Source organism: Convolutriloba macropyga, chromosome 9 (genome assembly GCF_964194025.1).
Source record: "Convolutriloba macropyga chromosome 9, txConMacr16.3, whole genome shotgun sequence".
NCBI classification, from domain to species: Eukaryota; Metazoa; Xenacoelomorpha; order Acoela; family Convolutidae; genus Convolutriloba; species Convolutriloba macropyga.
Window position 1 is genome coordinate 7,337,122 of NC_134476.1, and position 72,089 is coordinate 7,409,210.

At 37.7% G+C, this 72,089-nt stretch overlaps 1 protein-coding gene across 7 annotated transcripts; it reads right to left on the minus strand.

Annotated features, from left to right (window-relative positions):
- Window positions 1-6,615: 6,615 nt before the first annotated feature.
- LOC142346007 (uncharacterized) lies at window positions 6,616-59,354 on the minus strand. 7 transcript variants are annotated; one of them, XM_075398484.1, is made up of 3 exons: window positions 59,251-59,354; window positions 19,439-19,645; window positions 6,616-6,970 (listed from the first exon to the last, which is right to left on the minus strand). In XM_075398484.1, the coding sequence occupies exons 2-3, from the start codon at window positions 19,626-19,628 to the stop codon at window positions 6,696-6,698; spliced, it is 465 nt and encodes a 154-aa protein (XP_075254599.1). In that variant the 5' UTR covers window positions 19,629-19,645; window positions 59,251-59,354; the 3' UTR covers window positions 6,616-6,695. The 7 variants fall into 7 exon arrangements, with proteins under 7 accessions (XP_075254599.1, XP_075254600.1, XP_075254601.1 ...); XM_075398485.1 differs by having other exon boundaries at window positions 19,439-19,642; window positions 59,251-59,349; XM_075398486.1 differs by lacking the exon at window positions 59,251-59,354 and adding an exon at window positions 23,467-23,665.
- Window positions 59,355-72,089: the final 12,735 nt, after the last annotated feature.

The following is a 72,089-nucleotide window of genomic DNA, read 5'->3' on the forward strand; positions in this document are numbered from 1 at the left end:
GATGTTATCTTCAACCCATAGCATTCCGACATCGCACCTTTTTCCAATATGCACTGTGGTGCTTTCAAGAATATCAAGCGCACGTCCATCCGCGGCGGATCGTGGGTCTACTTGCTTAAGTGCGCCGTAGGACTCCATGTCGTACCAAAATTTTACCTGATCTCAAAACCCTGCTCCATATTTGCTTTAAAACATGTCGATATTAAACTTGAAGAGGCCGGTAGAAACCGCTTAGAACCCAACCTATGGGTAAGCGAACCGCGAAGAGCGAGCGAAGTACTCTAACGGGGGGATGGCATGATGCACATCCTGTCCAAGTATCATCTCGATGTTTCCATAGCAATATGTAACTGGTTCTAGAACTGCTAGGTGCGAGTATGTTTCCTGAAGTGCTTCAATGTTGATGACATCGGCGCCTACAGTCAAATCTTCCTTTACGTAAGGGCTCACTTTAAATGGTTCAAATGCTTGGTTATTGCGTGGTGTTACAATTAGTTCAACTAATTTATTGTCTACAACCTCCTCGCTATTTATATCCTTGACTGTTAGTTTCAAGGCTGTGCCGTTCAAATCAAGTCTATTTGCCAGATCATTGGACACCCGAGAGTTACTGCAAGCGGTATCGCACAAAACTAAAGCCGTGGTATCTTTACCAGAAGAGCTCGTCAACTGTAGTTCAGTCACCTGAAGGAGGCCTTTCACATTACTCACAGATGCCAAAGTACTGGTCTTACTTGATGATTGGACACAAGAAAGTTTACTGTGATTTGCGCCAGCATTAGAATTACTATTGTTGTTTGAAGGGGAACGTATATTGTGGGAGCTGTAGTGTATTGTGGAAAAGTGTATTGTGGGAGCTGTAGCATCCGTCCTTCCTGCATTTCCTAGGATTTCGGCATTGCCTGAACATATGCTTTTCTATTTGCTCGCCGGGAGGGAGACTTTTCTTTAAATACCCTACACTCCCAGATGCGATGGTTACCTTTACACACAATGCAGCGAGGGGTTGGAGATGTTGCCGATGTTGAGGCTGGTCTCTGTGTGCCCTTAGATTGCGTATTAGCAGCAAAAGTTTTTGAGGCAACTTTGGTCTTTACTACTGAGTTGGTTTACTACTCCTCAGTTCTTGCCTTTGATGAAGTTTGTTTCATTAAGTCGTGTTCCTCGGCCTTCTCCTTCAGCCAAGCGTTGAAGTCAAGGAGTGTTGGCTTAACCCAATGTTTCTTCACTGTGAAAAGTGACCAAGACTCTTTTAGATTGGGCGGCAACCTTTGCAGAGCCGTGTTAAGAAGTGAGGCGCTGTTAAGGTCCGAGTCATATGAAAGTGATTTAAAGACCCCAACAAGACTTGAAATTGTTGCAGAATAGTTTATGATGTTATCAATATTATGCATCTTTAGTGTAGGAAAAGAGCTGAGTTTCTCTAAGTGTGCACTGACTACTGCCTGTGGTTGGCCAAATTTACGTTCGAGTGTCTTAAGTGCGTCCTTATACATTAGACTACAGTATGCGAACTCAGCGAGTGCGGTTTTAGCTTTTCCAGTTGCAAGAGTTTTTAATTATGTTAACTTGACATCATCAGGCAAGGACTGTGCATCTATGGCGCTTTTAAATTGTCCGAACCATTCGTGCCACTGTAGGGGATCACCATTGTACTGTGACAACTTCCACTCGGGCAGTGGATCGTTCTTCTTACAAGTAATTGCGTCCGACAACTGCTTTATCAATTCCGCAGAGTCCAAAGAAGGAGCCGAAGGTGTGGGATGCGGCGGGCCACCCCAACACAACGGGTTCGGCTCCATACTTTGGCGGAATGATTGGAATGACAAAGGTGGGGGCGGTACCTGTGGAAGAACTAAATGGATTCGCCTGCATGAAGTCTGATGTTACTTAATTTTGAGCGCCTGCTGCTGCTTGTACATGAGAGGAGCGGAGAGATGTAGTGAAATGAGGGTTGATAAACGGGGCCGGTTGTACGATGTATAAGTTTGCAGACGTAAGTACAAGTGGTACTGCATTAGATGGGACTGCTGCCGGAAAATGCCAGACATTTGGATCTGGAGGAGCAGGAGGTGCGTGGGTTATAGGGACAAAATTTTGGGACTGAAAGCTCTTTTGTGGGGTTGGTGGATGAATTAATTGAGGTACAAAAACGTTTGCGGAGGAAATGAATGGTGCAGGCGGAGAATAGGGTAACAGATTGAAAATATTCGCCACGGGGTTAGTGGCGTGTAGTGGGAGTGCTCGTAGCGGCGAAGGAGGAAAGCGGAATGCTGGTGGGATTAACGGGAAATGCGGTGGTGCGGGGTTTAGAACGGGGGATGGAGGGGCTGGTACAGTTATGTGTGCTTGTTGCGAATTAAGTGCTAGCGGAACATTAACGAGTGTATTTATAGGAGGTGAACGCGGAGGGCTGACTAAATTCAACTGTACCGGCTTGCTCGACTTGCGAGGGAATTGATGCTCTAACTGTAAACAATCGAAGTGCGTTGTTGCTTGAGACAGTTGTCGGGCTGTGTTTGGGACGTTTAGTTGAGTTGGCATACCAAAGTTTAATGGTGGCGATGGAGGCGTATATTGAGGCTGTCGCTGCTCTTGCATGATGTTGTTTGCAACATGTGCATCATTGGTTACATTGTTTCTACTACTTGGTTCTTGCGGCTCATGGAAAGGTAGATTAATGTTGGCCTCAACTTGACCATGTGTATTGAGATTGAAGTGTGAGTTTGGAAGTTGAGTTGAAGAAGGTCGGTGGAAAATTGCTTGGTTTGAATGGGCTATGGAAGCAGAAAACTGCAAGCTCTGTTCGTTTGCAACATCTGCCATGTTCCCGGCCGGTGACGAATTAACCCAACTTTGAACAAGTTTCTTGCTCTTGACTGAACTTCTTTCCGTAAAGAGCCCACTCATTTTGCCTGTACCAGACCCGTCTGCTGATGCTTTTGTCATCAACTCAATTTCTTCAAGGGCTGCGGCAATTACTTCCTTTCGATGATCCTCCTCAAGCTCCTCAATTTCCAATTTCCGTAATTTCGATTGTTTTTCAATTTCAAGACGCTGTCTAGCAATGCGAAGCTTTGCCTCATATTGTTTCTCAAGTTCCTCCCTTTTGAGTCTTGATAGTTCTATGTCTCGTTAACGCTGACTTGATCTTTTTGAGGAAGTCATGTGTGAACCTGATCTTGAATGGTGAGAGGCATACAGCTCTGCTGTCCCTTTGTCATGGACCGAATTGATACACCCCCGAGCAGCAGCAATGAACTCATCAGTTTTCTTCGTTACAGTCTCTAATCATTTTTCAAGGTCCTTACAGGCAGCATCTGGATCTTCATTATTTTTTGCCAGATCAAAGAGCTCTTCATTCTTATCAACTACTCTAGTAAAAGCATCCTTGCACTTCACAATCAGACGTTCGATCTTAATTTTCTTGTCTTGCTTATCAACAGCATTGTTAATTTCACCATAGATGTTATTAAATTCAACCTCTAATTTTTCCCTCGCACTATAAAGTTTGTTAAATTTCTCCTGCAATGTTGCCATGATCTTATGAAAACAGGAGCCAAAAGTTTAATTTGGTACTAATACAAAAGTACACATACACATACAACAGCACAACACAAATGGGTTGAACCGAATCCTAGTGTGACGGTTTGCCTACCAAACCGCCAAAAAGCAAAGTTGTTCGTCGAGTACAATAGTACCCGGCGAAAGAAAGAAAGAAAGAAATGTGAGCGCTGAAGGCGCGACACGGGACAGAACGGGAGACGGGACGGACGGGAAGAGACGCCGAACGAGTAACGCACGACGCAAAGAGAAACCGGACGGACAGATGGGAGCGTCGGGCGAACAGCGCGCAACAAAGCGGGAAAATGGCGCGGGCGGGGCGGAAACGTCAGGCGGACGGAGCGCAACGATACGGGAAAACGATACGGACGAGGAAAAAACGTCGGGCGGGTAGCGCGCGACGGGGCGGAAAAGCGGGATAGCACGGGAGGGAGACGTTAGCCACAGGCAAGGAGGCGGGAAGATCAATGCTAGCAGACCACAGCAACAAACTCAACCAACAAACTAGCCGTAACTCCAGAATAAACTTAAGTCACGCCCTAAAAAGAGGGAAAGAAGCTACTGCCAGGTAAACTAGCACAAAACATTTTGGGACTTTATCTACGGCATCAAAACAGCAAAACATTAGAATAATTTACGGCAACGATGTAGAATACCCAAAGTCGAAAAAGTCCGGAAATTTACTAGCCGTAACTCCAGAAGAAACTTAAGTCACACCCTAGCAAACCACCCTAAACAGACAACAAAAGTGCGTACTACCAAAATTAATAAAGCTACAACCAATTGCTAGCAAACAAATGTGGTGAAGGACACGAAACAAACCAACCGTATCTCCAGAATGAACTAAAATCACACCCTAGCAAGCAAGGAGACTAAACAACCAACCAGCATAATAGCAGGAAAAGAATGTACTACAGCAAAAACTCAACATACTACGTGAAACAACAGATAAACGCGGGATAGAAAGAAACATGGCGACACGGAAACAAAAATACGGAAACGGAAATTGAAACCAGATAACCTGCGGAAAACGGACGGTAGTGAATAACTCAAAAAATGGGAGAGCGGAACGTTTAGTAAAGCGCTATTGGAGAGAACCAACCACAAACTAACCCGTAACTCGTGAGTAAACTAAGTCAGCGGGTAGACTCCCGCAATAACGCAAGACTAAGTGACATTCAGTTTATCAATGGTTTGAGTGAGTTCCGCCTCCTCGAACGCATGACGGGTGCGAAGCGTTTTATGACGGCGCTTAGAACGCTTATTTGGTCGGGAGCGTGTTATCAAGTACCGGAGGTTGTTCTTGTCAAATTAAAGTTCCGATGGACTGTTTTTAACAGCTATATTTCTGGTGCCGCGACCTGGGATCAAATCAGGGACCTTTAGATTGAAACTCTAAAGGTCCCTGGTTCGATCCCGGGTCGCGGCACCAGAAATACAGCTGTTAAATACAGTCTATCGGAACTTTAATTCATATGGGCAGTCCATATCATAGCGTTAAGGCAACTGTCTCTGAAGACATCAAGGCGAAAAAGCACATCTAAATGGCCCGGCAAATCTAGCTGAATTAGCTAGCAGGTATTTTGTCTGGGCCGATTCTCGGCTCAAGTTGGTCACCGATATTTTCGTAACATAAAAATATTAAGCTTAAAAAGAGCGCAATCAATTTAGTATATTAGTAGGCTCAACAAAAATTATGTTAAATGAACTTTTTCCGACCTTTCTATGTAAATTAGAAGAGATTTTGTGTGCATTTAAATAATTAAGAAATATGACGTAATAGATTGTTCATTTCTCGCTTTGTTTTCTCGCTGCTCTTTTATTTACTCAGTAACACTCAATGCTAACTGGCCTTGATCATTTTTTAGTGCTCAACTACGATATTGTTTTTTCGAGTGTAGTGAATTGATTTAGTTTTGAATGCCTGCTGTTTTGTTGTTGTATTGTTGCATCAGCTCAATAATGACAAACCTCAAACATGATCTAGGTAAGGCTAACATGACTTACCTTGTTTATCTCGAGTTTGTTACCATTAATTAGTTTCCAATTCTCATATCAATGTACTCATCTATAAATCCAATCGAGATTTTGAAATCTTAAATTCTTAATGCAATAAATATAAGCCGTAAATATAAAACGTAAGGTTGCTAGTGAACAAGTTTTTACTTCAGTGTCATCACTGTTTGAGATTGAGTTTTAAAACGGTATATAGGTTGGTTTCTAGATCTAATAATTTTTTTGAAATTATTTTGAAGAAATTCTTTGTTTAATCGCAAAAATTGTTCTTTTTTTCTAATTGATGTTATTGAGTTCGACTGTATTTGATTTCATATCTGTTTTTTAGTTTGTACTGATGTTGAATCTAGTGCAATAAAGAGGTTTGATTTCACCGCGATTAACTCTTTTTTGTATGCACGTCGGTTCTTTTTTTGAGTAACGAATCAATTTTTGAGTAGCAAAATTTGAACTCCTTTTTCATATTTTGAGGGTTGACAGTCTCTGCTTTCTTTGGTAGAACATTAAGGCTCTACAGCCGATGCACAATAACGGCCTGTTGTATTATATATTTTTTACATGAAACAAACAGGCTATAAATATCCATTAAAATGAAAAATATAGCGCACATAATTAATCATGGCAAATCTTTAATTTCAGAAATTTTAATTTTGCAAGATTAATCAAGCCTTCAACTGCATTATTATGTTTTTAAAATCCTGTTCAAATGTTTGTTATGGGTTTCAGTGCCTAGAGATAGACCTCGAGACCTGAAAAGAACTTACCCCACTTGTATTCAGTGAAAATACTTTTGAAAAATTTATTTTATTGATCTTGTGCAGGTTTTTCAAGACTCAACCGAAACGAATTCAATTCGTGCATGATTCCTTCAAGAACAAATGGAAGAATTAAATTTGTTATGAGTTTTAAATTCATCGACTATTCGGGAATAGAGGGAATGACAAACCGTAATCTTTTGCTCGACATTAGGATAATCAGCATCGTAAAATTTTATCAATAATTAACAACCCCCCCCCTCACCCCTCCTGGTTAGAATTTTTAGTTCTTTTCATAAACAATAAAATCGAGGTCTAAACCTGTGTGCACTCACTAGTACTAGTAACTATCATTTAACATCATTTATGATGAGCGTATGGTACAGTTAGCACAGGTACCCCCGCATGTCTGATCACGTGATCACTCACACTCCCAATCAGCGCTTTCTTCAACTTGGACAGACCTCTGCAGCCCATAATGACCAGGTGAGACTCGCTGTTCTTAGCAGCTGAACAGATTGCTTTCCCGGGTTCCGGGGGGTCGCAGGTGAAGTGAAAATGGAGTCTGTCTTTGTTTATGTGATATTTGGAGGCTTTTGAGACAAAGATGCGCTGTAAGCCGTCCATGTAGGCTTCTAAAACATCCAATATTGAAACAATAGACAATAAAAATCTATAAAAAGGTTAAAAAATAAGTTTTTGATGCAAAAAAAATTTTTTCAATCGTGTGTTCTGCTGAAGCCTTGTAAAACAAATCATCATTTTTCAGGACAACAACGGTGTTAGATTTTATTATAAAGAGATGGAAACGTCACTAACTAACAGCACTTAGTTTTCCATCATTCCATTAAGCTCCTCCCGAAAAGACTGCTACCCCCCCCCCCCCCCCCCAATTATATGACAATGCCGACTACGGGTGGTCGAGTTGCTCTCAAAAGACTGGCCTGGGTTGGTTGTGCATTATTTCAGCCAGGGAGAGGGAATAATTTCACTGAGGATCTATAATGATTGTACTAAAGAATATTATAGAGACTGCTAAGATAAAAAATTTTAAATGAAACGAATTTTAGCGTATTTTCTGTAGACAACTTTAGCTCATTTTGAGTAGAAAACTGCGTCGCCAGAGTCCAAAAAAAACAATTTTCAATATTTTTTTTTTAATCTGCAAACATGTAAGTTAAACTAACCACTTGGTTAATGTTACATAATAGAAATTTATTAATCAAACATTATTTTTTTCTAATTTATAACAAACTAAGGTTCGGTTTTCGTAAAATAATTTAATAAAAAATATGTTTAAATCCTGCAACCCTTCTGTCTATTGGAACACTTTCGTGTCGTTTAAGCATTTCCGCTGTAACTTTTTGTTTAAATTTGGTCTTCGACGTTTCTTTTCTAATTGTAATTGGAAGTGTGTTCCATTTTCGAATAAAGTTACAAACAGTTGAACGATTACTCCATTTTGACTTACATTTTTGTTCTAAGAAAAGGTTATGGGTTCGTTTGTTTACAATAATAGGCACGTTTTCTAAAAATCTGAAATGTTTATTAGAGCGATTTATTGTTTGTTGGAGAATATTGAAAAACCTATTTAAAGACACCCGTGTTATTTGGAGCTCTGCTGGAAGAATTTTAGTCTCCAGAAGTAGATCTCTGGCAGTATCGTATTTGGTTTTCATAAAGCAAACTTTTATTCCCCAGTTTATCTGTTTGTTAATTCTGTCAATAGAGTAAGATGGTAAATTTTGAAAAAAAAATTGCGCTAAAATCTAAATGAGACAAAACTAGTGATTTAAAAAGATTTATTCTTGTTTTTAGCGGTACCTGATAAAATTTGCTTTTGTGGAAACGAGCGTCATTGATTTCAATTTAACGCAATCATTTTCAACGATGGAATAAAGCTACGCAAAACGTGGAAATAAATTAATTACCTCTTACAATATGTAATTAGTAGTCACAGAAAAACGTAACCCTTTTCTATCATTTTGAAAAAATAAATATTTTAACTTAATTGCACGAATTTTATAAGTACTTACTCGACAAGAAGACCAAAAAATTCAAAGAATTAGTTGTTCTTTTCAATAGTGATATGGGTGATTGCAAAACTACTGATTACCGTCTAAATCTACAATTAGTATCGGGGGGGGGGGGGGATATTTCTGAAATAAACCACTCATATTCCTGTCTTTCCTTTCGATCCAATTGAATTATCTTAGTTAATAAAAATTTTAACGGTGGAAAAGGACGCATGGGAACTAGTGTTTGATCGCGTGAAAACTAGTTACGAATTGCTGCCGATAGTTTTTCACGCTAGCCACATAAAAACGAATTGTGGAATACAGTTGCACATATATCTAATTTTGAAGCGAAATTGAAAAATTTAAGTTGATGGCTGAAATTTTGAACGAGCGCAAAAACGAGTGAACAAGTCATTCAGAAAGTTTAAATCTGAGAATAAAGATCAATTTGACAAAAAACGCCAAATACAACCCCCCCACCCCCCCCCCCCCCCCCCTGTTTATTATAACTGCCACAAATCTTTTTAGAGATCAATTAGTCATCTTCCCAGAAAAAAACTATCAATAAAATTCTTTCGCCCAAATCTTTCATCAGATAAAAATGGGATTTTAATCTCTGGTAACTGTGGAATGGCACGAGAGATAAATTAAAAATCAATTATTCAATTACTGATGTAAACGTATAAGTTTAAATTGAGACAAAAGCTGATGCTATCCGTGATGCCTCAAAGAATAAAGAATCCCGCATCTCCTCAACAATCTCAATTTGAGAAATAACGGAATGGTATTCTCGGAGCGTATAGCTTATTACAAATCAATACAACAGGGGGTAACGACACATATATTTCATAACAATTAATCCAAATAAAAACTGAAACTACACACTAGTGCAATAGCTGAGAAGTCACAAAAAATTTTAGCTCTGTGACAACTAAAAGTCAAACAACATTGATTACTGTGATTTGCTAACGAAATTTGTACTATCATTTGGATTGCTCAGACGACAATCTTTCTGTAAAAAAATTTTAAATCACTTTTTTTATCGATCTGCAACAGTATTGCAATCAGTGTTTTGGAACAAACCAAATCAACAACAATTAAAACACAGTTTTTCTTTTGTTTAAAAATTCTGTGAAATTCAATAAGCAATTTCTTTGTGACAAATTTTCTCTCAATTCTTAATCAATGTCCATTTCTTGAAAGCAACTTAACAGCGTCAACTATATTTTTCAAAAATCTTGTAGAGCCCAACTCACAAATTCTGATACATCCGTGAATGAACTTATGGAAAGGAGTCAAAGAGCAAATAATTGAAGAAGAATTGTTTTCTGTAACCCCTTTTCTTCTCTCTAAGAAGAATAAGAATTTAATTTTTAAGAAAAAAGCGTAAAAAAGCAAAAATTTTCTTTCTCCAGATATCAAAGTACATTTATTTATAGAAAACTTTTTATTATTTTGGACCAAATGTGTCGTCTTCTGAATTTCTATCTAGGCTAACAATCAGGGGGATTTCGATACTTGCACATCGATGGAAAAGATAAATTCAAGACAATTTATAATAGTAATTACAATAATAATACCAATATCCGTGGTTCACTTCCCAAATGAAATAAATCAAAACAACTCACAGTATCCCAACTGGTGTAGCAACTACAAACTTCCAGAGTTCAATCTCACTCTCAATCTCTTCCCTGCTTTTCACACTATCTTTTACAGTTTAGTCCCACTAAACCAACTACTATCTCTCGCTTGTGCGAATCCAGACTTCTGAAGTTCTCCCAAAAACTCCAAAATCTGCCTCTCTCTCTGCCAAAATTTCTCTGTGTCGCTTCAATTTATACTCAACCAATACGCTCTTATCTTAAGCAAACAAACTTTAATCTCTTAAGTAAACAATGCAACTTACACTTAAATTTGTCACATTCTGTGGGAGGGCTTTGTTTGCTATGCAAACAACCAATATCAAATTATGCTCTGTCATTCAACTGCTAGCAACCATTGTTCAATTTTCTTCTTATCTTAAGTACACGACTTTTGGACTCTTATGTAAACAAACCCACTCCGCTTTATCTCATCTTAATTAAATACACTCTTGGAACTTAAGTAAACACCGTAAGTCATTCTGAAAGATTGATACATCCGCAGGAGGAGTTCCCTTCACTAAACAAACAGATTAACGTCAAAGTCCGCGGTCCTTATCGCCCTTATTTGCGCAAACAAATTTGGCACCAAGTCAATTTTGTCGCTTTTGTGATTCAAAGACTATCGGTCTCCATGGGTAAATATATCGCTAATTCATGCTTGCTAAAGCTAAGATAATGGATTGGTATGCTTTTCCCAGCATTCCGTGCAATTCCCCATTCAAAATTAGTTAAAAACCGAACTTTACCAAAAACCCAAAAATTTGACCTCTAGAGGTCAATTAGAGGTCAATAGTCGAAGATGAAGGGTCAACTTGGTAAAAATAACTATTGGCGCGGGAAGTCCTTCCATAGTTACACCTACCCCCCAATTTTTATGACCTAACTCCTAATAGAACACGAGCAATGACCGCGCACACTTTTCATCGACCTCCCGGATGACCCCAAATTTCACAACTTAATAACTCGCGAAGTAGTGATCAAAACGTCTCCGGGTAAAGTTTTCTAGTAACTATAGGGTGCCACCAATTTGCCTGCCAAGTTTCATGACCAACGGTTCAGCCGTTGCGAGTCGTTTCCAATTTGAAAATTTTTAACGAGTCGTGGGTGCGGAGACCGAAAATCCGAGTTCGTCAAAATTGACCGGGGTGGTTATTTTTTGTCACTAAATGTCTCAGGTTATCATATTAAAACCATTTCAAAGTCATTCGGCAGCTCAAAAAGGCCAATTTCCGGTTTTCGGCACTCGGATCGTCCCGAAGCACTGACTTCCGGTCGGAATCTGGGATTGAAAATATCACCAATCGAAAGCCCTTGAAAAGTTACACTAACCCTCCAAAAATCATATGGCTACTACCAATACTCCACGAGCAATTCAAATTTTACGTTCCGAAACACGGGCGTACGCTAGTTCCGTGCAGGTTGGTTTGGGGTCAAATCCGACCTCAAAATCGGATTCCTCGTACCCAAATTAGTCTATCCCCCAATTTTCAGGTCAATCCGATTTCAACTTTTTGAGAAATTGCTATTTCAATTTAAGTGTTAACTACTTTTCCGCTAAAACTGCATTTTCATATTAAAAATCATAATTATGCTTCCTAGACTCGTCCCAAGATCACTCAGTACATTAATTCACACGTAAACCTAGTTTCGACTGGTTAATAAAGTTATTTCTTACTTAAAAGTTCATATTTCCACTTAAAATATCGAAAACCTTCAAATCACCCCACTTCCGGTGTTAATAGCTCGGGGTTGGGTAGTCGGATTGGCCCAAAAGCTATATCAGCCTGAGAGCATCATTGGGTGTACCTCACATTAAAATTTCATAAGCGTCCGCTTAATATAACTCCCACAGTCGCAGGGCACCAAGTTCGGCTACCCCCCTTATCTTTGTCACTTCAAAATAGCACATTTTACTTCAAATTGAATTTCCAATTCTGTTCAAAGAATCTAGTTCACTTCAAATGTTCGCTCTCTAGTTTTCTTCTAAATTTAAATCACTCATTTGGACTTTGGCCTGATGCGCAAATTCAGATTTGCTAAGTAAGCGAAATATATCGACAGCTCAATATACTTTTGTTCATCAATTTGTTTGTTTAAGATATCACTCAACTCCCCTCTCTGGCGCCTCCGAAACAATAACCCTATACGAAAGAATGCTTATTTCAAACACCTTATTAACTTGTCAAAGTTGACCTAAATTATTTGACTTAACTAGCGCTATCTTGTTATGAAATTTCTTTTGAGTTTATTTTTATGCGTTCTACACTCCTCCCTCCTAGATTATTATTCTCCCGAATAATTGCAAAACCTTATCCTGACCCGATTAACTTACTCCTACGTAGTTTAGTAATAGTCGACCTAGTGAGTGAACCACCTATGTTTAGCTCCGGGTTAATACAAATTAACTGCACCAAAGTTTGAATAGCGGTTGATTAAATCAGATTGGAAAACACTCCTGCAATTTCACATTTTAACATATTTTACCTAATTCATCAAAGTTGATTTTTGATCAAACTCTATTGCCTCTGACAAACATCCTTCCCGGGAACCCCAAAACCACTAAAAAATCAAATCTAAAAATAGATCTACGAAATCAACACATTTCCCTATATCATCTTTTTTTTAAAAAAAATTTCTCTGCGGCTATAGTGCTTGATCAAATTATCCTAATAAATTAGATTAAAACAATGTAGGCAACAATTGGGATAAAAAAAAACTTGAATAACTTAGCTGTAAACGTCCCTCTAATCATACACTCGTGCACCTGTTCATGAAAACCTTCTTCCTCTGATGCTTGAATGGATGTCCACCTCTTCTTCCACTGTAGCTGCAATTTCTCCTGTGTGATCCTGCCATGACTGCGGTCCTGATGCTTCCAAACGGCTCCACCTCTCTTTCCGGCTCAACGATCGTTTTTCCAGCAACAGTTTTGCAATCTCCGGAAACCGCGATGCAATCCTCCTCTCCACTTTTTGCTCAACTTCCATCGAGAACCCTCTAGAGTCCTCCCTCCTAGGCTGTTGATCATCATGAACGTAATCGCTCAACCCTGTAGCCATTGACTTCTGATAGTATTGCCCTGTTCTGTCAGCTCCAGCACTGTCCCTTTGATGCTCATCCATTGGTTCGACCGAAACACTACTATTAAGCTGAATTTCATTCAATTGCGATTGCACCCATTCCTCCAGCTCCTTTCCCAAGTGTGCAAAATCACTCCGGTCACCTGCTGCCTTCTCGTTTTGACCCTTCTGTGTTTCAGACACCAACTGCCGATCAATCCCTCCAGAACTTGTCCAATTCTCCAAAGTGTCCATAGTGCACTCAGTTGTACACATCTGTGTCTCATCAGCCCCGTTTGTTACATTGCAGAACTTCTGGTGTGACCCTCCTGTCTTTAACTTTATCAAGGCCCAGGCTCCTAACATATCGTTTCTGCTAGCTTTGACACCACCGCCAAAACTGATCGCTAATGCAGTTACATTTTCGCATGCTACTGAGTTCAAACTCGCGGCAATACTTGTCTCGCTTCTCGAATCGTTGTCATCAAATTCCTCTACATCCGAAAAATCTGTATCCGAAGCATCTTCAAACAAATAGTCATCATCCGACTGTTCATCGCTTAGTTCCCCAGACTCTGGTGACAATACATAACTCTTTTCCATAGCATGATGCTCAACTGGTCCACAAGACTCAACACTCCGCTCGATGACTTTTCCTTCTGTCGGAAATTTTCTGAAACCACTGTTTTCAAACTCGCTTACCGCTGCTCTAGAAATTTCTTGATTTGTTTGACCACAAACTTCCTCCGTGAACTCCGCCTCAATTCCATTTTGCACTTCATCGCCGCAATCTGGAATTCTTATTCCACTATCACTTTCAGCAATTCTCGTATCTTCTCCGAACAAATCTTCACTAAAGGCTTCTTTTCTTGAGACACCACAGCAGGACCCAATGCCAAACCCTTCAGAACTTTTGCCGGGCGGCCGAATTTCATCCGTTAAAGAAGTATCAACGCTTCTACTTGTATCAATTACCTGCCTTTGAGCATACTGCTGTCCCGTTCTCTGATCCATAGTGTCAATGGTGTCACTGGTTTCAATGAATTCTGCCCTATTTTCCGCTTTCCCTCTAACGAACATATTATAGCTTCGCTCATAAAAAAGTGGATTGTCGGACAAACGTATATCAAACTGATACAACGTCTCTGTCAGTGTCCATGCTTGCTTCCCTGGAGTCGACCGCCAATAACCTCTGGGTAAATCACTTACTGCATTCAAAGCCCAACCACACAATTTTGTAGGCAACCACTTCATCATCTCTTCTTCCGTCCATCCCAACTTCAAGCCAAGGCTCAAATAATGTTCGCGCCAAACCTCCCAAACTTCGTAGCCTGGTGAAGGAAAACGCTTCACCAATTGATAACCAAACATCATCAATCTATTGGTAACCCAAATTTAAAATGAAAGTCAAATTTCGTTGCGCTCTCAGCACTTTCTCTGACGCACTCTCTCGAATTAATCGGCAAATAATCCACAGCAAAAAGTAACAAAGAAACGAAGCCCACCCAGGAGCGCCACTGACGTCTTCTGAATTTCTATCTAGGCTAACAATGAGGGGGATTTGTCGCCCAGAAGATCGATCAAATAAAATAAACCAAAGGTTTTGAATTGGTGAAGCAAGCGTTACTTTGTTACTCTGCGTTTTCCCCTCTTCCACTCCTGTAAGCTGTTGCAAATTAGATTGCCTTGAAATAAGTTAATTCACAATGGGGCTCGTAATATCAATTCTAGTTATATGGATAACGTGTGTAAAGAAATTACTTGCACATCGATGGAAAAGATAAATTCAAGACAATTTATAATAGTAATTACAATAATAATACCAATATCCGTGGTTCACTTCCCAAATGAAATAAATCAAAACAACTCACAGTATCCCAACTGGTGTAGCAACTACAAACTTCCAGAGTTCAATCTCACTCTCAATCTCTTCCCTGCTTTTCACACTATCTTTTACAGTTTAGTCCCACTAAACCAACTACTATCTCTCGCTTGTGCGAATCCAGACTTCTGAAGTTCTCCCAAAAACTCCAAAATCTGCCTCTCTCTCTCTGCCAAAATTTCTCTGTGTCACTTCAATTTATACTCAACCAATACGCTCTTATCTTAAGCAAACAAACTTTAATCTCTTAAGTAAACAATGCAACTTACACTTAAATTTGTCACATTCTGTGGGAGGGCTTTGTTTGCTATGCAAACAACCAATATCAAATTATGCATTGTCATTCAACTGCTAGCAACCATTGTTCAATTTTCTTCTTATCTTAAGTACACGACTTTTGGACTCTTATGTAAACAAACCCACTCCGCTTTATCTCATCTTAATTAAATACACTCTTGGAACTTAAGTAAACACCGTAAGTCATTCTGAAAGATTGATACATCCGCAGGAGGAGTTCCCTTCACTAAACAAACAGATTAACGTCAAAGTCCGCGGTCCTTATCGCCCTTATTTGCGCACACAAATTTGGCACCAAGTCAATTTTGTCGCTTTTGTGATTCAAAGACTATCGGTCTCCATGGGTAAATATATCGCTAATTCATGCTTGCTAAAGCTAAGATAATGGATTGGTATGCTTTTCCCAGCATTCCGTGCAATTCCCCATTCAAAATTAGTTAAAAACCGAACTTTACCAAAAACCCAAAAATTTGACCTCTAGAGGTCAATTAGAGGTCAATAGTCGAAGATGAAGGGTCAACTTGGTAAAAATAACTATTGGCGCGGGAAGTCCTTCCATAGTTACACCTACCCACCAATTTTTATGACCTAACTCCTAATAGAACACGAGCAATGACCGCGCACACTTTTCATTGACCTCCCGGATGACCCCAAATTTCACAACTTAATAACTCGCGAAGTAGTGATCAAAACGTCTCCGGGTAAAGTTTTCTAGTAACAATAGGGTGCAACCAATTTGCCTGCCAAGTTTCATGACCAACGGTTCAGCCGTTGCGAGTCGTTTGCAATTTGAAAATTTTTAACGAGTCGTGGGTGCGGAGACCCGAAAAATCCGAGTTCGTCAAAATTGACCGGGGTGGTTATTTTTTGTCACTAAATGTCTCAGGTTATCATATTAAAACCATTTCAAAGTCATTCGGCAGCTCAAAAAGGCCAATTTCCGGTTTTCGGCACTCGGGTCGTCCCGAATCACCGACTTCCGGCCGGAATTTGGGATTGAAAATATCACAAATCGAAAGCCCTTGAAAAGTTACACTAACCCTCCAAAAATCATATGGCTACTACCAATACTCCTCGAGCAATTCAAATTTTACGTTCCGCAGCACGGGCGTGCGCTAGTTCCGTGCAGCTTGGTGTGGGGTCAAATCCGACCTCAAAATCGGATTCCTCGTACCCAAATTAGTCTATCCCCCAATTTTCAGGTCAATCCGATTTCAACTTTTTGAGAAATTGCTATTTCAATTTAAGTGTTAACTACTTTTCCGCTAAAACTGCATTTTCATATTAAAAATCATAATTATGCTTCCTAGACTCGTCCCAAGATCACTCAGTACATTAATTCGCACGTAAACCTAGTTTCGACTGGTTAATAAAGTTATTTCTTACTTAAAAGTTCATATTTCCACTTAAAATATCGAAAACCTTCAAATCACCCCACTTCCGGTGTTAATAGCTCGGGGTTGGGTAGTCGGATTGGCCCAAAAGCTATATCAGCCTGAGAGGATCATTGGGTGTACCTCACATTAAAATTTCATAAGCGTCCGCTTAATATAACTCCCACAGTCGCAGGGCACCAAGTTCGGCTACCCCCCTTATCTTTGTCACTTCAAAATAGCACATTTTACTTCAAATTGAATTTCCAATTCTGTTCAAAGAATCTAGTTCACTTCAAATGTTCGCTCTCTAGTTTTCTTCTAAATTTAAATCACTCATTTGGACTTTGGCCTGATGCGCAAATTCAGATTTGCTAAGTAAGCGAAATATATCGACAGCTCAATATACTTTTGTTCATCAATTTGTTTGTTTAAGATATCACTCAACTCCCCTCTCTGGCGCCTCCGAAACAATAACCCTTTACGAAAGAATGCTTATTTCAAACACCTTATTAACTTGTCAAAGTTGACCTAAATTATTTGACTTAACTAGCGCTATCTGGTTATGAAATTTCTTTTGAGTTTATTTTTATGCGTTCTACAAAATGTCGTTCAAATTAAATGAAGAATTTTGACGCTTAATTATGCGTATGGTAAAAAAGGCCTATCAGCACTATTTTTGACTACCAAAATTTTGCCTTTCCCCCTTTCTAGCGCTTTTGAGAATGCTCAATCCTTTATTTTTACTTCTCAAGTCCCTCAAGTCAATTTCAGTCTATTGGAAAATTTTAGTCCCTCAAGTCAATTTCAGTCTATTGGAAAATTTTCAGTCTATTGGAAATTTCATAAACGTCCGCTTAATATAACTCCCACAGTCGCAGGGCACCAAGTTCGGCTACCCCCCTTATCTTTGTCACTTCAAAATAGCACATTTTACTTCAAATTGAATTTCCAATTCTGTTCAAAGAATCTAGTTCACTTCAAATGTTCGCTCTCTAGTTTTCTTCTAAATTTAAATCACTCATTTGGACTTTGGCCTGATGCGCAAATTCAGATTTGCTAAGTAAGCGAAATATATCGACAGCTCAATATACTTTTGTTCATCAATTTGATTGTTTAAGATATCACTCAACTCCCCTCTCTGGCGCCTCCGAAACAATAACCCTTTACGAAAGAATGCTTATTTCAAACACCTTATTAACTTGTCAAAGTTGACCTAAATTATTTGACTTAACTAGCGCTATCTGGTTATGAAATTTCTTTTGAGTTTATTTTTATGCGTTCTACAAAATGTCGTTCAAATTAAATGAAGAATTTTGACGCTTAATTATGCGTATGGTAAAAAAGGCCTATCAGCACTATTTTCGACTACCAAAATTTTGCCTTTCCCCCATTTCTAGCGCTTTTGAGAATGCTCAATCCTTTATTTTTACTTCTCAAGTCCCTCAAGTCAATTTCAGTCTATTGGAAAATTTTTGTTAACTATAATTTCTATCATTACGTAGAAATTGTTTTCGATCCAATCTTGCTTTTACTCATAGTAAAATTTTTCGCAACTGCTTTTTAAATTGAAATTGCAAACGGAAAATAGGGAAGCAATATAATGAATTGGCCTTGATATGGATAGAAGAGTGAAATTCTTTTAAAAACAACCAGATGTCAAAAATTATTTTAACAAGCGCTTATATTTAGGAGATAAAACTGGAATGTGGAATGCGGTGAGTTAGTCTTCAAATCTCACTTTTGTTCTTGATGAATCGAAATCAAGGCCAATTTTTGCATTGATTTTGCACTGAAAATAATTTGTTTGAAGCTTTTTTCCGCACACGTTTCGAGATTTTCAACGCCATATTTTTGTGCCAAAATTCAAGCCTACAGATCTCAATTTTGTTAGGGTGGGAGGGGGGTACAAGGCGCAATTTATGAAATAACGGATCAGAACTAGATTTGACCCCGTGTCGTAGAATTGTAGGCCTTATTAAGGGTAGCACTAACGGTGTAAAAATATTTTTTTACACTCTTTACACTCTTTTCCCCGTTATTTTTCGGTAAAATCCTCGGCCCGGGGGTCTTGAGTACTAACCAACCATTACACCAACTACTTCTTCTTATCCGTTCTCTTTGTCCTCTCTTAATATCCTAAGGGCTTAACTGATCTGATCTCTCAAGCCAAGTTCACATTGAACAAGTAGAGCTTCCTGTGAAGCTATGTCAAGCTTTATCTTATGCACAATTCAAATCAGGTTGTTCTCTCTAAACTTAATTAATCATAAGAGCCGTGAACAAAATTGGAAATCGGTTAAAATGTTTGAAAAATTTCACGTGGACGAGTGATGACAGAAAACTCGTACTATGCATAAATCCAATGTTGCGCAAACAACAGTACCCGGGTCGAGGTTTGACGGTGAATTTTTTGTAAGAAATGCGGTGAAAAGCGGTGAATTTTTTTTTTCACCGCATTCGCCGCATTTCTTACATTAATTTTTCACAAAAGTTGATGCGGTGAATTTTTGTAAGAAATGCGGTGAAATGCGGTGAAATATATTTTTTCGCCGCATTCGCCGCATTCACGGCATTTCTTTCAAAAATTCACCACATTCAACTCATTTCTTACAAAATTTCACCCAAAAACATCGACCCGGGTATAATTAACAATTTAATACCAAAGAACTACTCGAAAAACATGTAGCACAAACAATGTTGGACTTTGCTTAATATTTGCTCTTTTTAATTATAAAACGTAAGAGATAATTTTTTAGTTATATTAACTTATCGAAATTAAGACAACTTCGTGCTTGCGTCTCTATTTAAGAGACGTAACAATGACATACCTTTGATGTCGTAGAGCTCCCTAAGCGACTCCTCCAAGTCAGAGGACATTGAGACCGGGTCCATAAAGTGGAAAAGGAAGAGGGTGTCGGTGGAGTAGTGGATGTGCTTGCAATAGTACTCAAAGGCATAGTCCGCATTCCGACTTCCGTCTATCGCTATCAGAACCCTCCGCTGCGTTGATGACGTCATTTTAGAAACAAAACCTGCTATTAAAAAACAAATTGAAGCAATTACAGTACCTCGTCGTATCACTCAAAAACCTGGAGGGGGACTTGAAACGCACACCCATGTGTTCCCAGGCCAAAATTACAGGGTCTGGACAGCCGTTCGAGCGCACAATAGTCTGGACCATGGTCTGGGTTCGGTCTGATCGGAGGTCACCTCCGTCTGAAAAGTCTGATCATAGTCTGTATATAGTCTGGACAATTGTCTGAATTTGAGTCTGATCATAAGCGCACTATAGTCTGGACCAAGGTCTGGGTTCAGTTTTATCAGAGAAAATTTTGGTCTGGAAAGTCTGACCTGAGGTTATTTCAGTCTGAAAAATCTGATCAGAGGTCATTTCAGTCTGGATGGTCTATACATTGCTCAATTTGGGTCTGGACCTAAGCCTGGGTTGTGAAGACTTGCTAAGATTTGCTCAGGAATTATCAAGTCTAAGTCAGGTCTTGGCTAAGACTTGGCAACTCTTGATTCAAGTCTTTGTCAAGTCTTGAACAAGAATATACAAAACTTGATTATTGCGCAGTTTATAAACAAAATAGAGTTTTGAGAAGATCTTACTTATAATTTATGTATTTCAAAATTAGCTAAAGTTTGTCAGATTTTTTACGAGAAGTTTTTTAATGTGACCATTTTTAATTTGTCTCAAGACCTGCCAATACCCAGGTTTAGATCCAGACCCAAATTGAGCTATGATCAGACTATGCAGACTGAAATGACCTCTGATCAGACCATCCAGACTAAATTGATCTCTGATCAGACTTTCCAGACCAAAATGTCCTCTGATCAGACCGAACCCAGACCACTGTCCAGACTATAGTGCGCTTATGATCAGACCCAAATTCAAAAAATTGTCCAGACTATAAACAGACTATGATCAGACCATATTCAGACCATGGTCCAGACTCAATTTCAGACCATTGCCCAGACCTTAATCAGACTATGATCCGACTCAAGTGCGCTCAAAATAGTCTGATCAGAGAAAAATTTTAATTATGAACAAATCTCTTAATTTTGCTATAACATATTCTTTTCATAAAAACTGGTGTCTGCAGTATTAAAATCAGCTAAGGAAAAGCCAATTCTGAAAATATTGCTAATGAAAACGAAACTTAATGTTGAGAAAAAAAAATTTACCATACCCCTTAGTTCACATTTCTGACTCAAAGGATGAACTTAGACAGCTGTCCACGAGAAACTTAGACAGCTGTCCATTTTGCTATAACATATTCTTTTCATAAAAACTGGTGTCTGCAGTATTAAAATCAGCTAAGGAAAAGCCAATTCTGAAAATATTGCTAATGAAAACGAAACTTAATGTTGAGAAAAAAATTTTACCATACCCCTTAGTTCACATTTCTGACTCAATGGATGAACTTAGACAGCTGTCCACGAGAAACGTCGTGGTCTTCAGTTAATCAAAATTTCCTCTTGAGGGGACCGGCATTTGCTATCAGCTGGACTCCTTGTTTCCGGCATTTGCTATCAGAGCCATCGGACTTTAGATGAGTCTCTGATCGGAACGCTACTTTATTGTTGCCTCTGGGCAGAGCCAACATCTCTCAATAAAAAAAAACAAAAAAGATTGAAAAAAATGCACTCGAAATCAGACCTTCCAAACCGAATTGACCTCTGATCAGACCGAACCCAGACCATGGTCCAGACTATAAAGACTGTGATCAGACCGTCCAGACCGAATTGACCTCTGATCAGACCGAAATCAGACCATGGTCCAGACTATTGTGCGCTCGAACCGCTCTCCAGACCCTGTAATTTCGGTCTGGGCGTGCGCTCGATTGGGTCTGATCATAGCTCAATTTGGGTCTTGACCAAAACCTGGGTACTAAAGCACAGCTTTAAAAAGTGCCAAGTTTAACCAGTGACATGATCAGAGCTCTGATATAGTATTGATCCATGGCTTGCAATATTGCACTGAATCAGTACTGTTAAGGAATTGACCCTCAGTCCAGGTATGTACCAGGTAAGCATATTTGTCAGCATTAAAAAATGATTGGGAGGTTTGCATGTTCAAAATGACAAACTGATTTGTTCATGATTAGAACTGATGAAAATTTTGCGATTACCTGAAATGCTTTAATTAAACATCTACCTCAAGAATTTACATTTTGCGTGTATTAAAAATCTCTTAAAAAATTGTATTTTAAGTTATAAGCTAGATTTTATAACTTTGCCGATGATTCCAGAAAACTCAGTAACGATTTTCATCACACTTAAAACGCATGCATCTGGAAGAGGCTAGACCTTTGCTATGGTTAAAAAAATAACAATGAATATCTGATTAAACAAATGGATCAAAACTTGATACAACTAAACAAGACACATGATCTGGACACTTTGATAACATAATATCGAAATGAAAACTGAAAGAAGAAAGGCCTAGGCTTGATAAAAGTTCTCCTATTTTGTTTTCGAGGTTATTTTTGAAATAAAAAATCCCCAGCCTTTCTTGCTGATTCTTGTTATGCTTTTTTTAATCTTGTTAATTACGTGAACCGTTTTCCAGTCTTTTAACGACTTTATAAAAAGGTTGCTGCTGTAGCAAAATTTTCCGAATGTTCAGAAGTGTCTTACAAATGCTCTTTCGCCATCCATACTAGATCCAGTGCTTTTCAATCATAAAAGAAGGAAAACTATAAATCAAGTTTTGTATGTCTCTGTATGGAAAATCAACTAAAAACGGTTAAAAACGATTAAAATTGAAAGTCTAAGGTAGAAAACATAAGTAAAATGTCCGTTAAAAACCACAGCTGAATTCTTGTTCAGTGGGATGATCCTCAAATATAGTTTATACTGTGCATTTCTTTGAAAAACAAAGCAATTGCATTTAGTGCGTTCTTTTTTTGAGCCACGTCTGGTAATATATTTTCTATAAATCCTGTTAGTTTTCCAAAATTTACGATATTTTGTTGATCTTAATATCCTTCCAAACTTCGCTAAAAGACGCTTTTTAATTTTTAAAAACTAGCATTTCTTGCGATATCACGTTAAATTTCTCTGTCATCTTGCAGAAATCTTATGTCCTGATCTTAATGAAAATGTACTTCAGGTTTCTTTGTGCCTATATGTTTCGTGCCATGCAACATTTCAAGGGTCTTGGCAAGAATAACATGTTTTAAAAATTTTTGTAATCAAAGTGTATCACGTTTCGGTTCAATGGCTCATTTTTTGTTTCCCGAAATAAACTGTTGTTATGAGATAGCCAGCTATTATATTGTATTTACCCAGTCATGAAACTGTTGAAAAACACATGCTTATAAGGAAAATATTTTTTTTTCAGCTTTAATACCATAATTGAAGCATTTTTTAAAATTGTTAGCTCATTTGCATTCCATAGACCCCAGAGTTCGACAATACCACAGATTTGTTATTTTCGCTTCCCGAGCAGCTAGCATGCAAAACTGTATATTTTGTATTATTTTGTATTTATTTTCTAGTTTCAAATCATTTTGTTAAAACAATTATGTTACAGGAGTAGGAGAGCATAACAAACTAAGTTTTGCAACGTTCACGTGTAAATTTTAAATCATTGCATCAGTGCGAAATTCTAGAAAAGTCATTTTCCTATAAAAGGTGAAACATTTTAAATCTCGTAAAGTTTCTTTTTAAGCAAGCAAATGCTTGTGACTGTGCCAGAACTGGTTAAATGACTTAGATCTGAATTGGCTACGCGTTATGCCAAAGAATGCCCATTTTTATCAAAGTTTTAACGTGTAGGAAATTATTGTAACATCTAAAATTAAACCAAAACCATTCTCACTAAGGGTTCGTTCATTGCAATACTAACCGATTCAATTCCTATATTGCTATCTAATAATCACTTTATAAACAGTCATAAATTAAGCTCAATGGTAATAAAGTAAACCTATTTCACAAACAGGGAGATTACGGGTTGTTAATTTAATTCAGATTAGGGTGATTTTATCATTCACAAAACGAGAGATAAATTATTCGGAGACAATTAATAACTCAACGCTTAATCTCCATTCCCGTTTACAATTTTCTCCAATTCATTCGGAAAGCCTGAATCGAATAGCTAGCTATTCCGACAGCTTGAAAGCGAATGGTAAAATTTTCGTTATCCGTGCTTTGTAGATAAAGACAACAATGGGGGGGGGGGGGGGGGGGGGTTGGGTGAAGGGCGGAGGTATAACTAGTTGTCAAAGATATTTGATATTTGACCTAAAAATTGTAAAGTGAATTGCTTGAATTTCAATAACTTTGAGGACAAATCGTAGCAAAAAGTTTTTAAGCCGGCAATTTGGAGAACTTGGGAATCTAATATAGCTACGAGGTAAATCTAATTTCCTCAGGGCAACTTTTCAATTTTTTTCCTGTGCAACTTTGGTTCAATTTCTTTTCACCCCGACTCATTCAACCCCGCATATCTGAACACCATATCATTTCACCCCTCTAGCACTTTACCCCGTAAATTACCAGTGGCCAAATTATTATAGCACCTATGTTGACAAAACCAATTTTATAAACTTTTAAAATCGGAGTTAGAAGATAGCGGGTTGAAATCATAGCGGGTTAAAAAAAATAGGGGTGTTACCAACAAGATCGTGTCTTTGAAAACCCGCTCCCGCAACATTGTCAATGATGAAAATAGAAATAAACATACGTGATAGTAACAATGATTTGATTCGGTAGCTAAGCTATGATTTAATAAAACCCTTTCAATAGTTACTCAATTTCTCCAACCGACTACTGGGTTTCCACGACAAGGGGTTAAAAAGCAGGACAGCGTTCTATGGGTCCCAAAATATTAAGATCTGATTGAGTATTTAAAGTCATTTCCCCTCACATGTCTAATCTTCTCTTTCACCGACTAGGGCCCTAAATATAGACCGTCTTTTGACAGTTTATAACAACCAAACTGTGGTAATTACCCAATAAATATTTTCGCAGAATTTGGAGCTTAGTGAGTCCGAATCTATACCTCTCCAAGACCAACGATTACTGACGGGTGCCTGAGTTTAGAACCCCCCCCCCCGCTCCCCCCAGCAACCCCCAGGCACCGAAGACTGCAGAGTGGATTATTTTGAAAGAATACAGTCGAAACCAGAATTTAAACATTTTGCAGCTCACAGCGACTTGAGGTCGTTTGTTGGCCGCTCAAATTGCAGCATAGATTGCTTGGTATAGCAGTTTAGAAGCCAGTTTAGAGGCCAGTTTAGAAAACAGTAATAGTGACAGCGATGTTGGGGGGGGGGTGCTGGTGCTATTAATCTCTAGTGTTAGTTTCAAATGGAAGCGACACTATCGTTAAAGTATCGCACGTAATAAACTGAATTTGTTTAAAACTCGTTTTTATTTATTGTTTACAGTATCGGTTTCCATTTAATAGTCGGTGGGTTTCAAAAAACATTTACTGTCAGATTGGATTTAAATTTACCCCGAGAGGTTTTCGAGCTTTAAGCACAGTACAGTTTGTAGAAAAGTAGAGATCATGGAATTTTCGTAATTTTCATAGGAATTAGACTGTAATCTGTCGAAACAGTTATCGCAGATCTTGATAAAGCGCAGAAAATAGCCAAAAAACATTCTGTTCAGAAAGCCGATACAAAAATAATTTAGAAAAAAAGAGAGGGAGACGATAGATATTGACGGTAGATTATTAATAACAATAGTAAAATGTTTGCAGAGGTCAATAGGAAAAAAAGATCTTAAATATGTATATTTACATCGAGACAAAATCAATATCACTCTGAGAGATCACAATTAGGCCATGAAGGCTTGCTTTCAAATGTCTCAAGCGGAAAAGAACTGACTGCAGTAGTTGGCGACATGAAAAACCGGAAAATTAACCTTATCAATAAAGATACAGAATTGATTAGTTATTATTTAACTTAGATAGTAACTCACAATTGTCTATGACGTAGTTATCAAGAAATTTATATTAGAATCTTTAACTTGATGATTTAACTTAATACGAATGTTGTATACAAAGTTCGGAAAATATACTGGTTAGCAGTTTATCAAATGCCTGATTTTAGGTCTCATAGAAAATTTATCATAACTGTTTTTGAGTAGACAGATTTTCCTTGAACTCCTTCGACAGTTCGTAATTAAAAGAATCTCATCTTCGGAAATTAGATTTTTTAGACACGCATTTGAGTTTTCGCACGTTAACATTTTTGTTGCTGTTTTCAATTTTCATAGAGGTGTAGCTCTAATACATTGTAAATGAGTAGTTGTCTACTGGTTGTTTTGTGGATTCATATTTCCTTTTGAAAGTCAAAAATCTAGGTACTCTTTATCATCATGTTCAGTGGTTTCAGAGTCTTGTATTTTGGAACTCCATATATTAGAACTCCATACTGAGCAGTTGGCTCCACAAATGTTTTTAAAATTGCTTTAAGCTCCCTTGTGCTCAAAGATTTGCTCTAACGGTAGAAAAAGGAACAGAATGTTGTTAATTTTTTTCCAAGGAGTCAGCTTGTTGTTGGAAAATAAAAAGACTTTTGTCAAGTAAGATCCCAAGATACTTATTAATGAAGCATTGTCCATTTCATTGTTGTTAATTTTTACAGTGTTCAAAAGTGATGGATGTTTTTTGCTCTGTGAACTGTTCTTTTGTTGTTTTTATCAGCATTCAATGTGCGGCAATTTTTTAAAGCCGAATTGCAGATCTTTCTATATTTTTTTCTTGCTCATCGTATTCGGTTCTCAGGTCCTCATTATTGTAAATCACGGTATCGTCTGCATACAAAATAGTGCTAGTTCGCGCTGTAGCAAAATCAATATTTTTTATATAGATAATAAATAACAAAGGTCCCAAGATTGAGCCCCGGTGTACGCCAAACTTATATTCTGTGTTGCTGACTTTAAAACCCAATTTGCATAAATTGCACTCTATTACTGAGAAAAGTCTTTAATAATTCTAAGACCAGCCCCCCTAATCCGCAATTCGAACATTTTTTTAAATAAAGTTTGGTTGTCAACATTGTCTGAAACCTTTTTAAGGTCAAGGAAAGTGCATATACTTCCCACTGATTTATTTATCCAGTTTGATCTCAGGTTCTCAACAAATTCTATGATTGCATGAATTTACTTCTTTGGTCTCTGAAGCCGAATTGATTTTTGGTTGTCTCTTTGTTCAGAGAAACAATTCTGCTGTATAATCTTTTCTCGAACACTTTTCCACTTGATGGTAAGATAGACATTGGCCCGTAAATGGTGGCTCAGTATTGTCACTATCCTTGAAAAATAGAATTAACTTTGCTATTTTCGAGCTTTCGGGATAGTAACCTAACTCCATTCATTTGTTAAAAATTTTGCATAGTAAAGGTGCAATTGAGGAAGCAAAGCTTTTTGGAGATAGTTATTAAAATTGAAGGCATCAACTTTGTATTTGTTTTCTATTTGGCTCAGAATTTTTATCATTTCAGATGTTGTTGTTTTATAGAGAATCATGCTACGTACAGATTTTTTGCTTGAGCTTGTTGTTAGGGCACTATCAAAATCAGCTGCCTATTTTTCGTCTATTTCAGAAAAAAATATTAAAATTTTCCAAGTTTCCTTCAGAAAAACGGTATTGCTTTTTGGTCAGCCGACAGCATTCATACGACCTTAAAAAAGCTTCTACTACCGGTGTTGGCGTTCTTCTGCATTTCTTTTTGATAAAATTGGCTCATTTTTGTTCTTACTGGATTTTTGACTAAGTGTGATTGTTTATCATACATCTTTTTGCTTCTGTCAGACCTTTCGATGAGGTAAAGTTGTCTTAAGTGACTTTTCTTGGAAGCAGAATTTTTAACTTCTTTTTCAATCCATTTTTTTTGTTTATTGACTGAAATGTTTTTTTTGGAACCACTTGATCCAACTCTCTATTCAAGATTTCCGGTAACTATTTTAGAAGAAATTTTCACTGTCTAAAGCGTCTGCTGAAACTTTTTCAGCGCAGGACTCAACATTAGTTCTTAATTTTTCAATGATTCTGGTGTTTTGCAGTTTTGACCATATGCGAGAACTGCAGGGTTCTTTACCTCTATTCATTGTCTGAACGTGTCCGGTAACTGCAATTCAGAGCAGCAATGATCAATATAGCGTGCTTTTGACATCTGAAAATTGTGAAATACAGATCAAGTAAGGTTTGTGTTGTTTTTGACTCCAGAGAGGCAATTTTTGGGTCCCACAATTGTTAGTCCATTTGCTTGCAAAAAGGATGTTAGCAAGTTGAGTTTTTTTCTATGAAAAAAATTTACTTTGAAGTCGCCACAGAGTATATGTTCCAAATCTGGTTTCACAACAATTTCGTCTAAAAATTCTTCCCAATATATGAAAAGTTTTCTCTTTAGTGTAACTAGGGTGATAAAATTGCAGCTTATAACGGTTTAGATTTTTTTATGGTTGATAAAAAGAGAGACAGCCTGGACATAGTTTTTCTCCAGCTTTTCATAGAACTTCAATTTAGCACTACACTTTACAGAAATACCAAACCTGCCATCTCTTTTCTTCCTCTCCGCACTTATTATGGTATTATAATTTGGAAAAGTTAACAATTCTTTTCCTTCAGTATTATTCAACTATGATTTTGTTATGCATAAAACTAATGATTTTTGTTCGTCGCTCACAAATATTTCAATTGCATCGTATCTTTCGGACACGAGATCTCGTTCAAGATCTATCGTTTTGAAGTGAAACAGTATTAAATTCAGCTTTTTTAACGTTTTTCAATTTTCTTTGTTAGTTTTGAAAGAAATTTTAAAAGATTGCAACCGCAGCAAAGCAAAGCCAGTTCTCTCATAGTTTTTTTGTACTAGTAATTTCTGCACTCGCACATTGATAAAAAACAATATGAAAAAAACAAAAAATATATTTCAAAAAATTAAAGAAAGGAAAATATTGCGAAAAAAACGATTCAGAACATAAAAAGTAGCAGAGCTCTAGATTAAATCTTACTCGGACCGCGGAAATCGCAGAGTTGCTGTTTTTAGTATCCGTCCGATTAACCATCTAACCTCAAAACCAAATTGCGTATATCACAGTTTGCTATTGACTAAAAAAACTGAAAACTCAAAAAACTTAAAAAGAATTAGTGTCAGACTGGATTTAAATTTACCCTGAGCGGTTTTCGCGCTTTAAGCACAGTAATGTTTGTCGACAAGTAGATTCATGGAAGTTTAGTAATTTTCATGGAAATTAGACTGTAATCTGTCAAAACACTTATCGCAGACCTAGATAAAGCGCAGAAAATAGTCGAAAACAGTCTGTTCAGAAAACCGATAGAATAATAATTTAGAAAAAAGAAAGGGAGACAATAGTTTTTGATAGTAGTTTATTAATAACAATAATAAAAAATTTGCAGAGTCAAATAGGAAAAATATCTTAATTATGTTTATTTACATCGAGACAAAAACAATATCACTCTGAGGGATCACAATTAGGCCTTGAAGGCTTGTTTTCAAATGTCTCAAGCGGAAAAGAAACAACTATAGTAGTTGGCGAATGAAAAACCGGAAAATTAACCCTGTCAATAAAAATACAGAATTGATATGTTATTTTTTAACTTAGATAGTAACTCACAATTTTCTGTGATGTCATTATCAAGAAATTTATTATAGAATCTTTAGTTGAAGGTTTTATCGAATACGAATGTGAATTAAAAAGTTTGGAAAATATACTGGTAAGCAGTTTATCAAATAGGCTTTATAGAAAATTATTATAATTGATTTTGCGGTGACAGATATTCCTTGAACTCGTTCGACCGTTCGTAATTAAAAGAATCTCATCTTCGGAAATTAGATTTTTTAGACACGCAACTGAGTTTTCGCACGTTAACTTTTTTGTTGCTGTTATCAAGTTTCATAGAAGTTTAGCTCTTATACATTTTAAAAGAGTAGTTGTCTCCTGGCTGTTGTTATGGATTCATAATTCCTTTTTAAACTCAAAAATCTAGCTATTCATTTTATCATCATGTTCAGTGGTTTCAGAATTTTTATTTTGCAAATCCATGTATCAGAACTCCAAACTGAGCAATTGGCTCCACATTCGTGTTAACAACTGTTACAGGCTTCTTTGTGCTCAAATGTTTTCTCTAACGGTACAATACGGGACAGAATGTTATAAACTTTTTCCCATTGAGTCAGCTTGTTGCTGGAAACTAAGATTTTTGTCAAATAGTATTCCAAGATACTTATTTACTGAAACGTTGTCTATCTTTTTGTTGTTGATATAAAGAGTGTTTAAAGTTGTGGCTATTTTTCTTTCTGTGAACACTATCTGTTTTTCGTTGTTTTATCAGCATTCAATGTGAGGCGGTTCTTTTGCCAAATTGTGAGCTAAATTGCAGATCTTTCTAAAGTTTTTTCATAATAATCACTCTCGGTTTTCAGGTCCTCTCTGGTGTAAATCACAGTATCGTGTGCATACAAAACACTGCTAGTTCGCGTTTTTGCTAATTTTTTTTTCTGTTTTGTTCATTTTAAAACCCCGATTTGCATGAATTGCATATAATTACTGAGATAAGATTTTATTAATTCTAAGACAGGCCCCCTTAGCCCGCAATTCGAAATTTTGTTCACTAAACTTTGGTGGTCAACAGCGTCGGAGGCCTTTTTAGGTTCAAAGAAGGGGTATATAATTGCCACTCATTTATTCAATTTGATCTCAGTTTCTCAAAACGATCTACGGGTGCATCAATTTTACTTTTTCGGTCTCCGAAGCCAAATAATTTTTGGTTCAAGCATTTTCTTTGTTCACGAAAGAAACGATTCTGCAGTATAATTTTTTCACGAAAACTTTTCCAGTTGCTGGTAAGATAGATATTGGCCAGTAATTTGGTGGCTCAGTTTTGTCATTATCCTTGGAAACTGGAATTAACTTCGTTATTTTCTAGCATTCTGGATAGTAACCTAATTCCATTCATTTATTTAAAATTCTGCATAGTAAAGGTGCTATTGAAGAAGCAATGCTTTTTGGAGATAATTAACTGCCTATTTTTTCATGAATTTTAGAAAAAGAATATTAAAATTTTCAAAGTTTGCTTCAGAAAAACTGTGTTGATTTTTGGTCAGCCGACAGCATTCATACGACCTCAAGAAAGAACCTATTGAGAGCTGGCATTCTTCTGCATTTCTTCTTGATAAAACTGGCTCATTTTTGTTCTTACTAGATTTCCGGCTAACTGTGATTGTTCATCATACATCTTTTTGCTTCTGTCAGATTTTCTGAGAGGTACATTTGTCTTAAGGGACTTTTCTTTGAAGGAGAATTTGTAACTTCAATTTTAATTCGATTTTTTTGTTTTTTGATTGAAATGTTTTCCAATGGGACCATTTGATCCAATTCTCTATTCAAGAATTCCTGCAACTGTTTTAGAAGAAAATTGCACATTTTACTGTCTAATCCGTCTGCTGAAACTTTTTCAACGTAGGACTCAACATTTAATTTTAATGTTTTAAAAGATTCTGGGGCTTTGCAGTGTTGACCATATGCGAGAACTGCACTGTTCTTTACCTCTATTCCTGGCCTGAAGGTGTCCAGTAACTGCAATTCAGAGCAATAGCGATCAATCACAGCGTTTTTTTTTACATTTGAAAATTGTGAAGTACAGATCAAGTAGTGTTGGTATTGTTTTTGACACCCGAGAAGCAGTATTTGATCCCGCCACTGTTAGTCCATTTGATTGCAAGAGACATTTTAGCGGGTTGAGTTTTTTCCTCTATGAAAAAAACTTATTTTGAGGTCGCCACAGATTATATGTTCCAATTCTGGTTTCACAACAGTTTCGTCTAAAAGCTTTCCCAATGTAGGAAAAATTTTCTCTTTGGTGTAATTAGGAGGATGTACTCGCAACTTATAACGGTTTTGTTTTCTCTTGTTAGAAAATAAAGAAAACTTGGACATAGTTTTTCTCCAGGTTCCCAAGGAACTTCACTTTAGCACTACATTTTACAAAAATACCAACCCTGCCACCTCTTTTCTTCCTCTCCGCACCTATTATGGTATTAAAAGTTGAAGAGAGATCTAACGTTTTTTTATTAAAACAGTATTCAATTCATTTTTTTAACGTCATTCAATTTTTTTTAGTAATGAATGAAATTTTTTTCTCAAAGTGAAACCACAGCAAAACATTGCCAGTTCACTCCTAGTTTTCTTATGATAGTTTTTATAGTACTCGCAGATTGATAAAATACAATCAGGAACAAAAAACAAAAATTTATTTTAAACTTTAAAAAAAGCAAAACACTTTAAAAAACGATTCTGAACATAAAAAGAAGCCGAGCTCTCGGTTGCAGCTAACTCTGCGGAAATCGCAGAGCTGCTGTTTGTAGTATCCGTCAGGATAATCATCTAACGTCAAAAGCAAATAGCGTATATCAATGTTTGCTATTTATTTCTTTCAAAATTCACAGGCAAGATGGTGATAATTTTGAGTGTTTGTTTGCCTCTTTTATCAGTTCATAATTAATTCGCCAATTGAAGAATCAAATTCATCAACAGAATAGAAAGTAAACTGAAAGATTTTTTCATTACTACCAGTTAAAGCGATTTTTGTTTTCTTTTTCTCTTTTTCAGAAAGATGTGGTATTTTGCTTCTTAAAAGCAGGGAGTTAATAATCCTCCGGATTATCGTTAGTTGGTTGTAGATTTTTGTTTGATAGCATTTACATTATTAAGCTCATCAATATGATCGATTTTTTCTAAGCCGTTTTTGTTTGAATCTGTCCACCAACACAGACACAGTACAAGCAGTACAATTGTGAGTGCTTGCAATCATGTTGTCTTTGACCATTTCAACTTCAATTTGTGGCTCTACTTTAGGCAGTTTTGCAAATAAATGTTTTACCGTTGATATATTTTTTCATTTTTCGTATGACTCTTTTCTTTTTAAATATCTTCAACTTGTCATCAAAATATACAAATTAGCATATGACCGTCGGAAGTTGATACTCGGTTTCAAAATTTGGTAGAAAATTAGAGGTTTTTTTGCTACCTCTCAGTAACTTTATTCTCAAAAGTTTTGTAAAATTTGCAACGTATTATATGTAACAATATTTGTTGGTGCGTGAATTAAATGGGGATTTACCACAAGCACAATATAATTTCAGTTTTACCCTTCGTGTTCTCGTAGTCTGTCGTTAAGATTTTTCTGGATTGCGCGAAATTTTCGCTACTGAATATCTTGCTCATTTTTTCCCTAAGAGCTTCAACTTCCTTGTATAGTGTTTCAAATGTTTGTGGTTGTTGGTGGTTACTCACGACCTCTGATATTACATTGGATTCTGTGTACTCCTTGTCTTCCATTGTAATCGTCAATTATAATCCAATAAAAGAATTATGAATAAATAAGTGTTACTTGGAAAGTAAGTTTTAAGTCAATGCTCATACGTATCTTTTAGAAAAATAAACTTTCGCAGCTTTTGCCCGCAGTGTTCTGTTCAAAACAATTATACGCCAAATGACAGCCGACAGTTTCAAATGCTTGTCCGTTCGCAGTCCATAAACGCAAAAATGTTTTTAAATTGATGTAGATTATTTTTGCGAACCAACCCAAGTTTAGGCAATGATCGCAATACATTTTTGACAACTGTTTTGTAAAAGTAAACAAGCAAATTTTTACTAAATGTTTTGCTGTGTATTTTGATGTACTTTTATCCAAATTCTGACTTTCCTGATCGGAAAATGTTTTAGTAAACAAAATTTGAGAAATTTTATTAACGTCTTTAAAAACCTTTGAAGAGCAAAACTCAAAAACCGCAAAATAGAAAATGTTGGTTCCGCTGCTATCTTCCTAGAGCTTCCAATTTACATCGTTCACGTTTTTAGGGATAGAAGCTAACAGCACTCAAGAAGCAACCTAAAAGAAAAAGCATGCTGTCTATATTTCAAGGTTGCAAACGACAAAATCTGTATTAACTGCATCATAAAAAAATTCAAAAACATTTCGAAAAATTACTTTGGGTGATATTTGTTTTTCTTAGGACGAGCGCAGCTGACATACTTAAGAACTACATTATTACAAGTTTTTCAGGTTTGATTACAGTACTTTATTTGGTACGGTTTTCTTCAATCGTCTGAAACAAAATAGCAGAAGAAAAAATGCAAACAAACATTTCAAATTTCCTGCAAAAAATTTTCTGTTCAGAGAGCTGAGCCAACCATTTAGTGAAAAGAAAAACAATCAAGAGATGTTTCAGGTAGAAAAATCTTAACACAGTAAAAATGATGTAAAATTTCTCGAAAGATAGTGTTCTAATCGAGAATACCATGACGTGATGATCGCATGCAGATTTTAGAAAACCAATTAAGCCTTGATCATTTTATTGATAAATAGGATATCCAAGAGACACGTGTCCACATGTATAAAGGAGCAAGCACAGTTAACTACCCACACTTTGTGGTCCCCTATAACTTTAGATTTAAAACATACTCCCGTATCGTTCGCTTTTGCTGAAAAAAGAAAATTGTGAGATAACTTTTAACTTAGAACAATTTGTGTATAATTCTTAAAACAAGAACTCTCCAAGTAAAAAAAAATAACTTATCACATTTTTCGAATTAGGGTGAAACCAGTTTAAAATTTTCTATTTTCCATCAATAAAATCTTATTCAAATAACTTTTCGGCCCCTTCATGTTCGGCTTATAATTAATGCTGTTTAACGTAACTTAATAATCCAATTTTGCATTTAACTTTTTTGATACTTAACTATATACCAAGAGAAGAACGAGGGATTGAATTCGCAAATAATACATGAGGTCCCGCGTTTATCCCGTCGATTAGGTATGTACAGTACGAACAAGCAGTATAAATAGTGTCCGACGAGTGGCCGTTCAACTAAAAATTTAAACTAATCAGGTTTAACATATTACACTAAATCATTAGAGAAGTTTCCTATCTAATAACAAATTCAACATAGAAGTGTTTGTAATTTCAACTTGACTTTAATAATTTTTAAACTGTACTAGACATTCTTCCAATATAACTTAGGTTCAACTCTTTTTAGTTACCTTCCATTTTCCGTACTGCTAGCTCTCCACCGCCCCCAAATCCCACCATTTGAAACTCCTATAAAAAATCCAAGCCTTTCATTTGTGTCCTTCTCAGGCAACGATCTTAATAACGATAAATAACGATACTGCTTCCTTTTGGAGCTCTCTTGAGAACAAAAAACTTTTTCCATTGGGAACTAGGCCTACGCTACCCACACCACAGACAAGCTATGGTAAAAAAAACAATCTCTATCTAGCTCATTATAACCGATACAACGCTAGAATGGTTTGAATGCGACGTCAAAGATGCTACAAACTGGAATACTCTGGAGGAAGAATTTTTTCAAAGATTGAAAGACGGCTGAGATCTGTTCAGATTCAGAATTTAGGTTAGGAGCACATTCAGGCAAGAGAAAGAACTGACAGAGAACTATTTAAGTAGAATAAAAAGGGTAGTCGACGAAGTTTGGGCAGAAAAGATATCATCAAACATGACTTGCAAGGAGAACATAAAGATAAAGAACAAAGTTTAGCAAAGACATCAAAATGCATAGACTTTGCTATAAGCGGACAAAAACTACAAGGATTAAAACGCAAAGCTCACGAGAATTTTATTGAAGAACCTTCTTTAACAAGGACAGGATTTGTTCATCACTAATTTCTAAAGGATTGAACCCTTTCAATAACAGCAGAACCTATAAGACCAGATAAACTTAAAAAAATTGAGAACGAAATCAATGAATTTACCATTCTTTTCAAGAGTAACGAAGCAATTGCAATGGATACTCCTAGAACAAGCGATCTAAACATAAAGGTTAGACCTAACAGTAATAGATTCTGTGATTATTGCAGAAATAGTTGTCTTTCTTTTTCCAGATGCACAAAGAAACAGAGAGACGATAGCGATATTAGTGACCGAGAAAGGAAACAGTCCAACTGGGAAGACAAAATATAGCATTCTTTAATGATTATAGGGAAAAAAACAGAAACAACACAAGATATAGTGGTTCTAGAAACAAAGGCTATAAATCAACACGTGGTTACTCAAACCATAATCCTAGATTTAACATGCCTAACTACCATCAAAAATATATCTTTTGGCAATTACGGCAATATGATCCACCCAAAACTATGATTAAACGTCTTCTCCGGAAAATACTTATAGAAATATTGAACAAATCTTGGAGAACAATCACCACAACAGCAAAAGCTACAGCCACAACAAGGCATTAGCTTCTATTTACTAAATAGAAATAACAATCTTTGTTGGACTAGTTTTTAACCGTTAATTTCAAAACTGGGTTGAATAGTTTTGTATCCAAGCATTTTGATTGATGAACCAGTGTCTGGTTTTGAATCACAATTTGTACTCCACAGATGTAAGTTTCGTCCAAGGCGTACCCGAGCAAAGTATGAAGAGTAAAAATGACTAGCAGTTTTGAAACTGACTAATACAGTCAAAGCCCAGCAATATTCAGAAACAATCCAATCAAAAATTTTACTGAAGCTAACGATGACTAAGTAGAACAGACTTCTTTCCATTAAACTGATAAAGTCTCCACACGCTACATAAAAAATAGTACTAAGTCAAGAACACATCTCAAATTATACTTTTTTGCCAACGGAGTTATTAAAAAAAGTGGTTATAGGTATAATTCTTGATTAACCCAGGATCAACTTGCACTATCATCAATCACTCAGCATAACCTGCTTCAGTACATCTTGGCTGAAATTTACATATGCCAATTAAAAAATATGATTTAAAAACATACACTGGTTCATCAATCAGATTGCTTGGATACAAAACTATCGAATCCAGTTTTGAAAATGGCCGTTGACATACAATCACCCATAAAGTATTTGTTACTAATCAACTTTTGTCATCTATTCCTAAAAGCACTTCACTTCTATAATCCTGCAGTAGAATTGAAAACAGAGTAGATTTTAATTTGCTATCAATCACTCAACAATCAGAAAAAATGTTCATACATTTATGAAATGACTGCTTTAAACAAAGTTTAACCGATAATTCTACAGCAAAAAAAACGCAACTGCTTAAGCAGAGGCACCCTGATAACACTTTATTTCCACCAGTAACATATTTCATGCCTCTTTTTATTATAACAAAAACTGACTTAGTTTTTGTAAACAACATTTGTCGACAATCTGAAAAATTCCTACGAATTTTTATTGAGAACCAAAAAATTCAACCGGTACAAGTAAATAGACGAATTATAGAAAACGCGATGTGTGAAATCACCAAAAAACCTACAGAGAGAAACAATATCGAAAAATGCTGAGAAAATTAAATGAAAATGAGGACTATAACACTCGCTTCAAACTGAACACAGTTGTAAATCATTTACAAGGACAACAAATTCAAAAAAACTCTTGTATTACATACATAGATTTTTGTGCTCAATCGAAATTTGACTCTAATATGACTTTAGCGCACACAAAATCTTTGGATGCAGAGATGATGAAAGACTTCGCAACAGCGTTTCCGATCGAATACCCTCATTCAAGGACCACTGTAAAAGTAGAATCCGTGATAAAGGTGAAATAAAAAACTTCAGAGAAGATAATAAATTAGTGCATAATCTGATCAGTAAAGCTGTACACTTCAAAAACAAACAATAAATACAATCAAAACAACGCTTCTTACTATGAGAAAACACACAATACGCAGCATAACAATGCTAAGATAGCTTTTGGCAAGGATAGAATGAACGGGAAAGAGACGTGTTCCTTAATTAAACTAACCTATAAAAACAAGGGATTAGCTATCTATGTGCATACAAGCAAGAACAACATTGAAAAACCACAAAGCGTAGACACGAATACAATTGAACAGAAAAAGTGCTTGATATCATTGAAAACAAGCTAATAAAGTACTGCAAGGAAGATGAAAAAGAATTAGCCACAGATTTCTAAACCGAAGCTAAAGAATTGTGTAGAACTAAAGTCAAGTATCAGTTCCTCAAATTTTGAGAAATACCACAAAGCAAGCGAATTAACTATAAAAGCATTTGGCGATTTTCTATTTAAGCGACCCACAAATATAGTTCAAGACAAAGAACAACCAGAGAAGATTGTGGTTAATTTTAATTTCACAAAAAGTGACCTGACTGATAATAAAGGGTTTGAGCTGATAGAATAAATATTTGAGGATAAGGATATTTATTCACAACATGAGTCGGATCTCCGCTTCACATCATAAGTACAGACATCAGTTTTTGATCAAGCTGAACAAAACATGTACCCTCAACAGAGAACTATAAACAATAATATCTGCATTACAGACATAATTTTTTTTGTCGATTGCTCAAGTTTTTCCATCCATCTCTCTTGTCATCATAGACTACACCTTTTTCGATGGTCACAAAGAGCAAAAATGTCATATCGTTTTTTAAAAAAAATCCAGTAGTTTTAACTCAGTCTTAAAACTTGCAAATTATACACAACTTTAGCGTAGATATTGCACCAGCCTACATAAATGACCACTACAATTCGGATTGTTTTGTTATGGCACAAACAAAAACCGTAAAAAAAATTAACGTCAAAACCAGCTAATGAGCAGAGAATACTTATTCTTCAACAATAGAAAAAAATAGCTCGAATCCGTGATGACCGAGAAGGCTACAACGACCAGGATTGGTTAGACATTGCAGAAAGCGATATTGAAAACCCACTTAAATAACAAAACAAATCTGCAAAGCCGATTTTACTAGATATAAAAAATTTAAGAAAAGTATCGATCTAGAAGTTTTTCGAAACATCTCAGAAAAGGTTGTCCACACAGATACATTAGATTTGATAGCTAAAGATAAAGACTTCGCAAAGAACTTGCACCTTGACACTGATATTATACTTGATGATCAAGTCAACAATTCAGTAATAGATTAAGTGAGAGATTGGTTAAAAGTAGGCAAAGCACCAGAAAAAGACTACACAACAAAACAATCTCAAGTGTTACAAGCTTATTGAAATAAATTTAACTTCTTTATTTCAGAGAGTTGATATGATTTACACTGTTATTCCGAACCTCGTGAAGACTGTTCATTTGAGTTTAGGATAAATGCACTCTTTTCACTTTTTATTAAGATGTTTGAGATCGCAATTACGCATGGGCATAGTAGCAACAGGGCCGGAGGCACAACCTATTATAGGTTTAAACGATTTTTCTATTAGCTTGGTATGCTTAAATGGGTTGAAATGTTAATGTTAGATCGCTTAAGTTGTCAGAATATTAGGTCAGCGCGCAAAGACTAAACCAAAGCACCTTTAGAACCATTGAGAGAATTAGAAACAATACTCTACATACACCTAACATAGATCACAAAGGTCCACTAAGACCACTGAGTAAAGGAAATAGTTTTTGCCTTCTGGTAGTCGATGCTTCTGTCATTGATGATATATACTTCTGTTTTAATTTCTCTCTCTCTCTCTCTCTCTCTTCCTTCCAAGATAGATCTAATTTTCGTTTTCACTATTCACAATAAAAGTTCTCCCTATTGCTATTGATACAAATTTTGATTCTTTCTCCACTTCTGGACGTATTGAATCCGCACAATTAAATATATCAAACAAATAATTTTTAATAATGATGTTTACACAATCTCTAAGTTATTTTTTTTGCCATTTTCAATGTGAAGCAGTTTTTTTCTTGAAGAATCAGTACAAAAAGACATTGTTATTTGGTTTTTAAAATAATGACCCGAAGCGAAATCAATCATTTCTCGAAAAGTTTAGCTTCCAGAATGATCAAGAAACATTAAACATTTATTCCCTAAAATACCGTTTCAAAGCCTACTGCAATTGTCTTTTTAATTAGCAATTATTCAAGTAAAGATGAACTACGAAACATAATTCTTTACTTGGGGAATCAATTCCTTAAAACTGAATCTTATGGTGTTGTGCGCCTTTTTTGGTTGTCACTAGAGATGAATAAACAATCTACATTATCTTCACTACTTAATTTCAGATGTATTAACTGTAGCAAACTAGGTTAAAAGAAATTCTGCAAACGGTCTACTACAAAAACATTGGACATACTATCTTGTACTAGTAGGAGGTAAATCGGGATTTCGTCATCTCTTTTATCGACTAACTATTTTAAAGTAAAGAGAATAAAATAATTTATCTCAATAAAATTTGATCTTTTGAATTAATACCTATGGACCGGAATGGGAAGTACTGAACTGTGCTACACTCAGTAGCAATACTTGATAATTTTAGTGCTGTTTTGAAAAATATGTTATAGTGCGTGAATCACGAAACTGATTTGGACAAAGGTCACGAACTCGAACTGAGAATACCAAGACGTGATGATATCACGCCAGTTTGAGAATATCAAATTATACTTCATAATTCTGTCGACACTGTTATCTCTGTCCAATAGGGTAGCTTAAATCTCAACTTAGAGAGATATCTTTCAACTTAGAATGCTTTGGGATTGGTTCTTAAACCAAGAACTCTCTAAGTCAAAAAATTATAACTTAGCGCAATTTTGTAACAAATTCAATACAAATTAACATCTCTTAAAATCTGTCTAAGTTACAGTTTAACTAGGAAAAAATCAGCCTGTGCTAAGGAAACTACTTCAGTCCTTGACATACAATTCCTTGAACTAACCGCTCTATCCCTCATGCTCGGTTCATATTTAATGCTGTTTAACATAAACTATCAATTCATGTTCGCATTTAAGTTTTTTCAATACTTAACTAGACAAAGAGTGGAACTAGGGTCTGAACTATCAATTTAAACATATGGTCCCGGGATTGGCCCCTTGATTTAAAAATCTAAAGTACGTACCAGCAGTAAAGCTTTCCGAACAAATCAAACAAACTCAAAAAAACTAAGTAAAGACAAAATCGAAACAAAATTTATGTACAATGCATTATTAGTACATAGAGCGGCTACGCAGATGCACGAGATTGTGCAAATTACTTCTATTATTGAAGTAACTCAATTGACGCAGAAGTTCAATTAATTTTCTTTACTTGAAAGAGTTACCTAAACCCAGAAAAATTAACAATATTTTGTTTATTCCTAAAGCAAGTATTTAACCCAGAAAATTGTACAACAAATTATTTTTACCTGAAGCAGCAACTTAAACCCAGAAGAGAGTAAATTGTGTTATTTTTAATGAAGCAACAACTCAAACCCAGAAAAATGTATAGTTATACGTTTACTTTAAGCATCTAGAGACCATAAACAGCTCATCGATGGATTTTGAATGTGGAACTAAAAAGACTAAGATTTTAATCTGATACTTTTATCCAGTCTAAAAAAACAATGAAATAATAATTTAATTTTTCAATTTTAGCTATAGGTTTTGTCCCAAGACCACCGTATTAAAGTAGTAAAAAACTAGTTCGGAACATTCAGCAATGTTCCTTGCTTTGTCACAACTACATATGAGACAAAAGTTGTTACAGAAATAAGTAAAACAATATAAAAATTTTAAAAAGAAAAACCCAACAAAATTAAATTGTTTGCTTGTCATTTTTTTTGATATTATTACAATAATATCAAAAAATATGACCCAAAAGCTGACTAGCAAACCCTATACACATGATAATTTTTGTCTGCTGAAACACATCAGCTTCCGTAAACTTTTTGATACTTCGCGCTTTGGATCAATTCTGATGAACCCCTAAAAATTAGACGTCGTTGCACTCATGGAAAACATTTTAGGCAAGCCTAAAATGTTTTTTTTTGGTGAAGGGATGTCAGATTTTTGGGGATTCAGCAGAATTGATCCATGGCGCGAATTATTGAAGAGTTTATGGAAGCTGATGTGTTTCAGCAGACAAAATTTGTCATGTTTCTTGGCGGTCTGCAAACAGTGTTTTAAATCTCAACTCGTTTAGTTTTTTTCTAATTGTTTAGAGACCATGCGAAAAAAATGCAAAAAAGAAAAAACAGACACAGTTTCAACAATGAAGCGTTCGCTTGAAACACAAAACGATGACACAAAAAAGCAACAAGGAAAATTTTCTGTAAACAGTCGTGAATTAAACCGTGAAAAATTCGATGGAGATAAACGGTTTTTTTAATAGACAAACACATAATTGTTCGGTTCGCCTATAATTTGAGTTTAACTTGAACTCCTAAATATGGTTTGCTTTATATATGCAAACTTCCTGAACAGAAATGAAAATTTTAATGGGTAAAATTGTTTCCAGAGACGGGTAAATTTACTCACCTAATCTGAGAACAAATTTTATTTCAAAATAAGTTTTCAAAGGCTAAAAAATTATAATTTGTTTGTATGACTTGTAAATAATGCATTGAAGTTTATCAATTCACAAAATGAATTCTTTTCTGTTGTACATTTTAAAAAAATGCAAAATATTAATAGTTGGTAAATGACTATAGGGAATGACACAGGGAACAAAAAATGGGATGGGCTTAGTATAGATTAAATAAGTCTATTGCTCTTTCTTTTTTGTTCAATCGTCTTTCAAATTCGACAGGTAAAAAATTCGGCTTTTTGTGAACAAAAGACAGCGTGATAGAGAAATATTAAACTGTTCAGCTTACATTTAAAGAAGGGAAACACACCAATGGTCGTAACAAAACGTGAACTAAATTTAAGTGGTAGTAAAAAAGGAAAACGACAATAACTATATAACGACAAACTACAATAACTGCGCTTGTAAATTTATTCAGCACGTAAACAAACGAACTGTTTGTAAAATGGTAGTTCTTTCCAATTCCTTTCAAATTCTATCAAAACTGAATATATTCCAATTTCTCCCCTACCTACTTAATAAACAATTCGACGCTATAAGAGGGCGGAAAATTCACCAGGCAACTCAAAACGAAGCCTTCAATTTTAGAAAAGTGAGATTTAAGAGAATTTGCATGAATGCAAATTTCTGCGGGCGAATTTTTCAACCACCGCTGTTCTTATTAGTTCAAAGTTGCGGGCTGGAGTTGAGAATTCGATTTCTCTCTATATATAGCTGTTATAACAACCCGCACTCCAAATTTAAACCCGCTAATACTCCGCTCCGAGCCACGAAAAGTGGGTTGTTATGGCTAGGGTCATTTATTAAGCCGACGTAAAATTGAGCCTATTTTCTCTGTGAGGAAAAGCAGAATCAACCCAGCAGTATTTCTATTTAAAAAAATTTTTAAGTAAAAAATTAGTAGTGTTTCCTTTTTTACTTGCTAGTCACATATCTTATCAGGATTTAAAAACTAAAAAACGCAAAAACACTTTATTTTCCTCTCATAGAATCGGAAATGAAAGAAAAATAAATTAACTTAGAAACGAAAACCTATCCAAAAACTTAACATAAAAAACCAAACACATGATTTCGGGCATATCTCTTTTGAGGCTATTTTTTCTTTCAGCCCTGAAGCTGTCGTTATAAATTATTACTTATTAGAAAAAGTTCATATAAACTTGTTAAATTTCATATAGAACTTTCTTTAAGTTGACTTCCTTTAATTTTCGACTTCCTTTAAGTGTATAAGTGCTATTTTGACAAATTTTTATGTAACGGTTTGTTCGATCAAATTTCCTGGCCATTACGTTGAAAACTATCCTTGTAAATTTAAACCCGAGCACTCAAAATTGTATTTTATAAATCCAATATTTTCTGACAAATCTCAGCTGTTTACAAATTCGGGCATGAAATATCTATTAAATAAAGAATTAGACTGTCAATTTAGAGTAGAACAACTAACTGTTTAGAATTAATTATTGACACTTAACTTCTAAAAGGAGCTGTTGGCCAGCGAAGTGAAAATTGATATATCGTGCATGTCATGCAAGTTGAGTTTCAATGATTTTTGTTTTTTTTTTGGTCAATTTTGGTATCGTTTACAAGAAATATACTTGCTTTGGTAGTCATAATTTTCATACTTTTAATGTTTGCACTTTGAGAAAGAGGTCTTTCAGGCAAATCGTGAATATTTTGGAGTTTTGTGTTTTATTGAACAATAGAAATTGATTTCCGTCTTTTGTTTTTTGTTCTGAATATTGCTTTAAGTTTGCTCCCTTGAAGTTTTGAAAAAATTGTTTTTGAGTTCCCACTGAAATGCCAATTAAAACATGACCCAATAACGTTTGAAGAACTGCTCTCGAACGATTAGTGGGAGCTCGGATCGATCGCAACCGGGGGGTACTAATGATCACTAGAGGGGGGGAGGCTTCAAATGACGTCATAAGAGGTGATTTTATACAACTAATAACAACTAACAGAATTCTGAATGAAAAAAAATTCACCAAATTTTGGATCACTTGTCATTTGACATTTAGTAGTAAACTGCAGCCACTTGAGTACAGCTGCTGACAATTGTGAATGAGAATGAAAATTAGATCAGACAAAATGAAAAAGTCAAATGCGCAAAAATCACTCAAAAAGTCAGAACAATCAAGCGAAGATTTTATAGTGAAAACATTAAAAAAAACAGAATATGTTTAGTTGTGCGGGAGCGTATATAAGTTGAGGGGGTAGGCGAGGAACGCATTACTGTAGTTTGCATGGGGAAGGGAAGGGGACGGTTATGGGATCGAAATTTCCCAAACTGACTCTTTGGCCCAAAACATTAGTCGAGGCTCCTAATCCCTATACATTAGAAACTAAACTAAAGCTAAAGTCCATTGATCGAAGACAGAGGTAAACTTTCAAAAAATGAAGCAAATCTTTGAAAAAAGTCGCGATTTAAGTAATGAACAAATTTGCTTCAGCTAAGAAACAACATAGCAAGACAGGTCCTCAAATACAATTCAAAAAGTAAATGGAAAACTGATCACTTCTGTACCTGACCAGCAGATCAATTGGACTATTCCAGCCATACATTCAAATAGTCTCATAAGTTTAGCGAAAACAAAAATTTAACCGTTTTCCACCAGCTTTTAAATTTTATGGAAAAATTGACCCCTTTAAGCAAACCCAATAACAAACTCAGAGATTTGAGAGGGGTTTAGTGGCCACTAAAGATAGAAAAACTCAAAAAATATGACAAAAAGATTTGAGAATATCATAAACTCCAAAATTTCCCGAAAGTTGATTCAAATTAGGATAATAATAACCTTTTTGTCGCTGTTTCCGTCCAGTAAACCTTTTGCCAGCCCGAAAAAGGTTGTACTGGACATCAAAAATTGATCACTAAATGTCGTGATATTAATGTATTCAGAACCATAATGTTTGGTTGCAGAAAAAACCCAATCAGTCATTTTAAGGCCGTAAGAAGGTTTCACTGACTCATAGAAAATTATGAACTCAAAAAAGATAAACAAATTTCAAAGAAGAAACTGAAAGGAATTAAAAATTTATGGAGAAAAGGATGAAAACTGCTAACAATTGTGATAATAAAAACAAGACAACTAATTCGCTGTAACTAACAACTATAGAGTAGCTTGTTACAAAATCCTAGAGGTCGTGCACTGGCCACTGATTTTCAAAAAAACTCAAAATTGATAAAAGTTAAAAATTAAACTTGTATACCTTCTCATTAGTATCAAATTGCGTGTTTAAATGTGAATTACTAATACATTTGGCTCTCAAAGAATGGAAATTACTAGTACCTATGTATTGCAAAAGACCTTTATGTTCCTAGATAATAGTCAATTTAAGACTGACCCAACGATATTTTCAAAAAAGTCAAGAAAACGTGATATTGTACATATTTGGGCTCAAAAACTCCGAAAACGACATCTTTGAATAAGGTCTCCCCAGCAGTTGCAGCACTCTAAACCTTTGAAAGACTGCCAACGCTAGCTAGGGACTCCTAATGACATCCAATGCCTGCTGGGCTGTACCTTTTTGTCAAGTTGGAAATATCAAATCATGGAAAAAAGTATGAAAATTTGTAACAGAAAAACATGCCAGGACATCTCAAGAATCGAATTAACTAAGTCACTGACAATAACATCTTGACCAGAACATCAAATTAAAAGAGTAAAAAATCCAGGCTTCTGTATGCGCAAATATATACAAAAATACTAAAAACAATTAGAATTATTCATTTTTCCATCGTCTAATGGTTTGGGGAAAAATAAAAAAACTTTAAAAAATAGTCACCCCACGAACCCCTAAATGAGTACACAGTACAACTGTCTAGTGTGAAACAACGACTGACAAAGCAAGCAAGAGGCAAACACTAACGAAGTTGAAAGAAATCAGAAAACTTTTGCAAATAAGTGGAGTCAAAGTAAAATAAAAGTGGTGTAAAAACAAACCTTCAGACAGAGCCATAAGGGGCCAAAAAAATCTTTTTTGGTACTCCTAATGTCTGAAGAAGTGACACCAGAACTACAACTGAAGGCAAAGAACATAATTTCTCTTGAAACATTCGCAAGCAAACGGTATCGCAGAAAAAGTTAACTCAAAATGTCGCCGAGAAATATCCAAAAACACGGCACTGCTAAGCCAAAGATGACTGTAATTTTTTGAAAATGGTCAACAAGACCACAGGAAAAAGAACAAAATACTGAATTTCTGTAAATTCAATTTGAACCTTTTAAAAAGTGTCAAAATGAAAAAAAAATTATTCCTTTCAACTGAAACACTTAATTAGATGCATTCTTTCTTCGTTGGCAACCAAAGAAATTTGAAATAAAAGTAGCTAAATACTAAGAAAATTAAAAAACAATTAATTTTTTCAAAAACTAAAGAACTGGCTTTTTTGAACTTCAACACTATAAAAGTCAACAAAACAAAGCTACGCACTCAAAGATCTGTTTTTTTTACTTAGTTTTGTTAGTAATCTATTGACCTTTTATTATAGAGAATTAGTGACAGCAGAGCAGTAAGTATAAGTACTACATGCAAAACTAAAACAATTCACAATATTTCTTTAAAAGTAAAAGCCTGTAATTCATTGAAAGCTATAGCTATGACCTAAAAACAATTAACTTGATTGATTTTTTCTACCACCATAGTAACTAATGAGACTTTTCATTAACTAAAATAAGGGATTAGAAAAAACAACATGACAATAGAAACTTGGAGAACTTTTTCTCGAAAACAATGATTGGCAAAGTCAAAGTCCGGATCTTTCCATTTGTGCCCGCCCGCCAGTACGTTTTGCACCCCAGTTACAGAGCACGTTTCTTTCATTATTAAAAAATATTGCACGCCCGTCTGGGATGGGGGTGCAAATAAAATGCACGCACTAAGCTGGGGAGCACAAACAGAAATCAATAAACTTGATTTAAAAACATTATAGTACCATCATTTTAATCTCCACCAGGCACCTATCACACTTGCCCCTAAAGGAACTAAGTGATAAGAAAACAATGAATTCATCACGAAATACAAAGAAGTCATAAAAATCACTAGCTATGGACTCACACCATTAAATAGGTTCAATAACGTTTGATTGGCAACTGTTGAGACCGTTACTTATTGATACGAAGTGATAGGACTGAGGAGTCATTAATAAAAGATTAAAATTTAAAAAATTTAATATTTTGTGACTAAAAATATTGTCAAATTCATAAAAAATCTCCAACTGCCCATTTATTAATTCAAGCAATAGCAAGTACGCACAATTAAAAGGCGCATGTATCATTTTAAAAGCACTCAAGAAAGGAAACGCTGAAAACAGAAATCAAGATGACATACGTGAAAAGATTATAACACTAAAAACTGAAAATTTGTTCAAATACCAATTTCGCAATCCACTTTAATGGTACTACGAAAAAATTACGCCTGATTTTCACTCGATTTTTTATTCCCTATACTATATCAGCTTGACTAAAATCACCCTTCTGATTGGACCTCTTGACGTGGCAGCAAGCCAATGGAATTCGAATACTTTGGATTGTACAAAAGACCGAGCTCCATTACAACCCAATTTTTGGATTATAGAGAACCCGCTGAATACCAATACCACTTTTCGAATCCTAAGAAGACCCACACGTTTAAAATATTTGCCTCAAATTTCGTTCTATAGCAATTAATGAGCCGAAATACTTGAGATCTGCAGTGCTTTGCGATGTTTTTTTTTAAATCACTTCTCTTTTAGATCTATTCTATTCTGATTTTCAATAAACTTAGGCTGTTTGGTGCTTTCACCTCTTCCCTCTCTGTTGTTTAATAACTTTGCGAATACCTTGTTATATCTTGAGGCAGAAAAATATAGCTCTTGAGGAGAGTAAGATTGAAGAAAATTCGGTTGACCAAACTTTTGCAGTTAAAAACGGTCGCAAAATTGATCACAGTGCATTTCAGACAAATTTTTTAATTATGAGATGTTCAGTAAAACCTAAAAGGGACAGCGGGGGTAAACAAATCAAACTAAATTTAAAACATATTTATTGCGGCTGAGCTTAACAACTCAGAAATCAAATTGAATAGCGCTTCAAGGTCATTTCAAGCCTTAAAGCTAGAATAGTGTGACAAGCGAAATTTAATGCTACATTCTATTGAAGCCAAACGGATTTGTTCATTTTGTTCAACATTTATATTTAGCAACTATTATTAGTACGTAATCGTCATATATGAAGTGAAACAGAAACTCAAACTTTAATTACGCAATTATTGCCACGTATTCAAGTGTTCACAATCGCGCAATTTTAGCTCAAACGGAGCAAGAGATACCCAACTTGGTAAGCCAGATTCGATGAATTTTGCGATCTTTATACTAATTCAGAGAGTACGGGGCACCGTATAAGGTATCCCGAACCCCAACTTCAGTGCATTCGGAGAATCTTACGACATAGTAATCTACAACCAATCAGAGATGCAATTTTGACATGTACGGCAGTATAAATAGAGCTTGAAAAACTACCAAAAATCAGTTGAAATTTGCAATTTTGGATATATTAAACTGACATACAGTGCGTATTGAAGCACACTTTCTTGAGCGGTAAATTACTTGTTATCGTGTCTTGTTTCTGTAGATCATATTAGTGATTGTACAGTTTTAACTTTACTTTGACTTGTGAAAAGAGAATTAACTTTGATATTCTCAAAACTTTCTTTCTGAGGAACGAAGTTCCTAAGTAAGAGAAACTTTGTGCAAAGCATAAAGTCAGTTTCTCTTACTGGCTTTAACGAAGCCTACTCTAGTTCAACGTTGGTGTTACTGAAACCAATAGAGAGACTTGCTAACATTAAAGTTCGAAAATTATTTTTATTGTCAGATTTCCAACTGGTAAGACCTACCGTTTTACAACTGCTAACTGTAGCGGCTTGAAACTTTGCATAGTTATAGCCAAGTTATAGGGCTACAGTTTGTAGGAACGGGAATTCCTATATTCGGTTTATAACTTGAGTTATTAACAAAACTCAACAAAAAATTTGATTGTTTCAATTTGAATTATTTTTTTATTCTGAGAGAAACAAGTTTGTTATTCAGCAAAGCTGAGCGATTAGTTATCAGGAGTAATTGAGCAACAAGTAATGCAACGGTATTTGACAGTATAGCGGATAATACAGTTCACAAAAGTTAACTGCAAAAATACAATATCCGGACAGATTTGAGACCGCTGAAACGAACTGGGCGGTGTAAAGTTTTCCTTGACTTTGATAGGAGAGCAGCCGTTACATTTGGTCGCCGACCCGGACAGTGGAAGGCAAACTGCTGTCCAATCTAATGAAGAGAGTGCCGAAGGCACCCCCCAAAGAGTATCAAACAAATCAACAGCGCAACGCCAGTGAGGCAGAGCGAAATTTGCGAGTGCACTTCACAAATTACGTTGAAGAACTAACCTCGCTTAAAAGGAGCAAGCAAAGCAAAAGGCAATCAGGCAATCCTAACACAATCAGCAGAGAGGAGCTTCAATCAACAGCTCAAAGGTACGACAAGAAGCTCCAAGATTTACGGGAAGAAGTCAACACCAAAACAGGGATTGGCTACAAAATTATTGAAGATTCAGATCGACCCAACAAACTAAAGGTCCTCTACCAACAGACTGTTCACCTTCTAGAGGAAGAAATACCCAAGCAATTGCAGCGTCGAAACAAGCTTGTGCCCTACCAAGCAAATTTCGTTGAAGAACATCTGAAAGAAGCAAGGCAGTGCAAAGCAAGTTTGGACTATCATTGGCTTGCCTATATAAGCAAAGGCACGCAACCAGCAATGAATACAGAGCAAAGCAACGTAACCCAAGCAGTGAATGACAGCGAGAGCAACAACAACTACCCAACGGACAACCCAGTTGCTCAAACAGTGCAAAATGGAGCAACAGCAAGTGGCCAAGAGACGGAGAATGTTTCGGAAACATCGTCAGCAAAGCAAAGGCGAGAGGAAAGGATGAAGAAATTCGATATCGAGTTCGAAACCAAGATGCGACTCGAACAAGCACGGTTCGAGCGAAGGAAGCTAGAGCTGGAAATGCAAATGAAGGAACTGGAAACCAAGCATCAACTGCTGGAGGAAGAGCGTGAGCTAGAGCGCAAAGTGAAGAGAACAGCATTAGAGAACGATGATGCTCGTTCCCAATCAACTGGTGCTCGAGACAAATCACCCTTCAACTGGACACCCAAGAAGAGAGATGTCTCTGACTGGGCCAGCAGAATCGACAACCTTCTAACACCAGATCGATCAACAGCCCGCTTCGAAATGACCCCTGAAGTGAACAGGCAAAGTCACTTCTCACGATATCGCAGTTCACGAGACCGTTCCTCAAGTGTTGAAGACCGAGACGTTTCCCCCAGAGCTGGTCGACTACAACACAACATTGGGTACGCAGGTAGCAGTAGCCTACCAAAGCTGAAGTTGAACAACTTCGGCGGGAACCCTCTCGAATGGCCGGAGTGGTCTAGTATGTTCATTGCTACAGTGGATCAACGACCAATACCAGACTCAGTGAAGATGAGCCATCTGAAGACTCTACTGACAGGCAAGGCAAGGTCAGCAATCTCTGGAATGGGCTATTCTGGACAGTTCTATGGTGCCGCATGGAGCATTCTGGAGAGGAAATTTGGAAGGCCTCATGTGATCATTGATGCACAACTTGAGAGTCTTCGCAAAGCAAGTCAGGTGAAACCACACGACTCAACAGGTCTGATCAGTTTCTCAGTTATTGTTTCGAACTTTGTGAATGTGCTCAAAGAGTACAAGCAGATTGGTGATCTGCAATCAAGCTCGACACTGTATATGGCAGTAGATAAGCTACCCCAAGTTCTCAAAGAGAAGTGGTGGTTCTATGTTGATGATAAAGATGAAGATTGGCCTGATCTGATTATGTTTGAAAAATGGCTATCAAGGATAGCATTCGTGCACGAAGGGTTTTCAGCTTTCAAGGGAGAGCGAAGAGAAGAAGACCGAAGAAGCACAAATAGAGACAAACGGTTCTCGAAAACATCGAACTTTAGTGCAAGTTCCAACGTGAAAGAAACGAAGCAAACGCAAAGTGATCACTGTCCACTAGCTGATGGCACTCATAAAATATGGAACTGTCCACTATTCAGAAACATGAGTGTGAATGATCGGTACGTAGCAGTGAGGAAGCAACGCTTATGTTACGGATGTCTAGGCAAAGGACATGCAATCAAAGATTGTAAAGTCAATGCGTGCGGCATCAATGGATGCATCAAGAAGCACAACCGATTGCTACACTCAGAAAACCAAATGGACGAGGGCAATCTTGCAGTCAACGTAAGCGCAGCAACAATCAACCAGAGTAACGAAGTTACTAGCTTTCTTCAGATAGTTCCTGTCTCAATACAGAGCGGTGGCAACAGGCTGAACACATATGCCTTCCTCGATAGTGGATCAACGGTTTCATTCATCGATCAAAGTTTGCAAGAGAAGTTACGGGCCCAAGGCACCGGTGTGACGCTCAACATAGCCGGCATACACGGAACGAAGGATCTGAAGACAGAAAGGGTTCCTCTCAAAATAAAGGGACTACATTCAAAGGTGCATTCAATCGAAGCGTTTGCACACCCGTTAATCTCCTTGGGAAACACAAATTACAACTACAACAAGCTGAAGCAAAGCTTCAACCACTTGAGTGTTTTACCCAACAAAATCTTCAACTTGATGGAAGTTGGCATCATCCTTGGTCAAGATGCTTATGAGCTACAACGACCATTGGACTACAAGATAGGAACACGAAGTGAACCTTTCGCCGTTCTAACAGAGCTAGGATGGGTAGTCAGTGGACCCATGACGGGCAAAAGAAGACAAAATGTTTGTCATTTCGCCTTCACTGAAGATGTGAAAGTGGCAGAGAATATTCAAACCTGGTGGGACATAGAAACCTATGCTTCCAAAATCAACGTCGTCAGTCAGTCAAAGAAGGAACTGCAGGCACAAAAGATGCTAGAGAGTACGACGAAGTTCACAGGCGAGCGGTACGAAGTGGGAATGCTGTGGAGTGAACCAGAGCCAAACCTACCGAACAACTACAGCTCAGCCCTGGGTCAGCTTTACTCACTGGAGCGAAGATTCCAAAGGGACCCAAACCTGAAGAATTTGTATCAACAGTCAATAGATACAGATGTAGAAAAAGGATTCGTAAAGATATTGGACGAGTCCGAAGTGAAAGGCACCTTCGGGAAAGAATGGTATTTGCCACACCATCCAGTGCTAAACCCGAACAAGCCTGGCAAAGTAAGACGTGTTTGCAATGCTGCCTCAAAGTACAAAGAAGTATGCCTAAATGATAAGCTACTTGCAGGACCTGATCTGCTACATGGGTTGATTGGAACAATATTCAGATTCCGTGAAGGACCAATAGCCCTAACAGCTGACATAGAATCGATGTTTCTACAAGTGCAAGTTCCCGAACAGGATAGAAGTTGCTTGAGGTTTTTATGGCGTCCAAGAACTAACGAACCTGTTCAGATATACGAATATCAGCGTCACGTATTTGGAGCTAAGAGTTCTCCAACTTGTGCAAACTATGCTCTCAAGCGAGTGGGACTGGACAACGAAGAAGAGTATCCAATAGCAACCAAGACAATACAAAACAACTTCTACATGGACGATTTCATCAAATCAGTAGAAACCCCTGAAGAAGCACTTGAAGTGTTCAATCAACTACAACCTCTTCTCTCACAACATGGATTTGAATTGAAGAAGTGGATAAGCAACAACGATGCAGTTACCAAAGCAATCACAGAAGACTTGAAGTCAATCAGCAACACGAAGCAAGTCGAAGTGGAACCCAATACGGAGGGATCCTCAGGGCTAGGACTACAATGGACCGTTACTGATGATAGTCTTCAATAGTGCAGAGGCACAAACAAAGAAATTGAAGCTGCTATTACCCAGAGGAAGATTTTGTCATTGGCATCTTCAGTGTTCGACCCGATCGGATTGATTGCTCCGTTCAGTGTTCACATGAGATGACTTCTGAAAGGCATCTGGACTAAGAATGAGCAACATTGGGACAACGAAGTGGAGCCTAGTGAAGAAGAAGAATTCCTGAGATGGAAAGAACAACTTCCAATAGTGGCTGAAACCAGCATCGATAGAAGATACTTCAACAGAGAGAGGGATAAAACCGAACTTCATGTGTTTGCTGACGCATCTGAAGACACGATGTGTGCAGTGGCCTATCTACGTTCACAACCAAAGGAATACTCAGCTGACTTAGCATTTGTCATTGGAAAATGCAGAGTGGCACCGATGAGGCATCTTTCAATACCACGATTGGAGTTGCAAGCGGCAGTCATGGCAGTGAGGTTGAAAGAACAGATAGTCAAGGAACATGAAATGAGGATGAATAGTTGCAGTTTTTGGTCAGACTCAACTACGGTATTGCAGTGGATACACAGTTCCCATCGCAAACAACAAGTGTTTGTGGCCAATCGAGTAGCTGAGATACTAGATACAACTGATGTTTCACATTGGAAACATGTGAGCGGTATCAACAACCCAGCGGACATTGGCACCAGAGCAATCAACATTGAGGAACTCAAGAGGAGTGAGTGGCTCACTGGGCCGGCCTGGTTAAAACGACCAGAAAGTGAGTGGCCAGAGCAAGTGAACCTAATCTTTGCATCAGATGAAGAGAATATACCCTCAACAGTATTCATGATACAGGCTGAAGAGAAGAAAGCTGTTATCCAGTGGGAACGATTCAGTAACTTCAACAGACTAGTAAATACAGTGGCATACGTACGGCGAGCATTGAACAAACACAAACCAGCAACACTCATAGTTAGCATCGAAGAAAGAGCAAAAGCAAAAGCAACAATCTTCAAGCTACTACAACAAGAACAGTTTGGTGAAGAGATGAAATCTCTCAAAGCTGAAAAGGAAATTCCAAAAGTCAGCAAAATTCTACAATTCTCACCTTTCCTAGATGAAGAAGGACTTATTCGAGCCAAAGGCAGAATAGGCAAGAGCCAATTGGACTTCAATGCAAAGCATCCAATTTTGCTACATTGGAAACATCACGCGGTTGAGTTATTCTTGCGAAACGAGCACAAGGACAATCAACACGAGGGCACTGAGCATGTAAGAAACATTGTTCAGCAGAAGATGTGGATCCTAGGCATAAGGAACGCCTTAAGATCAATCAAGAACAAGTGCGTTACCTGCAGAAAGGGCAGAGCGCAAACGATAGCACCAGTAATGGCAGATCTACCCGAAGAGCGGTTAGATGTTTCGACAGCCTTTACAAATGTTGGAGTTGACTACTTTGGCCCTTTCATTGTGAAGATTGGGCGAAGAAACGAAAAGCGAGTGTGTTGTCTCTTTACTTGTCTGACTATGAGAGCGGTGCATATAGAAGTGGTACCCAAGTTGGACACAGATAGTTGTCTCAATGCAGTAATGAGATTTATTGCTCGAAGAGGCAAACCGAATACGATCATCAGCGACAACGGGACAAACTTCGTTGGAGCTGAAAGAGAGTTTGCGGAGTATGTTGCAGCATGGAACAAAGAAGGGATCGAAGAGCATCTAATTCAACGAGGGATCAGATGGAAGTTCAACCCACCCGCAGCACCACACTTTGGAGGAGTATGGGAGCGGTTGGTGAGAAGTTGCAAGAAAGCAATGTATGCAGTGTTGGGGAACAGGTCAGTCATCGTGGACGTTCTTTCAACAACGATGTGCATCGTTGAGCAGACTTTGAATGCAAGACCTTTGACTCCAGTCAGTTCGGATGTTAACGACTTAGAAGCATTAACCCCCAATCACTTCTTGCTTGGCAACAAGAACTTTTGCTTACCCTACCTACCATGCGCAGAGGAATTTGTTGATCATCGAAAGCTCTTTCGACAAACTCAAGCATATGCAAATCTCATATGGGACAGATTTCGTAAAGAATATCTGCCAACTCTGAACAATCGGCAAAAATGGCGATCTACGGCGAACGAAACCCTTAAAGAAGGCGATCTCGTTTGGTTGATCGAAGACAGCAATAAGCGTGGATATTACAATCTAGGTCGAGTTACGGAGACCATCGATGGGTCTGACGGTGTGATTCGATCGGCGATAGTCCGAACAAACGACGGAGTGTACAAGAGACCAGTAGTGAAGCTCGCCCCAGTACTACCTGGAAAAGATGTTTTTGCGATGGAAAACAGGGCCGGCGATATTGCGGCGGAGTTTAACAACTCAGAAATCAAATTGAATAGCGCTTCAAGGTCATTTCAAGCCTTAAAGCTAGAATAGTGTGACAAGCGAAATTTAATGCTACATTCTATTGAAGCCAAACGGATTTGTTCATTTTGTTCAACATTTATATTTAGCAACTATTATTAGTACGTAATCGTCATATATGAAGTGAAACAGAAACTCAAACTTTAATTACGCAATTATTGCCACGTATTCAAGTGTTCACAATCGCGCAATTTTAGCTCAAACGGAGCAAGAGATACCCAACTTGGTAAGCCAGATTCGATGAATTTTGCGATCTTTATACTAATTCAGAGAGTACGGGGCACCGTATAAGGTATCCCGAACCCCAACTTCAGTGCATTCGGAGAATCTTACGACATAGTAATCTACAACCAATCAGAGATGCAATTTTGACATGTACGGCAGTATAAATAGAGCTTGAAAAACTACCAAAAATCAGTTGAAATTTGCAATTTTGGATATATTAAACTGACATACAGTGCGTATTGAAGCACACTTTCTTGAGCGGTAAATTACTTGTTATCGTGTCTTGTTTCTGTAGATCATATTAGTGATTGTACAGTTTTAACTTTACTTTGACTTGTGAAAAGAGAATTAACTTTGATATTCTCAAAACTTTCTTTCTGAGGAACGAAGTTCCTAAGTAAGAGAAACTTTGTGCAAAGCATAAAGTCAGTTTCTCTTACTGGCTTTAACAAAGCCTACTCTAGTTCAACGTTGGTGTTACTGAAACCAATAGAGAGACTTGCTAACATTAAAGTTCGAAAATTATTATTATTGTCAGATTTCCAACTGGTAAGACCTACCGTTTTACAACTGCTAACTGTAGCGGCTTGAAACTTTGCATAGTTATAGCCAAGTTATAGGGCTACAATTTGTAGGAACGGGAATTCCTATATTCGGTTTATAACTTGAGTTATTAACAAAACTCAACAAAAAATTTGATTGTTTCAATTTGAATTATTTTTTTATTCTGAGAGAAACAAGTTTGTTATTCAGCAAAGCTGAGCGATTAGTTATCAGGAGTAATTGAGCAACAAGTAATGCAACGGTATTTGACAGTATAGCGGATAATACAGTTCACAAAAGTTAACTGCAAAAATACAATATCCGGACAGATTTGAGACCGCTGAAACGAACTGGGCGGTGTAAAGTTTTCCTTGACTTTGATAGGAGAGCAGCCGTTACAATATTAATCTGGTTCAGATCTTGACACAATTATTGCAAGAAATTTTGATCTCTTAAAGAGGTTTCTGCATTTGATTCCTATAATGTTTTTGATAAGGAAATTAGGTATCTTTTCTGTTTTGCCCCCTCACCCAGCAAACACTGGGGGGGGGGGGGGGGGGGGTAAAAAACACGGGGGGGGGGGGCAAAACAGAATAGATCCGAAATTTGATATGTCGCAACCATATTCCACGTGCTCCCTTTACCGCCCACGATACAGAACAAAAATTAGTTCCAGGGACTGATGCCGTTTTCAACGATATTCGCACTCAGTAGAGTACACAGTGAAGAGTACACAGAACAGTACGTTATTTAAGAGAAGCTTTCAAAACGCTGCCTGTTTTAAAGAGCGTTTTCAGTAGCTTTTGTATTTTCATTTTGCGTAATCATTACATGAATCAACAAAAATAGGACAGAATTTTCAATTTTCTAAGTTCTAGAGAAATGATAAAAGTACTTACGTAAAATATCCGGATATAATTTAGACAGTTTTCCGTAAAAAGCAGTAATTTGATTTCCACATGAAATATGTTCAATTTTGTCAAAAAATTCCTAAATTCACAGAACAAAAATTTACTTCAAATTATGCAGGCATGACCAAGTCTTACAGCTTTCACGTCGAAAGCAATTAACTGCTTTTCATGAAAAACTGGCTGCACGTGCAACCACACAGAGTATTTCAGTACTGAACAGTGTAAAATCAGTGATTGTTTTACACTTGCCCATTCACTGCTCATGTCAAAATATAAACTGGCAAGATAAATTTTCAGAGTAATTTTACACTGATTTTATTATGATCATCAACATTTTTGCCACTGTGTTCGAGAATTGCGCTGAACATCTTTTTATTCTACAAGCTAGAATAATTGGTAAAGTAGAATTATCTGTGCTTTGATCTATATTTGGTCTTCGAAGACGTTTTTGATAAAGTTAATCGGTAGCGAAAATGTAGCTCGTAAAGCCCCGGTAAATTTACTTTGTCAACTGAGCAAGATGAAAGAACTTTGGCTCCACGGCGCATCCCGGGTCAACGATCATACAACTTTGTTTGATTTCGTACTAGGTCATATATGATTCTTAGTAATCATACTAGGTCATATATGATTTGTATGAATTCTTGGCATTCTTACAAGGACCATATATGATTTCTTAGAAATCATAAAAGGATCATACAGAAAATTCAAAGACTAAAAACTGTATAATTTTGATTTTCCATTGAAGTTGAAAAAATTTCTTGAATTTCATTTTCATACAAGGTCATATATGACACATAATACATTGACTGGTGCCACAAATTCTCGTATAATGTAGTCATAAGACTCATTAAATTATTATATCGCATTTGCAATCCACATTTGATTCATTGTGTGCGCTAAAAGCATAACTTTGTGGTTTAAACGTATTCAGAAAACGAATTTGACGTGATATGCATTCTTTTTCTTGATTATTTTTTTTTTATAAATGAGCATTTATAAGTAAAAACTGGCTTCAGAGTAGGTCAAAAATTTTGTTATTTGTTTGGACTTCCTATTTTATTTTGTGCCCTACTTGCAGTTTATATTGTACTTTAGGGTAATTTGGTGGATCACAATGTGATGCCGGGGTATCATATATGTGATGCCCCACCGAATAAAAACAAAAAAACATAAATGGGTAAAGATTTTCAAAAAATAGATGTATGATTCTTGGTATTCGTACTAGGATCATATATGATTTCTTGGTAATCATACAAGTATCATATACGATTTCTTTGGTTTCATACAAGGATCGTACTAAGAAATCAAGTATGGACAGTATGAAATCATATATGATCCTTGTATGAAATCAAGGAAACTTCAACCCGGGATATAAGTGAACCCTTGCTAAACAAACGGCTATAAATTTAGACCTGGCCTTAGTTTTTTGGGATCTTTTCAACCCCTCGGAAATTCTTTTCGCTTTGTATTCCAATTCGACTAATTGCCCTAGCAAGGCGCACTTTATTCTATCCAGTTTAACACAGTATGAGCATACACGGAAAGTTTAGTCGTCTCTGATTGGTTAATATATCGGTCGCTTAAATTCTATTCAAGAATAGGCCCCCCTTTTGCAAAAGGGGGGGGGGGCAATTGTTGAAAAGATCCCTTTTTTGTCTTATCTGGCCTGGAATTCTGAAAAACTATTTGTCACTTCTCTTCAAAATCAGAAATTATTATAAGAGCGTAGATTAAAAAAGCGATGAAATTATAATTTTATCAAAAATTAACACGGAAAAAAAGAACTCACTACGTTGTAAATGGGTTTGTCACATTTATATGGTTTTGTAATTTTCAGTTCATTTTCGAATGCTCTGTTTTTTTTCCTAAATTTAAAATGGGCAAACGAAAAATTTATATTTTGGATTTTGACTGCGCATGTTGATGAAGAATTATACATGTTGATGAAGAATTATACTAGACTGATTTAATACTGTTTTTCATCGATATACTGGTTTTGTAATGGTTCAGTAGTGGAAAACAATGGGTTATGATTACGTTTAACTTTTATCTGAATTTTTTCCATAATTCCAATTGATATTTAAGTTGAAAAAATCAAAGTTTTACCGATTCGCTGCTGATTCATGTAAAATTTAAGCACAACGGAAATCCGAAAGCTACTGAAAAAGCTCTTCAAAAAACAGGCAGTTTGCTTTGCAGTTTTTCTATTTTTACGTTTAATTTTGTTTGCGAGCATTTACAAATGCGTTTTCCAGACCATGTATTTTGGGTCGCACCACGCCACCGTTGCGCGACCCAAATGGTCTGATCACAGCGGCCTAGGGTCGCGCAACTAAATCTGGGTAGTTTTCGACTTTTAGTATTTTCGACCTTTTACACGCTCACCCATTTGAAACAAACACTTACTAACCTATGATGTGAATTAGAAACAGGAAATACTTCTGAATTTTGTTCACATAGATTTGCAGCAAATATGTATAAAACAATAGTTACAAATGAACTCTGTGAAAAAATAACGTGTGATAAAATTTTAGGTGGATAAGAAAATGCCGCAAGGATTCTTGTGGGTTTTCTACAAATAATTAGCCCGCGGTAGCGATGAGCATGTGAACTTATTTTGATGAAATATTTCGTCCTCTAAATAACCTACAAATAGAATTTAGTCTTTAATCAGAGATAAAAGAGACGAGTCACATGTAGTTTTAATCCCTACGGTACCTGCACCTAGACACAAGGCTTTGATAACTTGGATTTGCAAAGTTTACGCTAAGTTGGTTAAAAACTATTACACTCGATTTGCATGATAGGTTGAACAAGTTGAAAGACATTAAAAAGTTGACGTTTAGCTTGGATGATTACGGGTGGAGGTTTCGCTGAAAATAATGTAAGCTTTGTAATGAATAGTGGAAAAATGAATATTAATCATATTTTTTGATGTTTTTGTCTTGCTTTCTACCATTACGCTACCCCTCAATGAATAATTCTATAATATATATGCGTTTAACTTTTACAAGCGGTTTTTAGCGGCAAAATTTTTCACCACAGCGGTGAAAAAATGGACGCAAAAAGCAGCAAATCTTAAAGAAATTAAATTTAAGCTGCCTTTAGTTGTCGAAAAATTTATAAAGCTGAATAAAACAGTCTTTCGATGTGTTTTTTAATTGAATAATCAAGTAGAGATCGAGCAACTTTTACGTAAAAGCTACTGTAAGCAACGTACTATACAAAGACAACATTCAACGGCAAAAGCACATCAGAATGCCTCGGCAAATCTAGTTAACTTTGTTGGCAGCTCTTAGTCTAGGTCGCCAATTTACACTAATCCGTTCAAAAAACCGAATTTGTTAGGCTAAGCGATCAGTTTTGAGCCATTTTGGAAATTATTCTTAGTGGGAAATCGGCCTTTGTATTTCTCAGAAATAATACGTATGTTGCATTTAGAACGGAAAATCTAAGCGAAAGTTTTGATATAATACGCACAAAAATTCTCTATCTAATGATATAATTTATTCAATTCAATTTACTCGTTAACATCCTCCGGCCCGGAAGAAGATGGTGGGAGGATTGGTACAAGCTTAACGAGTGGGCGGACGAGCGATCCGGACGACGTGCGTAAGACGGCTGAACGGGCGACGCTGTCGGAACCGTAACGGAGTTCTTCAATCCGAGCAGTTGGATAGTAACCCCTATGGTTGCTTTCTTCAACGATCCAAACTAAATCACCAACATTGAGGTGACGCTCGGCAGGCGTCTGCCACTTAGATCTACGGTTCAGTGCAGGTACATACTCCTTAAGCCAACGTGCCCAAATTGCATTGGCGTAGGACTGTGCACGGGCGTACCGCTTACGATGATCGAACTCGTCGACGCCAACGATAGACGGAATTCTGTTTGCTTGGTTACCGAGTAGAAAATGGTTAGGTGTTATTGCGCCTAGGTCGGACGGGTCGGCGCTTACGGGCGTTAAGGGACGTGAGTTTAGTGCGTATTCGACCAGACAAAAAGTAGTGTTCAACACCTCATCTGTGAGGCGACGCGTACCGAGGATAGTGTACAGTACTCTTTTAAAACTTCGAACTAGCCTCTCCCAGATGCCACCTTGGTGTGGCGCACTGGGTGGATTGAACCTCCACTTAATGCCCTTATGTGCAAGTTCGGTGGCAATGTTAAGCGTATTCCATTTTTTCACACATTCACGGAGTTCTTTCTCCGCTCCACCATTATCCTTTCTCCTGAAGTTCGTACCATTATCCGACCAAATCATAGCAGGAGTACCCCGACGGGAGACGAACCGCTCCACTCGCATTACACAGGAACTAGTGTCCATGGACGGGACAACTTCAACATGGACAGCACGAGTAGTGAGACAAGTGAAGAGAAATCCCCACCTCTTCTCGGTAGTCCGACGAACTGTGACGTAGAATGGGCCGAAGTAATCAACCCCGGTGTTGGTAAAGGGAGGAGACTGGTATGCGAGTCTCTCCTTTGGAAGGTCTGCCATGATAGGTTGAATGATTGCGGCACGGAACTTTCTACACAAGACGCAGTTTGATTTGATTGAAGGCAGTGTGGAACGTAGTTGCGTAACGTAGTGGCGTAACGTTCCTGTACCTTTGACCTTAAGTAATCAATGCCCTGATGATGGTTCTTCAAATGAGTATGCCGCAGAAACAGTTTAACAAAAGTATGACGCGCATCCAGCACGATAGGATGCTTAGTGTCAAAGTCAATTTCCACTAGCCGTCGGAGTCGAACAGAAGAACGGATGAGACCATGAGGCCCAATAAACGGAGTAAACTGAGCAATGCGGCTGCTCTTCTTAACGGATTTGTTGTCAAAAAGGTTCTTTCTTTCAGTATTAAAGGATTCTCCCTGAACCAAGTATTGGAGATGACGCTCGGCTTCGTCAAGCTCAACAGGGTTGGCTATGCTGCCGTCTACGGTACGGTAACTTTCATGAGATGGTAAAAGACGGAGCACATATGCGGTGACACGAAGTAGTTTTTGATAAGAACTGAACTTATCAAACGGGATTAGATTAATACTTTGTTCCTTAGTGGGCTTGGTTACGGATGCGGCTAAAGATGAGATGGAGTCATCATCTTGTTCCTTGGTTACAGCGCCGAGCTTGATGTTATCAACGACGTCAGTATTTGGTACAAAAGGGAATTGCTTAGTTCTCGAGAAGTCAGGGCCCCTCACCCAGCTACTTGATTGCAAAACTTCAGCGGACATGCCACGCGTGCCAGCATCGGCCGGATTATCACAAGTGGCGACGTGGTTCCATTGGTCAACGCTGGTGTTCTCCAGGATTTCACTAACACGATTTGCAATGAAGATGGGGTGTTTGTTTCTTGAGTTTATCCACTGCAAGACGATGGTACTATCTGTCCACATAAAGACTTTGTCCACAGTAACCGTTAATGCTTGACAGATTTCCCTTTTTAAACGGGCAGCGAGGAGAGCGGCTTGTAATTCCAACTTAGGAACTGTCATTACCTTCATAGGTGCAACACGGGCCTTGCCCAAGACAAACGCCATTTCTGTTATAATCTCCCCGGAGGTGCAAATTACTTGAGCCCTAAGAAAACCTACTGCACTGAATACGTCTTGCGAGCTATCACCAAACATGTGGAGTTCAAGATGTTGGAATGGTCCTGAAAAGTAACTTCTCGGTATAGTGATCTCAGCTAACCGCGGCGGTTCAATACACCAGGCAAGGAATCTGTCAACTGTGTCTTTAGGTAACTCGTCATCCCAACTTTGTCCATTGACACGCCAAATGTCTTTCAAGATTAACCGAGCACCAACGGTAAACGGTGCGACAAGACCAATTGGATCGTAGACCTTCGACACTAGACTTAAGACCAAGCGCTGTGTTAAACTTTTTGTGATGGTGCTGTTAGTACCCCTACTCACAACCAGAGTATCGTTGTTGTGATCCCACTTAAGTCCAAGCACGTGCATTGATTCCTCCTTGGATGAAACGATGACCTTCGGTTCAGGGGATTGAGCAGACCCATCAATTCGGTCAGCCAGATCTGGTACATTGCTTACAAACTTAGTAAGCTTGAACCCACCTAGATGGAGAAGATGTACCAATTCCTTCGACCTAATGAGGGCCCTCTCGGGGGATTCCACTGAGTCTAAGTAATCGTCCATGTAGAAGTTCTCAAGGACGGCTTTTGCAGCTTCTGGGTACTCCTTAGCATTATCCCTTGCCGTGCGTTGAAGTGCGTAGTTGGCGCAGGTGGGCGAATCTTTTGCCCCAAAGATGTGGCGCGTATACTGGTGTACCACAACTTTTGATGTGGGGTCCTCCCGCCACAAAAAGCGCAATGATGGTTGGTCACATGGTAACACTCCAACTTGGAGGAACATTCCCTCGATGTCGGCGGATACGGCAAATGGATGTTGTCTGAACCGTAGGAGTACATAGATTAGGTTTTGCAGTAGGTCAGGTCCGGTGAGTAATAACTTTTTAAGAGATGCGCCATGGAATTTTGCTGCTCCGTTTAGTACCCTACGAACCTTGCCCGGCTTGTTCGGGTTAACAACCGGATGGTGTGGTAGGTACCACTCTCGTTCCGAGCGACTTTCCACCTTATGAGCATCTTTGACCATTACTACGTAGCCTTTGTCTAAGTCCTCTTTGATGGTACTCGAGTACTTTTCCCTTAATGTCTGATTTTTTGTGAGCCGTTTTTCCAAAGACTTTAATTGAACAAGCGCTGAGAAGTAATTGTTGGGCAGTTCGATGTTATCTTCAGCCCATAGCATTCCTACATCGTACCTTTTTCCATTATGCACGGTGGTGTTTTCAAGAATTTCATGCGCACGCGCATCCGAGGCGGATCGTGGGTCTACTTGCTTAAGTGCGCCGTACGACTCCATGTCGTACCAAGATTTTACCTGACTAGCGAGTTCAAAATCCTGCTCCATATTAGCTTTGAAACAAGTCGAGACTAAACCTGAAGACGACGGTAGAGGGCCGCTTAGAACCCAACCTATGGGCAAGCGAACAGCGAAGGGCGAGGACTTCTCGTCGGCAGCGAAGTACTCTAACGGGCGGATGGCATGATAAACATCTTGTCCAAGTATCATCTCGATGTTTCCATAGCAATATGTAACTGGGTCTAGGACTGCTAGGTGCGGGTATGTTTCCTGAAGTGCTTTAATGTTGATGACATCGGCGCCTACATTTAAATCTTCCTTTACGTAAGGGCTTACTTTAAATGGTTCAAACGCTTGGTTGTCGCGTGGTGTTACAATTAGTTCAACTAACTTAGTGTCTACAACCTCCTCGGTATTTATACCCTTGACTGTTAATTTCAATGCTGTACCGTGCAAACCAAGTCTATTTGCAAGATCATTGGACACCCAAGAGTTACTGCAAGCGGTATCACACAAAACTAAAGCCGTGGTATCTTTACCGTTAGAGCTCTTTAACTGTAATTCAGTCACCTGAAGGAGGCCTTTCACATTACTCACAGATGACAAAGTGGTGGTCTTGCTCAATAGTTGGACACTAGGAAGTTTACTTTGATTTGCGCCAGCATTAGAATTACTGTTGTTTTTGTTTGGAGGGGATTTTGATGAATAAACCCTCTCAGCTCCATGGAGAAGAGTATTATGGGAGCTGTTGCAACCGTCCTTCCTGCATTTCCTGGGGTTTGGGCATTGCCTGAACATATGCTTTTCTCTCAAACATGAGAAACACAGTTTTGCTTCCGCCACTACCTTTGCTCGCTGAGTGGGAAACTTTTCTTTAAATACCCTACACTCCCAGATGCGGTGGTTACTTTTACACACAATGCAGCGAGGGGTTGCAGGCGTTGACGATGTTGAGGCTGGTCTCTGAAAGCCCTTAGTTTGTGTATTAGCAGCAAAAGTTCTTGAGGCAACTTTGGTCTTTACTACTGAGTTGGTGTTATCCTCAGTTCTTGCCTTCGATGAAGTTTGTTTCATTAAATCATGTGCCTCCGCCTTCAACTTCAACCAATCGTTGAAGTCAAGGAGTGTTGGCTTAACCCAATGTTTCTTCACAGTGAAGAGTGACCAAAACTCTATCAGATTGGGCGGCAATTTTTGCACAGCCGTGTTGAGAAGTGAGGCGCTCTTAAGGTCTGAGTCATATGAAAGTGATTTAAAGACTCCAACAAGACTTGAAATTGTTGCAGAATAGATTATGATGTTATCACTATTGTGCATCTTAAGTGGAGGAAAAGAGCTGAGTTTGTCTAAGTGTGCACTGACTACTGCCTGTGGTTGGCCAAATTTACGTTCAAGTGTCTTAAGTGCGTCCTTATACATTAAACCACAGTATGCGAACTCAGCGATGGCGGTTTTAGCTTTTCCAGTTACAAGCGTTTTTAAATATGTTAACTTGACATCATCAGTCAAGGACTGTGCGTCTATGGCGCTTTTAAATTGTCCGAACCATTCGTGCCACTGCAGTGGATCACCATTGTACTGTGACAATTTCCACTCGGGCAGTGGATCGTTCTTCTTACAAGTAATTGCCTTCGCCAACTGCTTTATCAAATCCGCCGAGTCCAAAGAAGGAGCCGAAGGTGTGGGATGCGGCGGGCCACCCCAACACAACGGGTTCGGAACGGTAGCTCCATACGTTGGCGGAATGATTGGAGTGACAAAGGTGGGGGCGGTACCTGTGGAAGAACTAAATGGATTCCCTTGCATGAAGTCTGATGTTACGTAATTTTGAGCGCCTGCTGCTGCTTGTACTTGAGAGGAGCGGAGCGATGTAGTGATATGAGGGTTGATTAACGGGGCCGGTTGTGCGGTGTATAAGTTTGCAGATGTACGTACAAGTGGTACTGCATTAGATGGGACTGCTGCCGGAAAACGCCAGACATTTGGATCCGGAGGAGCAGGAGGTGCGTGGGTTATAGGGACAAAATTTTGGGGCTGAAAACTTTTGTGGGGGTGGTGGATGAATTAGTTGAGGTACAAAAATGTTTGCGGAGGAAATGATTGGTGCAGGCGGAGAATGGGGTAACAGATTGACATTGACATTATTCGCCACGGGGTTAGTGGCGTGTAGTGGGAGTGCTTGTGGCGGCGAAGGAGGAAAGCGGAATGCTGGTGGGATTAACGGGAAATGCGGTGGTGCGGGGTTTAGAACGGAGGATGGGGGGGGGCTGGAACATTTATGTGTGCTTGTTGCGGATTAAGTGCTAGCGGAGCATTAATGAGTGTGTTTAAAGGTGGTGAACGCGGAGGGCTGACTAAATTCAACTGTCCCGGCATGCTCGACCTGTGCGGGAATTGATGATCTAACTGTAAACCATCGAAGTGCATTGTTGCTTGAGACAGTTGTCGGGCTGTGTTTGGGGCGTTTAGTTGAGTTGGCATACCAAAGTTTATTGGTGGTGGAGGCGTATATTGAGGCTGCTGCTGCTCTTGCATGATGTTGTTTGCAACATGTGCATCATTGGTTACATTAGTTCTTTTACTTGGTTCTTGCGGCTCATGGACAGGGAGGTTGATGTTGGCCTCAACTTGACCATGTGTATTGAAATTGGAGTGTGAGTTTGGAAGTTGAGTTGAAGAAGGTCGTTGGACAACTGCTTGGTTGGATTGGGCGATGGAACCAGAAAAGTGCAAACTCGGTTCATTTGCAACATCTGCCATGTTCCCGGCCGGTGACGAATTAACCCAATCTTGAACAAGTTTCTTGCTCTTGACTGAACTTCTTTCCGTAAAAAGCCCACTCATTTTGCCTGTACCAGACCCGTCCGCTGATGATTTTGTCATCAACTCAATTTCCTCAAGGGCTGCAGCAGCTACTTCCTTGCGATGATCCTCCTCAAGCTGCTCAATTTCTAATTCCCGCAATTTCGTTTGTTTTTCAATTTCAAGAAGTTGTCTAGCAATGCGAAGCTTTGCCTCATGTTGTTTCTCAAGTTCCTCCCTTTTTAGTCTTGATAATTCTAAGTCTCGTTGACGCTGACTTGATCTTTTTGAGGAAGTCATATGCGAGCCTGATCTTGAGTGGTGAGAGGTATACATCTCTGCTGTCTCTTTGTCATGGACCGAATTGATATACCCTCGAGCAGCAGCAATGAACTCATCAGTTTTCTTTGTTACAGTCTATAACCATTTTTCAAGGTTCTTACAGGCAGCATCTGGATCTTTAGTCCTTTGTGCCAGATCAAAGAGCTCTTCGTTCTTGTCACTTACTCTAGTAAAAGCATCTTTGCACTTCACAATCAGACGTTCGATCTTAACTTTCCTGTCTTGCTTATCCACAGCATTGTTAATTTCACCATAAATGTTATTTAGTTCAGCCTCTAATTTTGCCCTCGCGCTATAAAGTTTGTTAAATTTGTCCTGCAAATTTGTCATGACCTTAAGAAAAACAGGAACCACAAGTTTAAATTAGAACTACTATAAAGTACACAGACATGCAACAGCACAACACAAATGGGTTATACCAAACCCTAGTGTGACGGTTTGCCTAGCAAACCACCAAAGAGCAAAGATATTCGTCGAGTACAATAGTACCCGGCGAAAGAAAGAAAGAACGGTGCGCAGGAAGCGCGGAACGGGACAGGACGGGAGACGGGACGGACGGGAAGAGACGCCGAACGAATAACGCACGACGCAACGGGAAACCGGACGGACAAACGGGAGCGTCGGGCGAATGGCGCGCGACGAAACGGGAAAGCGGCACGGGCGGGGCGGAAGCCACAAGCGAGGAGGCGGGAAGATCGATGCTAGCAGACCACAGCAACAAACTCAACCAAACAAGATAGCCGTAACTCCAGAATAAACTTAAGTCACACCCTAGAAAGAAGGAGAGGGGCTACTGCCAGGTAAACTAGCACAAAACATTATGGGGCTTTATCAACGGCATCAAAACATGAAACAATTCACGGCAACGATGTAGTATAACCAAAAGTCGAAAAGGTCATGAAATACACTAGCCGTAACTCCAGAACAAACTTAAGTCACGCCCTAGCAAACCACCCTACCCAGACAACAAAAAGGCATATCACAAAAATTAATAACGCTACAACAAATTGCTAGCAAACAAGTGTGGTGAAAGTCACGAAACAAACCAGCCGTAACTCTAGAATGAACTTAAGTCACACCCTAGCAAGGAACGAGGCTAAACAACAAACCAGCATACTAGCAGAAAGAAATTTTACTACAGCAAAAATTCAACATACTACATCAAACAACAAATTAAACGGGGGATAGAAAGAAACAAGGTGACACGGAAACAAAAGAAAGGAAACGGAAAAATGAAACCAGATAACCTTGCCGAAAACGGACGGTAGCGAATAACTCAAAGAATGGGGAGAGCGAAACGTTTAGTAAAGCGCTATCGGATAGAACCAACCACAAACTAACCCGTAACTCGTGAGTTAACTAAGTCACACCGCCAGTCAGCGGGTAGACTCCCACAACAGCGCAAGACTAATAGACATTCAGGTTATCAAAGGCTTGTGTGAGTTCCGCCTCCTCGAACGCATGACGGGTGCGAAGCGTTTTACGACGGCGCTTCGACAGTTTCTTCGGACGGGAGCGTGCCATCAAGGACCGGAGGTTGTTCTTACGAGCTAAGACTATAGTGAGTGTTTTCAGCTCAAGCGCAGGCCTTTGGTGTAATGCTCTGTACTCTTTAAGTAAAGTAGGATCTTTCTGTTTACGTTTAGACACAATGTCTTTCACTAAATGGATGGTAACTAGAGTACTACGCTTGAGCTGATTATAAATATCAGGAGTTCCCTCTCTGGGGCAATACACTATAGCTTCTATGCGCTCCTGATACTTTTCAAGCACTTCAATAAGCTGCGAAGGTGTTAAAGGCTTATTGTTGTTACTGCGATGACGTGAAAGCGAATTGATCACTACATCATGCCATATGACTAGGCGCTTCTTATCATGAAAGAAATGACTCAACTGGAACTGCGCTGTTTTTCGGACTTTCAAAGCGTTATGGTTGAAACTTAAACCCGGTAATGCGTAAACGTTACGTTTGTAACGATTTTGTGTTACTTGAGGCGCAGTTTTTTTGGCGTGATGAAGTGAAATTGCAGCTAATATGAAAACCATATAATGTTTTTACCACATAATTGATGTGAGCTTTGCTCAAACTCCGAAACTTGATTTTTTAATGCGCAATTTTCACGACTTTCCAAAAAAGCGCTTATTTGAGGAAAAAAAATCAGTTACCTGATCTTCTTTTTTTTGTGAAGTTTGAAAAAACTTGACCAAACTTGTTTTTTACAACGTTTTAATCTATCTAACTACTATATAAGTATGCTTGAATGATCGGATAGATTTTTGCCCAATTTTTTCAAATTTCGTCAATTTTTTCAAACTTTTTTCTTGCTTCGCGTGGTTTTTTTTCGTATAAGACTTTACCCTTTCCAATAACTATTATTTAGCCCGATTTGGTCAATTCTACAATTTTGACCAAAAATTTTCAAATTTCAATAAAAAGGTGTATGGGGTGGGTTATCGGTGACGAGTGATTAATGATAATACCAGAATATAAGTAATGGAAACGAAAAAAAAATTGAGGGAGGTTACTAGATTTGCCGGTTCAATATCAACTTAGGGCTTCAAAGACAAATATTAAGTTTTTTTTGGGTGAGTCTTACAAGTTTTTTTTGTGGCTCTGCTCTGTCAGTTTGTGGCTGCTCTGAATCAGTTTTGAGAAACCTCTGATCCGTACAGGGGAACCTTTCATCCGTTTATCAAATCTGTGTATGAGCTGAATTCGCTTGTCCGGTTCTGTGGTAACATCTCCAACAGTCTTCAACAAGGGTTGAGGTCCGAAGAGTTCTCGTAAAGGGTTCCAACCTGGTCGACTATTACTGGGACTACTGTGACCTGGGGGCAATGTTCTTTTCTTCTCAACTATAAAGTAAAATCTATGCCGATGAAAATTTGATAATAAATTTGTCTAGATGTTTAATCTGCTTGCTTTGTATAAGTTCATCTATTTTTGTATATAATTTCTTTTGCATATAGATTAATTCAACGAAGCGCAGATAAAACCCATGAATATTTTCCGACTGAAAACTAATTTTTCAATTAATGGCCTTTTTGATTCGCGTCAGAGGTTTGCTAACTGTCAGCATTCCGTTTCGAGCGAAGAAAACATCCCAAGACTTGTACACCATTTCCATAGTTTCCAAAGCACACCGTTTCCAAAGTGTCCATAGTACACCGTTTCCCTTCAGAAAGGGGCGCGGCTCCAGAAATAAAGCTGAATAAAACAGTCTTTCGATGTGTTTTTTATTTGAATAATCAAGTAGAGATCGAGCAACTTTTACGTAAAAGCTACTGTAAGCAACGTACTATACAAAGACAACATTCAACGGCAAAAGCACATCAGAATGCCTCGGCAATTCTAGTTAACTTTGTTCGCAGGTCTTAGTCTAGGTCGCCAATTTACACTAATCCGATCAAAAAACCGAATTTGTTAGGCTAAGCGATCAGTTTTGAGCCATTATGGAAGTTATTCTTATTGGGAAATCGGCCTTTGTATTTCTCAGAAATAATACGTATGTTGCATTTAGAACGGAAAATCTAAGCGAAAGTTTTGATATAATACGCACAAAAATTCTCTATCTAATTATATAATTTATTCAATTCAATTTACTCGGTAACAATTTAAAATTTTTAACGACGGAACTTTTATTTCCATCTTTCTCACAGCAATGAGCGTTAGAAAATACAATTTTTACAACCGTTTACTGCGTTGGTCGCAGCTAATATAATTTTTAGCAATTTTTTTCTCAAAAAGTAGCTTTAACAGCTCGTATTGATATTCGCATCTCGCGTTAAAAATATCTCCTTTTTACAAGTACAGTTATCAAAAACCTATTTAAGTTGTAATTCGTGGACCAAAACTGAACATAATGTTATAGTTTCGTCAGACCACTATCTCATTAGCTAATGGACACCCGGATTGGGCTCCCAGTTAATCCCATCGATGGATCATAGAAATTTCATAAAAAGTGCATTGATGGGTCACCGCAGCTCATTGCCACTTTCTCTCTGATCATCACAGGGAAAGCTCTGATTTTCACAGGTTCAAAGAAACTACATTGATTGAAAAGCATCAATTTTTACTGGATCACAGAAAACCCATCGATCAAGAAACTCTGATTTTTACTGGATCATAGTTAATCCACCAATGGGATATCACGTCAAAAATAGGTCCGAAAAACATCAAAAACGTCCCCCCCCAGCTTTGAGGTCAGATAACATATAGCCGCCCAGGATTGATAATTTATCAAAATGTTGTAAAAGTTCTCGTGATTTTAAAGATTTGGCTTGTTTTAAGTACACCTTAACTTAAATTGCATGCTCAACCATTTTTGATTAATTCAAAATTTAATTAGCGATAAGACATATTCATATTTTCATTTAAATACTATGATCCATTCATGGAAATAGAAAGTTACTATGTTTTACCGATGGTTTTCAATTTTTAATGTATTATTTATGATCTATCGTTAGAAATCAATGGGAGCCCAACTTGGGCAAGAAATATATCAGCCAAGCGGGCCAGATTTGTGGCTATCGGTCGACCAGGTTCTGATCATCGCTATTGTCTGTCAATCAATGTCTTTTCATACCCAATATAGGCCCAGAAAGATCTTTTCTTTGTCCCACCCTAGTTAAGAAAACCAAACAAAAACGGCAAAAAAATTGTATATATCTTGTCGGCATGCTCGGTTTCATACGTAAGAATGCGTCGGTACGTTCGGTTTTCGGGCATTTTGGCTTTGAACGCATTAAAGAAACTCGATTTTCGATACATGAGAGATTCCCTATTTTCGGTTTAAGAAGATTTGGTTTTTTCGATATTTAAACGTCGAGATCGTCGGTATATTCGTTATTTAAACGCAAGAGATCGTTGTCATCCATAGGAGAAATAGTCTGTTCTGTTAATGTATATTGTAGTCAAACAATTTGATAGCGTTCTTTTTGTATGAAATTGAAACGTACTTCTTAGAAGAATCTGAAAAATATTAAAAATTCTTCCTTGGCTCGTTCTCAAAACTAATTGAACGACAGGCCCACAGGGCAATAGTGAATCACAGTTAGCTAGATAAGCCAGTCCGGGTTGACAAAAAGTTTTAATCATAGAACTTTCATATTATGGATCATAGACTTCATACATTCAAAAAGTCATATTAAATTGGTAGGACTACAACTTTGTCATAAATGAAAGTTCTATGACTAAAACTTATTCATAAA

Bases quoted from the DNA above. Each gene is read 5' to 3' on its own strand.
- LOC142346007 (XM_075398484.1), bottom strand. From the start codon at position 19,628: ATGACGTCATCAACGCAGCGGAGGGTTCTGATAGCGATAGACGGAAGT. The intron at 6,971-19,438 runs GTATGTCATTGT...TGGATGTTTTAG, and splicing joins GGAGCTCTACGACATCAAAG to AAGCCTACATGGACGGCTTA.